The following is a 72,089-nucleotide window of genomic DNA, read 5'->3' as shown; positions in this document are numbered from 1 at the left end:
TAAAAAGAAAAGCACAGAGGAAACACAGGGAAAGGCAAAGATGAGAACAGATTTTCTGTCAAGAACACTATACTGAAGCATAATGAAGCAGTGTCTTCAAAATATTGAATGAAAAATTCTGTCAATTTAATGTTCTATGTACAGTGAAGATCTTTTGATAATGAAAGCAAAATCATGTTTTACAATACAATAACTGAAAAGAGTAAAAAACTAAAAGTAATAACAGAAAGATCAGCAGAGCAAATTATATTCCATGCTTTTAAAATTTTGTTCAAATGAATCCTAATTAAAGTTTTACCTAAAAAGAAACAATAAAAAATTTTAAAAAGTAAATCATTTACAACAAATAGCAAAGGACATCTTCATTTAGAAGAAAAATAATGCTAGATGGAAATATGGATATAAACAGGGAAATAAAATACATAAGAAATGATATATGTCTGGATGTAATATTTTTGTTATTTAATTGTCTTTAAAATATAATTGTTTAGACAGAAAGGCAATACAACATGATTGTATACATACAGAAATAAAGTGCAAGACAACAGCACAAAATTTGGGAGGATAGAAGAGGAAATATTTTGCTGCATTGTTCTGATGCTATCTGTGGTATGATTTAAAGTCATTTCAGGTTAGACTGAGTATGTTCAAGTGGAATACTATAATCCCTAAAGCAAGTTCTAAAATTCAAGAAAGCAAGTAAAATGTGTATTCAGTAAGACAACATATATGATAAAACAGAATCTTAAAACACAATACATTTTTAACTAATGCTGCTGGAATAATAGAGTACTGCAAAAAAAAAAAAGGAGAACTTCATTTCAGGTATCATATCAGATGTACAAAATGAGTGAAAGTGGATCATATATGTTAATATAAAATCTAAAACTACGCTTGGTATGTGTGTGGCCCGGGTTCGATCCTCAGCACCACATACAAACAAAGATGTTGTATCCGCCAAAAACTGAAAAATAAATATCAAAAAAAGTTCTCTCTCTCTCTCTCTCTCTCTCTCTCTCTCTCAACTCTCTCTAAAAAAAAAAAAAAATCTAAAACTATAAAATTTCTGTTAAGAAACATAGATACCATATACCATAGTTTTGACCATGAGGTTAGAAACAGATTCCTTAGACTTGACATGAATAGCACAATCCATACAATACAAATTGATGAATTGAATTTCATCAATATTAACAGTGTCTGCTGTAAGAAAGATATAAGAGAATTAAAAGTAAAACTACAAACTGAAGAAATTGTGTTTGACAAATACTTATAACAAGAATATGCAAGGAAATCTCAAAACACAATAAAACAATAATCAACAAAATTGGAAAGATCTGGTGGCAAATAAGAACCTAACATGATGCCAACATCTTAAGTAATTAGACAAATGCAAAATAAAGCTACAAGGAAATATCACTAACTATCCCAAAGCCAAAACTGTCACAAACTTGTCAAACAAAGTTTTTGTGATGACATGGAGGGACCAGGACAATTATGCACTGTGGGTGTGAGTATGAAATATAAAATCACTTTAGAAAACAGTTTGTCAGGTTCTTTAAAATTAAACATATGCCTATCATGTATGTAGCTTTTTTACTCCTAATGAAAATAAAAACATAAAAGCATTATTAATAAGAAACTTGTATATGAATATTCATAGGAATGTTATCTGTATTTAGCCCAAATCTGGAAACAATTCAAATGTCCATAGACAGGTATATACTACTGATATACACATTATAGTATATATTTTTAATGATTTATACATGTAGAATTTATACAATGTATACATGTATATGTATTCTCCACAGTAACAACTATTGATAAATATAGTATGGGTAAATCCTAATGTGATTAATGCCCAGATATCTTAATCTACATAATTACCATTAGTAATAACCACTAGGAATTATTTTGTTTGCAGTTATTGGCAATTAGCAATGCACTGACATGTTAAAGATAATTCTGCCTACTTTTCCGTCTGGTTACTATAATAGTGTATTATGCTAATGTCAGTTATATAGAATAGTGCATTAATCTACCACTTAGTAGACATCTTAAGTCAGTAATCACATGGTAAAAGAGTGAGGCATTGTTAAACTAGAAAATTAGAGAAATAAGCACTGTAGAAGTCTTTTGAAAACAATTTATTATTTTTTTTATCTTTAACCATTATGAAAACACTTCTATCCTCTAAAATCAGCTCTGTTTTAAAATCAAATTTAAAAACACCACTATCTAAAACCAAGTAAGTGGACTAATACAAGGTTTTGCATAAGAATAATGGGTATTATGGTTATTCTTATAACTATTGATAGATATTTAAGTTGTTTTCAATTATTATATTTTATTATTAAATATATCACTACCTTCTTTAAAATAGCCTTAAATTATTACCAATCTATTTTAAAGTCTATATGTAAAATTGAAATAAAGTATCTATTATTGAAAAGAGATTATTAAATATATAGTTTCTAATTTCCTCTTGAAGCAGTTAATACTATCAAGTTTTATTTAGTGCAGTGAATGGCCAAGAACTATGGTTTATACATGAGCTAAATCATCTGTCAGTTCTTTAAAGAAGGCTTTCCAAGCCATATATACCGCAGTCCTGTTTGTATCACTGATTTAAACTTTGGATAATTGATACTCCAAGCTATTAACCTATTTCACTGCAACTGGGTGATTTCAATATGTACTTGGTAGAGTAACCTTTCCCTTGTGACCTGACTTTGATTCAGATTTACTAACTTCTAAGTTAGTGAAAGTTGTCAAAATCATATCAAAGGGTTTTGGATCTAGCTACACTCTTCCAAAAACATACGCAGCTCTGAGATGTTCAGAAAATACCTCCTATTTCCCTGCTAGGTCACTTTTTTGTGACTCTCACGACACTTCTCAGTATTTGCTTTGGGCAAATTGCCTGGGAACTCTCTTCTGCCCTTTTCAAAATACAAATACAAAATTAATTCAGGGAGACAAGTCAGGGAAAGTCTGCTTTGAACTATGGTCATGATCAACAGCCATCACCGCAGTATGTAGGTGTCTGTATTCTGATAAAAAAAAAAAATTTTGGTTAGAACTAAAAACTTTCCCATAACTTAAGAAATTAATACTGGGATATTAATACAATAAATATACATCTGGTTAAAACTATAAAACTGAACATGATCATGCAATCAGAAAACAGAATAGCCAGATATATGTTAATATTTTTTTCAAATAAAGTAATATTTATTTAATATCAAAGTTACTGTGAAATTCAATTATGCATATTAATTTATATTCAGATATATGCAGAAATATAAGAGATGTTATTTAAAAAAATATATCAGTTTGGTTATTATATAGAGTAGGGAAATGAATAAAGTTAGTTTTTTCTTTTCTCCATATTCATTAGAGATAAGGAGTATTTGGAAAAAGCTGAAATATAAGGGTTAGGTTAATGGGCTCAAAATGTGTTTGACAATTATAGTTGGGGGTATTACAACTAAATTATACCCTGGAGGACTTTAACTTGTCTACGTTACTTGTCCTAGTTTTTCAACATCTTGGCAAATATGAGCTTAATCAGGAAGGACAAACCATTTATATGCACTTGTTCTCTGCAGGAAGCTACAGGTTTTCTGTCCTGGCCACACTGTTTGGGCTGACAACCTTCTTTATCCTTAAAGAATGTAAAAACTTTATTCTTTATGTGGCTATGCTCTCTAGGGGTTTGGCAATACAGAAACAAAGCATTTCAAATTTAAAAATAGTTCAGCAAGAGGTCTGGTAGTTGCAAGAACACTAGAGGCAACTTGAGCTGCTCAATGAAAAAGCTTAGCTGCTCTTTGGGGAGAAAGCTTAGCTGTTCCAATATTGGTGAGCATGTCGAATTATCACCTTACAACCTCAGTTTAGTGCCCTGGAGAGATTTCTAGGAAGACTTTGGAAATTACTATTTTTTGGCAGTTCTTTTTATGTTTAGTATCTACTAACTCTTTGAAAGTATATATGACAATTACATTTATTCAAGAACTACTGACACTCTATATTTCATACTGAACACTAATCATAGAAAAAAAAATCCAAGCAAAAGTAGGAAAATAGCTAACTATCATCTTGTGAAAAAGCATCTAAGGATGAGAAATTAGGAAGAACCTCAAGTCTTTCAACAATATGATGAATGTAGTGGACCATGAAATTCATTCTCAAACTTAATATAGAAGGACCCTTTTTATTTTCACAATATCCAAAAGTTTTCTCCTTAAGTGTTGTCTCTGCAGGGTATCGTTTCACTTTTCATGTAGAAAGCATGAGTATATATGCAGAATAGATTCATTCTAATATTAAGCGGGATCCAAGATGGCGGGCAACAGGGAGGCAGCATTCTGTGTAGCTCCTGACCTGGGACTCAAGAAGTGATAATAGTGCATCTCTGCATGCGATATTCCTGCTTCCACAGAGGAATCAAAAGCCACCATGCCTGTGCAGGGCTCCAGGCCTCAGCTTCAGAGTAGGTCTTCCAACTACTTGCCCACGCAGGACTACTGGGTGCCCATGAGGGACCATCACCATCAGCACCCACACAAAACTTTCAGCCACCCACTTGAGCAGAAATCCCTGATGCAGCTCCCGTGCAGGACATCTGGCAGCTACTCATGCACAGGATCTCCAGCCAACACTCCCAAATGGACCCCAATCAACCAACATGGGGCTCCCCAAGTCACCTCCATCTTGAGACTGTGCACCTTTGGAGATAGTCCCCTACATTCCATAGCCGGCCTGTACTGGGGAACTTCACACAGGCTCTGAAGACAACATAGCTGCAAGCTGCAAGCCATAGACCCTGTCTCTGAACTCGTCATCCAACGCCATGCCCCAGCTCACCCCACCTGACCCAATATCGCATCACTGAAAGCAGCCACCTCCATCTTGGGTCACCTTCATCACCATAGTTAATGGGAGCAACTCCCAGTTTGAAACTCCTGCTTGCCAGGTACCCAGTTTCTAACGCCCTCTTATCCCAGCAGCTGCTTACCTGGCACAGTGACTGCCCAACATAAAAGCAGCTTTAAGCAGGGCAGGGTGCAGTGCACCCAAAGCACCACACACAAGCCTCTGGGAGAGAAAGGTCCCTTATTAGGAAGCAGTAAGGGAGAGGGTGAGAGTGATACAGTTTAGAGACTAACAGAAACCAGGAACTGGCAGGTCTTCGGGCAAGATAAGGAGATAAGACCAGGCAGTCACATCAGGGGAACAGGCCTAAAAAGAGATCCCTGAGGTGTAATCTCCCTTCAAAACTGGCAAGTGCCACACCCCACTTCCAGGTGCCCTCCACCCCACCTATTGGATGAGAAGAGAAGCAGTATATTACAATTGTGTTGTATATTATTTTTGTTGTTGTTGTTGTTTTTCTCCAATTTTTACAATTTTAACTTTTTTATTTTTCTTAATATATGTGTATTTTTTTAATATACTCTATTGTCTTCCTACTTACTTGTCTACCCAAAATTACTTCCTCTCTACTCGCCTGCTACTAATATTCTTCTTTAGATTTTTCTTTCATACTACTTAAGATATAATAATTCTATATCCTCACCTCTTACCTCCTCAGCATAGCTTCCTACACCTCACCCCCAGAGTTCATTGTCTACCAACAGAAACTGTAAAACCTTTTACAAACCTACTGATTCTATTGTGAATAATAATTGAATTCATTGTTTCTGTACATTGTGACCAAACTGTAAATCGCTATTAGCAACTATTTGTTTTTAGGTAGTATATTATTTATATTGGGATCTGTTACCAATGTTTTAACACTCAAAGGAGAGGTATTGGAACCCTACAGGGGTGCTATAAGCCTATAGGGTAAAAACGGTAAAGCCTTGGATCCACAGTGCTAGAAGGGAAGACACATGAACAACGTAAAAAGACAAGGAAAGAAAAATGACCCAAACAAATCAAGATACTGCATAATTAGAGTCCATGGTCAGCACAGCACATGAAATTACAGAGAAGGAGTTCAGAAGGTACATAATTAAAATGTTCTGTAATTTAAAGATGACATAAGAGCACAAATATAGGAAGCAAAAGATCATTTCTGCAAAGAGCTACATAAACAAATACAGGAAGCAAAAGATTATTTCAATAGGGAGATAGAGGTTCTAAAGGAAAACCAAACAGAAATCCTTGAAATGAAATAAACAAAAATGAAAATTAAAATTTCAGTTGAAAGCATCACCAACAGATTAGACCACTTGGAAAACAGGACCTCAGACAATGAAGATAAAACCTATAATCTTTAAAAAAATGTAGACCACACAATGAAAATGGTAAGAAAGTATGAGCAGAACATACAAGAAATGTGGGATAGCATAAAAAGACGGAATTTAGGAGTTATTGGAATAGAGGAGGACATAGAGTTTCAAACCAAAAGAATGCACAGTGTCTTCAATGAGATAACATCAGAAAATTACCCAAACATAAAGAACAAATTGGGAAACCAAATTCAAGAGGCTTACAGGATGCCAAATGTACAAAATCACAACAAATCCACACCAAGGCACATTATAATAAAAATGCCTAACATAGAGAATAAGGAGAGAATTTTAAAAGCCACGAAAGAAAGGAATAAGATTACATATATGGGGAAACCAATTAGGTTATGTTCAGATTTTTAACCCAGACCCTGAAAGCTAGAAGATCCTGGAACAACATATATCAAGCTTTGAAAGAAAAGGATGCCAACTAAGAATCTTGTATCCATCAAAGTTAAGCTTTAGATTTGATGATGAAATAAAAACCTTCCATGATAAACAAAAGTTAAAAGAATTTACAGCTAGAAAACCTGCACTACAGAACATCCTTGGCAAAATATTCCATGAGGAAGAAATGAAAAACAACAATGAAAGTCAGCAGAGGGAGGAATTACACTAAAGGAAAAACTAATCAAAGGAGAAAACAAGTCAAGTTCAATAACAAAAATGGCTGGAAATACAAATCCTTTCTCAATAATAACACTGAACGTTAATGGCCTAAACTCACCAATCAAAAGACATAGGCTGACTGATTGAATTTAAAAAAAAAAAAAGACCCAACAATATGCTGCCTCCAAGAGACTCATCTCATAGAAAGACATATACAGAATGAAGGTGAAAGGTTGGGAAAAATCATAACACTCACACTGACTACAGAAGCAAACAGACGTTTCCATCCTTGTATCAAATAAAGTAGAATTTAAGCTAAAGTTAATCAAAAGGGAGAAAAAAGGCATTTCATACTGCTCAAGGGAACCATACACCACAGCAAGACAATTGAAAAATATATGCCCCAAACAATGGAGCATCTATATTCATCAAAAATAAAACTATACTCAAGTTCAATGGTCAAATTGACCACAACACAATAATTCTGCATGACTTTAACACACCTCTTTCACCACAGGATAGATCTTCCAAACAAAGCAACTCTTAAAAAATAAAAAATAAAAAAAGTCGTGATGCTACCCTGCATCCTAACAGATCACAATAGAGTAAAATTAAAAATCAATAATAAAATAAAAAATAAATAATACTCCAACACCTGGAGACTAAATAATATACTACTGAATGGACAATGAGTGCAGAAGACATAAAGGAAGAGATTTTAAAAAATTAGAAGTTAATGAGATAAGTTTCTTACCATTTATCTGTATAAAATATAATGAAATCTCTGGTACACTATTAAGGCAGTACTAAGAAAAAAGTTCATTGCATGGAATTCATTCCTTAAAAGAAGAAAAAGTCAACAAATAGATGAGCTAAAACTACTTCTCAAAGACCTAGAAAAAGAAGAACAAATCAAGACCAAAAAACAAAAAACAATCAGAGCTGAAATCAATGAAATTAAAACAAAAGAAACAACTGAAAAACTTGGCAAAATAAAAAGTTGTTTCTTTGACAAAATAAATAAAATTGACAAACCCTTAGTCATGCTAACAAAAGGAAGGAGAGAGAAAACTCTATTACTAACATACATGATGAAAAAGGAAATATCACAACAGACACTACAGAAATACAAATGATAATTAGAAACTATTTTGAAAGCTTGTACTCCAAAAAAAAAAAAAAAAAAAAAGAAAGAAAATATTGAGGCCATCGACAAATTTCTAAAGCCCTATGATTTGTCCAAATTGAATCAGGATGATATATATAATTTAAACAGATCAGTTTCAAGCAATGAAATAGAAGACGCCATCAGAAGCCTACCAAACAAGCAGCCCAGGACTAGAGGGATACACAGCTGAGTTCTACAAGACCTATGAAAAAGAACTAATACCTATACTCTTCAAATTATTTCATGAAATACCTATACTCTTCAAATTATTTCATGAAATAGAAAAATAGAGAACACTTCCAAACACATTCTATGAGGCCAATATCACCCTGATTCCAAAGCCAGGCAAACACACATTAAATAAAGAAAACTTCAGACCAATATCTCTAATGAACATTGATGCAACAATTCTTAATAAAATTTTGGCAAATCAAATTTAAAAAAATAGTGTACCACAATTGAGTGAGGTTTATTCAAGGGATGCAATGTTGGTTCAAGATATGGAAATCAATTAATGTAATTTATTACATCAATAGACTTAAAGATAAGAATCATATGATCATCTCAATAGATGCAGGAAAAGCACTTAACAAAATAAAGCACCCATTCATGTTCAAAACTCTAGAAAACCTAAGGAAAGCAGGAACATATCTCAACATCATAAAAGCAATCTATGCTAAGCCCCAGGCCAACATCATTCTAAATGGAGAAGAATTGAAAGCATTCCCTCTCAAAAGTGGAACAAGACAGGGAGGCCCTCTTTCACCACTTCTATTTAACATAGTTCTTGAAACACTAGAGCAATTAGACAAAAGAAATTAAAGGGATATGAGTAGGAAAAGAAGAACTCAAGTTAGCAATATTAGCCGATGATATGGTTCTATACCTAGAAGACCCAAAAACTTCCACAAGAAAAATTCCAGAACAAGTAAATGAATTCAGCAATGTAATAGGATACAAAAATCAATACCCATAAATCAAAGACATTTCTGTATATCAGTGACAAATTCTCTGAAATGGAAACAAGGAAAACTACTCCATTTATAGTAATCTCAATAAATAAACAAACAAATAAATAAAAAGGTTGGGAAATAACAAATAAAAGACCTCTATAGCAAAAATTACAAGCACTAAACAATGAAATTAAAGAAGACCTTTTAGAAGATGGAAAGATCTCCCTTGGTTTTGGATAGGCAGAATTAATATTTCAAATTGACCATACTACCAAGAGCACTATACAGATTTAATAAAATTTCAATCAAAATACCAATGACATTCCTCATAGAAATAGAAAAAGCAGTCATGAAATTCATCTGGAAAAATAAGAGACCCAGTATAGCTATAGCAATTCTTAGCAAGAAGAGTGAAGCAGGTGGCATCACTGTACCAAACTTTAAACTATACTACAGAACAATAGTAACAAAAAACAGCATGGTATTGGCAACAAAATAGGCTGGTAGACCAATGGTACAGAACAGAGGACACACAGATTAGCCCACATAAGTACAGTTAGATATTAATTAAAGATATATTAGATAAAGGTGCCAAAAACATACATTGGAGAAAAAATAGCCACTTCAACAAATGGTGCTAGGAAAACTGAAAATCCATATGCAACAAAATGAAATTAAACCCCTATCTCTCACCATGTTCAAAACTTAACTCAAAAGGGATCAAGGACCTAAAAATTAGACCACAGACTCTGCATCTATTAGAAAAAAAAGCAGGCCCAAATCTCCATCATGTTGGATTAGACTCCAAATTCCTTAATAAGACTCCTATAATGCAAAAATTAAAATCAAGAATCAATAAATGGGATGTATTCAAACTACAAAACTTCTTCCCAGCAAAAGAAATAATCAATGAGGTGAATAGAGTGCCTACAGCTCTGGAGCAAATTTTCATTCTTGCACATCAGATTGACCGCTAATCTCTAGGATATATAAAGAAGTCAAAATGCTAGGTACCAAAAAAAAAACCAAATAGCCCAGTTATAAATAGTCCAAGGAAGTGCACAGACACCTCTCAGAAGATGAGATATAATAAATCAATAAATGTATAAAAAATATTCAACATCTTTAGCAATTCGAGAAATGCAAATCAAAACTACTCTAAGATTTCATCCCACTCCAGTCAGAATACAAACAACAATAAGGGTTGGTGAGGATGTGGGGAAAAACACACACTCATACATTGCTGGTGGGACTGCAAATTGGTGCATCCAATATGGAAAGCAGTATGGAGATTCCTTGGAATACTTGGAAAGGAACCACCATTTGACCAGCTATCCCACTCCTCAGTCTCAAAGGACTGAAAAACAGCATACTACAGGGACACAGCCACATCCATGTTTATAGCAGCACAATTCACAGTAGCTAAACTGTGGAACCAACCTAGATGCCCTTCAGTAAATGAATGGATAATGAAAATGTGGTATATATACACAATGGAATATTACTCAGCATTAAAAGAGAATAAAATCATAACATTTGCAGGTAAATGGATGGAGTTGGAGAATATAATGCTAAGTGAAGTTAGCCAATCCCAAAAAAACAAATTCCGAATATTTTCTCTGTTATAAGGAAGCTGATTTATAGTGGGGTTGGGAGGGGGAGCATGGCAGGATTAGACAAACTCTAGATAGGCAAAGGGGTGGGAGGGAAAGGGAGGGGGAATGGGGATAGGAAAGACAGTGGAATGAGATGGATACCATTACCCTAAGTACATGTATGAGGACACAAATAGTGTGAATATACTTTGTATACAACCAGAGATATGAAAAATTCTGGTCTATATGTGTAATATGAATTGTAATGCATTCTGATGTCATAACAAATTAGAATCAAAAAATTTAAAATAAAAATTTAAAAATACTTTCAGATATTAAGCCAGAAGTGAATTCTTACTAACATACTTAAAAAGAAACACAAATTATGAACACAAGCATTACAATTGAGAACAAATGTCACTCACCTTTGGAGAGTAATGATATTCAGAATACTTATTTACCTTTATCTTGACTTAAGTGGAAAACAAATTATCACTATCACACCTTTAAATTTATATGTATTAAATAGCACAGAAGGAAAATAAATAAAATATCATTATTATGTAAAAACATAAAAATATGCACAAAAGATTAAAATACTAGCAAAAGAAAATAAATCTACTATGTTAGGAGATGAGGGTTGTGCAAATTTAATGTTGGCAAATATTCTAACAAAATTCTCTCACTTCTATTCTCTTGTTTCTTATTTTTATTTTATTTATTTTATTTTTCAAACAGCTAAGGATTGAACATACATGCTAAGCAAGTGCTCTACCACTTAGCTACATTCCCAAACCTTCTTACTTTTCATTTTGAAACATAGTCTCACCAAATTTCCCCATCAAACTTGCAAACCTTCTGCCTCACTCTCCCAAGCAGCTGGGGCTAGGGAATTATGCCATATACTCTTGCTTTTAATATGAACTTAAAGATTTGTTTTATACCCAAGCAATATGTGTGAGAAAGGAAAAGGAATACTTTACAAAGAGAATCTGGATGAGATTGATTTATTTATTCATATTCTTTAATGAAATGAGTCTTTGACATAGTATGAAAGAGAGATTTATACTGAATTAAAAATGTAGCCCTAAAAATAAGAGTTTTATAAATGAAAGTTGACTATGATATTTTCACAGGAGGATAATAACAGGATGCAGGTCTTTAATATACATTGAAGCCTGATATAAACATAATTAACACAGATGTTGTAATAATGGAGATAATGGGATGATAATATGTATTAATAACCAATACATGAATTTTTCTCTAGCTGCACTCCTTTTAAGCAGTAAAATTTTTTCCTGTTAGGCCATTTGACATCAGGACTTCTTTGTCACCCAATTTGGTAATCAGAGCAGAGTCACAAAAAATAAGCATGCAATATTAGATTTTAGTTTAAAAAATTAACTTTCCAGGTGACTAATAGAATTAAGGAGAATGATTGTTATTTGCCTTAACTCCTTCCTGAAATTTGAGGGATAACGTATTTCTCTAGGCTACTGGAGGAGAAAGAATAAACAGAAAAATAATAAAATTCATGGCATCAGAATTTTAGAGAAGGACCCTATAACTTCACTCCTGAAGAATTAGCTTCAATTAGAATGTTAAAGAACTTTCAAAGAAATTGTGAAATCCACAAGTGACCTACATCATGATCCCACATGGATACTTGCGAAATTGAGTCTTAAACAATTCTTTGAGCCACCAGGGCTCAAGTTCAGTAGAAAGCAAGGAAGAACAACACAGCGATGGTATCCAAGGCAAAGAGGGCCCAAGTGGACACCATCATTTTTTTTTGCAGTCCCAAATTAGCAAAAAAGGTAGAGCAAAAATGGTGTAGTCCCACATAAGAGTGTAAAATTTATTTATAAGATATAAAAAGGAAAGAAAAAGAGAGGGTGGGAATGAATTAGAGAATATAATGGTAATGAAAGCAGATATAATACAGTATGACAGAGCCAAAGGACCAATTGGGAATGCAAATGCTGTCATGGAGGGAACATCAACACTGGAGGAGTGTGCACATGAAGAGGAAAAGTAGGAAACACAGAAGGAAAACTAGTTGAGAAGAAAAAAGAAGCCAAAATACAGGTTTCAAGGACAGAGTAGTGTGTTGTGTCCATGATTCCTGTGAATTTAGTCACAGTAGATACAGAGTGCTATGGTTATTGACATAAATCAGTGATTCAAAGGTGATTTGTCAAGAATAAGTTCACTTGATTTGGGATTACAAATAAAAGATTTGAATATACTGACCCTTTAATAGAAAATGATGAAATAGGAGATAGGAATTTAGATTGATCGTAGCAATTGTATGAAAAAAATAACATCAATTTGTTTGTGAAATAATCTTATTCTGAAGTTCTGAACTCTGGCCTTCAGAAAACAAGTTAATTTCTCAATTCTCCATGTGATGTTTGTTCTCTCTACCTTTTGAAACAAGGAGGAAGAGACTAAATTTACAAAATTGCACTCCATATTCCCTCCAGGCTTAGTTAACAGTGTGACAAATATTGGGTCTCCCACAGGAGTAATGGTTACATTGTGAGTCATAGAACTATACATGGTCAAGAGGTAACCATGATCATGAATGAATATCATGACTACAGGAAAATAGTGCTAATTTGTTGTTGTTGTTGTTGTTGATGTTGTTGTTAAAACCACCATTTCTCAAAATAATCCCAAGTCTAGGTGGCACATGAGAGTCTTGCTAGAATGCAGGAATGATAACAGATTTTTAATAGTAGTATTTCATCTTTTAAACTTTAAATCATTTAATCATGAGTTTCTTTTAATTGCCCATAAAAATAGCTAGAGGTTTAAAGCTTTATTTATTTATTTATTTTCAAAAAGGCAATAAAAATAAGTCCAAAAGGGCCTAAGCATATTGTTCAGAGGTGGAGCACTGCTAGCAAATTAAGTGCAATGTCAAGTAAAATTCACTAGATCTTTTTTAAAATCTTCTTTTCCCTTTTTAAATTTCTTTCTTGTATGATTCACTGACAACCCCTTCTCTTTCACTCCAGCCCTTCATATTGAATCTTCTTTCTACCTGTAATCTTATAAAACCTCTAAGTATCTAAAATATTCATGTTTCTGAAAACAAGTTTAGCACCAATTTTTTTACAACTTTTTAATTTTATTTCAAATGTTATTGAATTATGTAAGCAATATGGCCTCTTGAAATGGTGATGAAATAGTACAAATGGGATGACAACATATTCTACAAAATAGTTTTGCTTTTTATTTAATCTTTCTAAGTTTTCATTGATATTATTTTAGGACTTTGAGAACTTGGAGAAGACATTTTTTCCCCCTCATTCCAGTGGAGCTGGAAAAGAGGAAGTTGAAGGACACATCTTCAGGGAATGCTTTCTCCAACAGACCATTTCCTAGATTTCCAGACCTTAGCATGCACCTGGTGAGTTCACAGTTCCCCCTTGTTGGACTAGATTGGTTGTCACATGATCTTATTTTATTTTAAAGTTTTTCCAAAAATAAGTCATGTTGGAATATTATCTTGGCCATTGTGATATTAGCAGTAAACTTTTTTCCCCTTGCCTGCTCTACATTTTATCCTTTATTCTACTAAGAACACTGTTCCCTACCCCCACCCTTGCCCTTTGGGAAATATCCTTTTCCATTTCTAATTGCTCTTGCCTTACAATCATGAGTCTCTCTTCCCTTATCTAACTTCACCTATGAATCTCGAATCCAGCCTGGCTCTGCATACCTCCACCTGCACCTAGAACAATGATTGCTTCTGGGCTGGCCACCTATGTCAGAGAGGACAAAATAAAATCTGATTTTTCAATGGGATTAATATACACTTATTTAATACAAGGTCTCCCCGACCAGCTTCAATTTCTTCAGTTGTAAATGCATGTTGGGATCACAGAAGGTTAGTGAGTTTGGTTACAGTGTTCCCTGAACTTTGGCTGTGGGGGGATTGGTCAAGCAGGAAAAAGTGAGGCAAAAACACAGAAAAATGGCCTGGGGTTGTAACTCAGTGGTTGAGCACTTACTTCGCATGTGTTGAGGCACTGGGCTTGATCCTCAGCACCACATATAAAAATTAAAAAATAAAACTCAGATACTGTGTCCATCTACAACTAAAAATATGTTAAACACACACACACATACACAGAGAAAGAGAGAAAAGAAGTCCAGAAATAAAAAATAAAAGAGAAAGAGCCTCAAGAAAACCATGTGAGTTGCTTATTATTGTCATTCATCATTAAAATAATTTTACTTACAAATAACTCTTTCCCTTTCTTTTTTTATTTCAGCAGTTTTGAGTAACCACGTTTTAAAGTTACCCAAAAACCACTCCTCACTAATTTAGACCATCAAACACCCTTGTCTCCCAAGATCAACCATTCTGCATTGTATTTCTCTCTATTAGAATAATATTTATTTACTATATTTTGCATGCAACTTTTTATAGTTTGGATATGAGGTATCTCCCCAAAGATCACATGTGAGACAATATAAGAATATATTTAAAGGTGAAGATTAGATTATGAGAGCTGTAATCTAATCACTTTCTGTGACCTGATCCTGGGTTAATCCATTTAATGGATGGAGAATTATTTGAATGAATTATTGGGTGATAACTGTGGGGGGTTGACTGTAGGAAATAAGTCACAGGGGGAATGTCCTTGTTTCTGGCTTATTCTCTCTGCTTCTTGTCAAGAACTGAGCAGCTTTCTTCCATCATGATATTCTGCCTCATCTTTGGCCCACAGCAATGGATTCTGCTGACCATGGACTGAGCCTCTGAAAGAATGAGCCAAAGTAAACTCTCTAATTTGTTCTTATCGGATATTTTGGTGACAGCAATGAAAACATAATCCCCACCTTGGCCTTTTACCCTTATGGTTTTGAAGTTATATTCAGACATTGATATCTTTGCATATGAAAAAAGCTGTATATGTGTTTTGGGTTTTTAAAAAGGTCTAAATATTTTTGTACTTCATATGATTATAAATTTTCCAATAATCATATTTTCATTGTTAATATTTCAAATTTTATAATTCAGGAATTATATAATGGATGTATGTTTTTCTTAATTCTGTGCTTCAATTCACATTTTAAATACAATTTTTTAAAAAATTGTATATATTGAAAATTTGCGTCAGATTTCCCAGGTACAAACATCTCATAATATAAAATATTTTCTTTATTTTTTCATTTGTGAACCACTTCCACAAGATAAATTTTTGTAAATATGTTTTAACATAACAGAGTTTGGTTACCTAGGAAAAGAATTGCCTTATAGTGATTCATGACAGAAGCTTTCAATCTAGTCACAATCCTTCTAAGTAATCATCATTCTTGTAGAAAACTAATGAAATATGAAGTAAATTTCATTTTATCTCTACAAATCAGCAGACAAATTATAGACTGCAACACCAATGCATAAACATAAAATCAAAGTTGTTTCCTGAACCATATCTTTGAAAATTAATGGATATACAATCTGAAAAGCATTTATTTTTATGAAAGTTCTCTTCAAATTGTAGACTCTAATTAGAAAAACAGATCTACAGTGCAGTTAAATAAATATACATGTTTGAAGGGAAAAGGGAAACTAAATTATTAGAGACTTTTATGAGTTAAAATCCTTCATTCTTTAAAGGAAATTTGAAACAATCTATGTAACCTTAAGTGAAAGAATATTTGTTTGCTTGTAGAATCTAAAACAATGCTGAATCTGGTTTGTCTTAACTCATGGCCCAAATGATTTCATCAAAGTTCTATTGTTTGTTCTCCATTTCTTGTCTCTCTCAAGCTGTGCTAATTTTAGGTTCAGTCTTTGCGTGTTGTTAAAATATTGGCAACTGTTATGCCTCTTCACACTTTCCTTCAGTAGAAGTTAAGGCTCTGTCTTGGATTTATGGTGAAGTTTCCTTTCTTCTCTGTGTGTCTGTCTCTGAAGAAATTACCATTGATTGGGTAAAGGAGGTTCCTGGAACTTTATGCAAATGATCCAATCTTAGCAACTAGAGTAAATGTGTACTTTTACAGAAAGTGATATTATGAGAAGAGCAATTAGGGTAGTTTCCAAAGTGGTTATGACCCGAAGGATAATGAATATATCGTGAATGGCTGAAAGCACATATGACCACTACAAAAGAAAATGAAAGCCGGAAGCAGTGGTGCATGCCTGTAATCCCAGCAGCTTGGGAGGCTGAGACAGGAAGATCACAAGTTCAAAGCCAGCCTTGGCAATTCACTGAGACCCTGTCTCTAAATAAAATACAAAGAGAGAGGGTGGGGGAAGGAAAGGCTTATGTTGAGGACAAGGAATCTATGCTTCACTCTTCTTTCTATCATATATCCAAAGAGAATATAAGACCTGACAACTCAAGAGAAGACATCTAGGATTCTTTCTTTCTTTTTTGGTGTGTGTGTGGTCCTGGGGATTGAACCCAGGGCTTTGTGCATGTGAAAGAAGCATGCTACCGACTGAGTTATATCCCTAGCTCCAACATCTAGGATTCTTAATTTATAATGTCCCTTCATAACTTTTAAAGAAGGGATAACAAATACAATCAAATTTGTCCACAGACAAGATAGCACTAAGAAGATTCAGTTTTTTGCAGATTTGTAAATTGTAAAATAAGCACAGGACTCCAAAAATAAGTTTTATAGCTATCAAATGCAAGGGGAGAAAAGGAACACTAGCTTTCACTCACTTGACATCTCAAGATAGAGGTGTTTGTGTATTTGACAGTTTCAAATATCCCATCACCGGATGCAATGACATAACAGGGTCAACAGCTACTATCGATACACTGTAGACCTTAAGGCGCAGAGTCTGAAGCTGTCCTGTCCATGGTAAATCCAAATTCTGTGAAGGAGTAGCTATCTGGACTTGAGAAGTAAATTAACCTTTCCATGTCATAAAATCCATATCTGCAAATGATAAAAGTGGTAGCACCTTCTTTGTGGAGATTTTTCTCAAAATTTACCCATTCTTGAGTGTTATTGAAGCTTCATTTTAAGACTGAACCCTTACATACATTTTAGGATATTAAAATAGACAAAAACACTGAAAGTACTTACATTTTAATGCAATGAATTTTATGTTCTGATGGGAAAATACAAAACAATAAATAATATATTTAATAAAACTAGTTCTATAGTGATTTATGTGGTGGTAAGTACTGTGGAAAAATAAGAAGGAAGCAGAGTTAGACAGTACCAGAGTGGAAACAGGGTGCTGTTTAAAATTGGAAGGCCATGTCACTAATGATCAAAGTTTCAGATAGTGCAAAGTGATAACAGCTTTGGGTGGAGAAAAGATGGCTTTGGGTAAGAATATGCTTGTGGTCACTGGCACTTGTCATTGATTGATGTTTAACTGGGGTCCTGGAAGTATCAAGACCGGAAAACAAAAGGAGATGTAACAAAGAGGCAGACATGTGGGATCATGGGGGTAGAAACAAAGTGTTAGGATCTTCTAGTAATATATTAAGACCCCTAGATTCTATCTACTGCTTTAAAATCACTCAATTAATGAGTGTAAAGTACCACTTAGTCAGCAGACATCAACAGCCTCTCTTCAGAGCCTCCTCGGTTTTTGAATAGTAGTTTTATGAACAGAAACACAAATGCATACTAAGAGGCTTTACATCTATCCAAAAGCACGCCCCCCCACCCCAAACCAAAGTAGATCTTCTTGTTATTGCTGTTGAATATCTTACTTGCCAGAAACATAGATAAAGACTGACCCCTGACACCCTGCCATTTCTCATGAAAAATAACTTGGTGTTAAGTGATTTAAGTTGTGTCCTTGTACACTTGAAGTAGGAATGCTTTTTCCATATTGGTTTTGGCACATATTCTGGGATGTATGCATACCATGTACAGCACTGGAAACTAAAATTTATCTCACTAATTTTTCTCTTCAAGTTTTCCTTGATCCTTGACAGAATCCAGCAGAAAACTTTCGAGGAAAATGCAAAAACTCATATTAAAGAATAAGTGTATCCTGATTGTGACATAGCACCTCCAATATGTTCATGAATTGTAAAAATGTAAAATCTTTTACAGCTTTAGATATCCAGTCTTAGGTAGGATTTATATTCATGGACAATGTCTGCATTGTCCGGAAGAGGTTGCCTTTTAGATTTAAGAACAGCACAAATTTGAATAAATAAATAATCCATTGGCAATTACAACCAAGAAGAAAAACTGGACACTGGGTGGGTAATTTTTCATCTTAGGCATGTTTTATAATATTCCTCTTTGTTCACCTGTCTAATAATGCATTACAATAAATAAAAAATTTTTACCTGTGGAGAGGAGGGAGAGTAAGTATATCCAAGTGTAAGAGCATCTGAAGGAAGGATTACCGTCCTGCTCACATAACCATTACTATGTCAATGCACCTATGACTCATATTCTAGTTACCTCACAGTTGCCCCTTTTCTGGATGCAAAGTACCCCCTCCAGGAGGCTTCACACTTCCCCTGTGTGAGTTGCCAACAGCCAATGACTTTCTCACATGGCACAAACTGTTGCCTTGCTCGCTTGCAGTTTGCATTTTATTTTATTTTATTTTATTTTATTTTATTTTATTTTATTTATTTATTTTTTATTGGTTGTTCAAAACATTACAAAGCTCATGACATATCATTTTAGACCTCGCATTCACTGGGAAGACATCCTTGCTTAGCTTGTTTTGTTTGTTTGTTATAAACTCTACTTGTCTTAATTCACTATTCTCATGCTTCTTAGAAACCTCAGTCAATAAGTCATTTGCAGGTAAAGGTTCATCTTTCTGTTCATGGGGAAGCCTGGCAAAGACTACGTAAATGTTTTACTGACATATACTCCATAGTGAAAAATATTACTTTTTAACTAAATTATTGTTTATTCTCAAGATAAGGATGTATGTATGCTGTTTCTCCCAAATTTACTTGACACACTAGAAATACCTAGACATGAGGCAGCATTGGTAGGGAATGTGCCTGACTGTGAAAAATGCTTAGGAGTATGCTTGGGCCAGAAATCATAGTACTAAATCAATTACGATACAGAAGGTTGCGTGTTTTAAGAAATGGTATATTTCTTTGTTTGTTTGTTTGTTTGTTTTTATTTTTATTTTTTTCATTTTTCATACATTTGATTCAAGTGAGTTATGCATTTCCATTTTTACCCCAAATACAAATTGCAGAATCACATCAGTTACACATTCACAATGTTTACATAATGCCATATTAGTGACTGTTGTATTCTGCTGTCTTTCCTAACCCCTACTACCCCCCTCCCCTCCCCTCCCATCTTCCCTCTCTACCTCATCTGTTGTTGTTCCGTTCTCTCCCTTCCCCCCCCCCTTCCCCTCACAACCTCGCATATGTGATTTCGTATAACGATGAGGGTTTCCTTCCGTTTCCATGTAATTTCCCTTCTCTCTCCCTTTCCCTCCCATTTCAGTTACTGATTTAGGAAGAAACTGACTGGCTTTCTTTATCTTGAAAGTTGTTTCAAATACTTTACATAAGCCTTTAACTTATCCTTTGAAAACAAGCTTTTATATACTATATTCAAAAATATTCCAGTATTTATTCAGAGTTCTGTCTATAATCAGCCAGCCCATTTAGGTGAGACCTTTGAAATAAAAGGCATTCATACTTAGAAATTTTAACAGAAAAAATGTAGCAGTCAAGCAATTTCCCAAAGAGACACAGCAAAATATGTATTTGATTGTAATAAAATCCCTCTTACTTGCTGTTAGTGCTCCACAGGTTTCATAAGGTCAGCCAGAGAGATTATTCCTCAGCAAAATATGATGGCCAAAATTATCTTCCCTACTTACTATGATATCTGTTAGGCATAGACCTCTTCTGAAAGTACCACAAATACTGCCCTCAGAAATTTCTTTAAACAAAGATATGATACATAATGTGTAAAATCTTTATATTTTGACACCAGATCCATCAGTTGCTACACATTGATTGCTACTTTCAATTTATAATGTGGACATTTGTCAGTACTATTCATTCCTCTTAGTCTACTTCTTGTCTAGAATAAAATAACCGAACAATGCAAACCAGATTAGATATGTATTATCTTTAGGTGAAGCCATTTGAAATTCAGTTCGGATGTTTAAACAATGACCATACTTTCTGTACTGCTAAACTTAAATTGTGTCCTGTCAATATAAATCCCATATTTTTATTAAGAATAGTAATTATGCTAATTACACAGTATTGTTGACAAAAAAGTTGGCAAAAGATGTGATTAATAGATGAATACTTATTGGGTATTTTCTTCTACTGGTGCTAATAGGGTAAAAATTGTAAATTTGGTAAATTTAACAAAATAATAATTGAAAAAACTCTCCTTTTCTCATGAGCCATACTGTAAATCCAGAGCATGTTTCCTAAGTAATTTAACAGAAAGCAATCTAATAAATATTATGGAATAGTATTTGAAAAAGACCATTGTTGCTGGGCTTGGTGGTGCATGCCTGTAATCCCAGGAACTCTTGAGGTTGAGGCTGGAGGATTGTGAGTTCAAAGCCAACCTTAGCAATGGGGAGGCACTAAGCAACTCAGTGATATTCTGTCTCTAAATAAAATACAAAATAGGGCTGGAAATGTGGCTCAGTGGTTGAGTGCCTTTGAATTCAAATCCTGGTATCCAAAAATAAATAAATAAAAGGACCATTGTGAGTCAAGTTAAAAAGTAAATTATGTAAGTGAAATATGCAATCAATACTATTTATTCAATATTCAGGCTATTTTCAATTTAGTAACAAAAGGATAAAAGGTATGTTTCTTTATATATGATTTAAATTATATGAAAAATACTTTATTTGGGTAGATTGTACCATGATTGCTAGTGAACTGAACTGACAAAAATAAAACATGAACTGACAAAAATAAAAATCTCATTTCCTGAACTCAAATTAAATCTTATATGTTCTGGCATAGAATAAAGATTTTTTAAAAATACCATAAATGGGTAAGGTAAATAAGCAGAATATTTTTTAAGAATTTATTTGTGGAAACATTTTACATAGGAAATTGGTTTCATATAGAAGAAATACTTTAAAAAGGAACCTAAATATTAACAAGTACAATAAACTGCTATCATCTAGTAAATAACAAAATTTACTAGAAAATGAATGCAGAGTCATAGAAACCAGGGCCCTAAAGTGAGAGACTGATTGTAATTTAATATACATAGTAAGGACAGACTCAGCACAGAAGATCTGGTTTTATTTTCTCCAGCTGCACTCTTGACTTCTACATGTCTTCCATTGGCAAGACTTACCTAAGAACTAGGGTGCATGGGAGACTGCAAGGAATTGTCCTCTGTGAGAGCCAGCAGAGCAGGGGATCAGGTGCACAGCAAACAGAATAAATGCCTATTTTAGGTGAATATCATGATAAGGCATTTCTAGATGTTGAAAAATATCTGGGAGTTGTACAAATTCATAAAAAAAAAGTTCTTTTAAAATGTTTTAAGTCCCAAAGAATTTACATTCCTTCTTATAGCAATTTCCTACCTGACTCATTCTAGTAGGAGGTAGTTGAATGTCGATGGCAAACATCAAACTGCTGCATCAAGATTTCTTCATTAGAAGTTCATTTCTGAAACTGTCCCTATGATAAAAACACAAGTTCACTTGGAACCAGATTCTAACCAATTAAAAACATTGCTTTTTCTACTTTATTCTTCAAGAAGAATGAATGTTTTAGCCTATCCATTACTATATAGTACAAAACTATATCAATTAGTCTATTGCACTGAGATGGCACATTAGGTGGGTAAGAATTATACAATGTTTATTTCACCAATACATTTATCTATGACAATGAAGTAAACATAGATACAGAATCAACAGTGAAAATTCTCAGGAAATATTTTGGTATAAACTAATAGACAAATTTACAATGTCTAGGTTATTATCAAAGAAAGAAGATTAAGAGTGAGCACTTAACTGGAAAAGCCAGTGTTAACTAGCCTAGGATTTTTTTTCTTTTCTCTCTCTCTCTCTCTCTCTCTCTCTTTCTCTCTCTCTCTGTTTTAAACTCTTAGGTACAAAAAATGTGATACTTAAAATTCCTCAATATAATTTATTTAATTGAATCTTCATGAACTAAAAATGAATTTTCACATAATATCAGGATAAAGCAACCTAGAAAGAAAGAAATATTGGAAATTAATAAATGTGATATTATTTCCTGGGCCATCACAAATTATTTTCCAAAAGCTAAAATAAAGACCATTTATAAAATACTTGCCAGATCAAAAATGAATATATTAAAATTTAAGTACTTAATATTATTTTCCATGTGAAGTATTCAGGCAAAGTTTAACTTACCAGTTGCCTATTCTTTCATGAACTGTAATATCCATTCATAAAGCACTTTTAAAATTTGGTCAGATTAGTCTTCTTTATACCCTGAGCTCTTTAGTGAAACTCATTGTCCAGGCTGGTAATTCATATATAATGAAACAACTTCCCCATCATATTATTTGAATGACTTTACTCATGCACAAAAGTAGCTTCTGTGATGATGACACAAGACATAGTTTTCAAGCTAATGAAATCAATACCTCTATTTACAAATAATGTTTACTTTGCTGAAACATCTCATGAATTTTCACATATATAGTAAATAGCTAAAAAAATTTGGAAAAGTCTATTAGAAACCTGATCACTTGAGAGGGAAGAAGAAAATAAAAAGAACTATAGAATATAGTAAATAAAAATATGTACTATAAGCCCTAAAGTTTGGGGTTGAAATTTTTATTTTAAACTAAGAAATCAATTATATATCAGCATAATCTGTAATTACTTTAAGCCTTCATCATCTGATTACACTTTTTGTCCTGATGGAAATGTTTTATATCTCTCTGTTGTCCAATAAGTTAGCTTAATAAACACATTTTCCTATTGAGCATGAGAAATAAGAGAAACTCAGAAAGTATATTTTTAATTGCACTTATTATTGAATAATTTAAATCTAATCTTAAATAGCCATGGGTGACTACTACTTTTATATGGAACAGTTCTAAGAAATAGTACAATGTTAAGATAGAAGTCAGAAGATCCTCCCACTTCATGCAGGACTAGCAAATATGTAACCATTCTTATTGGCACAGTTATGACTGATGGTGCCAAAGCAGCATGGCACTCTGCCCCATGGATTCCACATAGCTCAGAAATCCTGTTCAACATGGTGTATAAGGCGGAATTGAACAATCAATTAGTACTAGAATGCTACATCAAACATCTGCTCGGTGCTTTCTGACATTCATGTGTATCACAGTAAATGTAAGGTGATAATGTTGATTCTTGGAAACGTTGATGAATTGTATAAAATGTCATGTCTCTGAAAAGAAGGGATCCCATTTCTATGCCCCAGAAAGCAAATACACAAGCAGACATGAAAGAGAAAGTAATAACAATTATGAGTATGTAAAATTGGAATATATGGTTGGTTTTAAATATTCTACTTTGAGGGGAAGGGTGTGGAAAAGCCATCAAACAAGATGAATGTAAGAACATAGAATTATTAGAAAGGAAGACAGCTGTCATTTAAATACATACAGTATAATTTGGTGCATGGATATTTAAAAATACAAATAAACATATAGTTATATATCCTGTATGTATGGAGTGGGCCTTGATAATCTGGGAAAAGAATGAATAAAAGGTAAAGAAGTATTATTGAGACTAACTAAACCATAACATTTTGTCTAGAACTAGGGGTAGTCTAAGTTCTGAACAGCCAGACTGAGCAGAATTTGTCAAATACCTTTGATTAAACCACAGAAAGTTCACCTGTGCTGGAAAAAAAAAAAACAAAATAAAATTTTAAAAAACTTTAAATGAACTCAGAAAGAAAAAAAGGGAAAATATAAGCCCAACACTACTGCTGGATAGGACAAAGTATCATACCCTAGAAAAAAAATTAACCAATGGAATTTTTAGACAATTTACATTAGCACACCATAATTGAATATTTTTTAATAAATAGAAGAAAACATGCATTTTCTTTATGTTCAAACTATAAAACATTAATAAAGAAGCCAAATAAAAGATAATAAATGAAGTGTTATTTATGGATTAGAAGGCTAAATTTTGCTAAGATATCTATTTTCTTCTCCTTTGTTCATATATTTTGTGCAATCATAATCAATATTTTAGCATAGTTTTTTGTTTTCTTCTGCTTTTTTTTAGTACGTATTGATGATATGATTGTAAAGTTTTATGGGAAGGTAAATAAACTCAAATAACAAGACAATTTTGAAGAAGAAAAATGATATTGGAGGGCTCTACTATCAATTCCAACACCTCCCATAAAGCTAGAGTAATCCAGGAAGTATGGTATTGACACATGGAAAAATATGTTGATCAATGGAACATAATAGATGATTGATAACTAACCTGACTTAAATGCATCAACTGATATTTCATAAAGTTACAAAGGCAATGAAATGTTTCAACAAGTGGAGATGCATTAATTGGATTTCCATGGACTGAAGTAATTGTCCTACACAAAAATGGAATACAGGCTTAAATGTAAAACATAAAATCACAAAGCCCTTTGAAGAACACAATGAAAGAAATATATGTGATGTTGATTTTGTGAAAAAAATTAAACATTATCACAACTAAAATCTCTGTTTTTTTATACTCACTATTAATAAAATGAAAGTTAAGCCAGCAACTTAGGAAAAAAATATTTGCAAATTATTTATGTGACTATATATTGATCTGGAATATATACAAATATTCTTAAAATTGCACAATAACCATAAACAAAAAAGTCTGGGCAAAAAAAAATTGAAGAAGAATAATTGAACAGACATTTCACCTAAAAATATACCCAGATGCCAATGAGTATGTAATAATTTGTTGAACATCATTTATCATTGGGGAAATGTGAATATAAACAATGAAGTACTTCTACACTTCTATTACAACAGCTAATAGTCAAATAACTATCAACATGAGAATCCAGAGCAAATAGAACTTTGAATTATTGCTGGTGAGAATGAAATAATAACATAACTACTTTGTAAAACAATTTAACTTTTTCTTATAAAGTTAAACATAAACATGCCTTATGAATCAGCAATCTCACTTATGGAAAAACTAAAGATACATAAACATATGCCCACACAAGTCTCTACATGACTGTTTTTAACAGCTTAAGTTATAATCACCTAAATACATTATAATTTATCTGGAGACTAGTTTGAAAGAAGAGAGACAAAGTGCATTTTGTTAAGCTAAAAGCCATAATGAGGAAGGAATTACAGAAGGGTAGATTTTATGCTATTATAAACAAATGTATTGTTTTGATTTTTTTGAAATTGTGGTTTTATATATACGTATCTTTATACATACATGCACACATACACACACACACACATACATACACACACTACAGATACAGAACATAAAACTGTAAGGCACAACTGCACATGTCTGTAATTCCAGCTACTTGGGAGACTGAGGCAGGAGGATTGCAAATTCTAGGCCAACCTCAGCAGTTAGTGAGACCCTGTCTCAAAATAAAAATAAAAGGACGGGATTTAGTAGTACAGCACTTGATTGTCATGGGCTCAGTCCTCAGTACTGCAAAAAACAAATAAATAGCTAACTGAATAAAACCTATCATGTTCAGCATTTTTAAGTGCATAATGAAGCAGCATTGCATACATTAACATTGTTTTTTAGCCATAATGTCTCTTCAAAGATGACTTTCATCTTCCTAAACTAATTTTGTACCCTTTGGAAAATAACTGCCCATTTTTCCTCACCTCTGAGCCCCTGATAATCATTATTTTAGTTTCTACCTTTATGAACTTGTTTATTCATTCATCCATTAAAGGACATTTAAGTTAGCTTCCACTTTTTGGAATTTGTGAATAATGTTACTATGAATATTGGTATATAGATATTTTCCTGTATCTGTTTTTCATTCATTTTTTGAATATTAAAATGTTTTTATGAATTAAGCTAGAACAAGAATCTGTTCTTGAAGACTATTAGTTCCTCTTTATTATAATTATTAAAATTCCTGAAAAATGTCCAGCCTTCAAAGATGCTATAGAAAAGATTTCCATCTCTAGCTAGTAAATTCAAACAAACTGGTGATTCTCAAACCTGGAATGACATCAGAATTACTTAGACAGTATTTAAAAATCACAAATGACTGGAATCTGGTGGACACCACATTAACCTAGCAGTTAAACTTGACACCATAGATGACTAGATAAATTGATAGCATGTGCCTCCTAATTTGATGCAAATTCTTATCAGTGTAATATCCTACCAAAAATGCTTAACCTGAATTTAATCTTTGGGAAACACGCAAATAAAAATTGAGGGACATTCTGCAAAACAACAATAATGTCAAAGCAATTAAAGATAGAAAAAGAATGAAATTGTAAAGTTAGAATCTGTCCTAGGCTAGAGATGAAAAAAGAACATGAAAATTAATTTCATTGTGAATTCTTGACTAGATCCTAGATTGAAAAAAATAAATAAAATTAAATCTAAGAGATATTGGATTGCAACTCTAGGGGAATTTTGAACATGGATTGTTAGTTAAATGATAGTCTTGTAACAATGTTAAATATTCAGTATTATATTGTATTATGGTTATGTAGGTACATATTGTTGAAGTTGGAATTAATCTGTGGCCATATATAAAAATAAAGTAAAATTATATTTGCAAAGTAATTCTAATTCTCAAAGTGTTCAAAATATAAGGGTATGTGCATAGGCATATAAAATAGAAAAAAATATACAGCAAATGTAAAACAGGGTTAATAGCAGTGAATCTAGAAAAAGTTTATATAGTTGTATTTTGAGCTACATATGAAATGTTTAACTTGGCCTAAAATTTAAAAATAAACAGATAGGGAAAGATAGATAGTTACCTGAGCCCTACATGAGCCCTAACTGAGAACATCAGAATCTAAAGCTTCTAGATGAGTCTTGTATTTTTGGTGAGATCTTTTTGAGACCCTGAAATGATCAGCAAAACACCAATCTGCAAACTGACATGTGGGAATCAATAAGCTCAATGTCACATTTAGGACTTTTCCCCTGTAAATTTTGTTACTTTCCTCAGAATGGAATTTCTAAGCATAAGGGAAAAGATGTTATTTAATTTTCATAAACTAACAATTTGAACAACAACAACAACAACAACAACAACAAAAAACAAGCAGGATGCCTGCCTTATTCCAAAAAAGTACCAGAGGGGTCAGATATTTAAATGTATAAATCAAACATGTGAAAGCATCTGACAAAATAGTATATAATATTTAAATTTGATCTTGGAGTGAATGATACTTTCTAAGGAATTTGAAATGTAGAAACAAATTATTATTATATTTGTCCATGTGAAAAATTTAAAAAATGCCCAAAAATGCTTCAAAGAAAGACAAAAACAAACTACAAATGCAAATTAATATTAGCAAAACAGATGGCTAAGCCTAATTTACTCAAATAAATGAGTCTAACAAATCAAAAATAAGTAGATAAAACCCAATATAAAATGGAAAAAGACATAAATAATTCATAGAAAAAGGTATAAAAATGTTTCTTAGGTATACTAAAAGTTTGTCAATTATTACCTCACATAAGACAAGTGGAAATTAAAAATAAAATGATACATCATTTTCTACTTTCTAGATTGTGAATGAACCAAAAGTCTGACAGCACACAGTTTTACATAGGCTGTGAGGAAATAGGTGATTTCATGCATTGCAGATGAAACTTTCGTTGGTGCAACCATTTGGGAGATTATTTCAGCCATAACAATCAAAATATAAAACACACATTCCTAGGGCTTTCTTGTAGTTCACTACTAGAGCACTTGTCTAGCATGCATGAGGCTCTGAGTTCAATCTTCAGTACCACCAAAGACACAAATCAAAAAAGGCAAAGAAAAATGTACCAAAGGCACATACCATTCTGCCCAGACATTTCACTTCTAGGAGTCTACTCTACAGAAAATGTATCAAGTTGCAGGTGATTCATAATTCAACTGTCCTGTAAGAGTCTTATTGATTCTTGTATTTTCATCTATTTTTCTAAGAGCTAAAACATATTGATACATAATGGGTGCACAATGCAGGTTTAAAATTATTGGTTCTTTTTAGTTATACATGACAGTAGAATCTGTTTGTACATAATCACAAAACCATGGACTATTTCTTTCTTTTCTTTTTTTTCTTTTTTCTTTTTTTTACTTTTGGGCGGACGCAACAACTTTATTTCATTTGTATGTGATGCTGAGGGTCGAACCCAGCGCTGTGCGCATGCCAGGCAAGCATGCTGCCGCTTGAGCCACATCCCTAGCCCCTGGACTATTTCTTTTTTGAATAGTGACTTGATGATAGGAATGAAGAGGGAGGAAAGAGGGAAAGAAGGAAAGGAGGGAATGAGGGAGGTAAGAATAGGAGAGATAAAAGGAGGGAGGCAGAAAAACAGGAGGGCATTCACACAAAATAATCCTACCAGAACAATTTTAAAAAGGTCAGTATAACATAAACTTTACTTGGTCTAGATGAGGTTCATAATTTAATACAGTGAATGATGTTACTTTTCTAATGATCAATTGAATTTACTCATTTTAGTATACTAGTTTGCATTCTGGTAAATCCTTGCATATGCTGTTGTAAACTTAAAGGAACTGGCAACTAGTTTTGTATATGCCTGTGTTTCTTAGACCTTTTAGTTACTCATATTACCTGTTGGGTTTCTCTAGTAATGCATTTAAAAATCATACCCAGGAACTAAATTTAGTCAACTGTACCATTTCATATATCAAAATAATTTGTATGTACTTAGCTAATAATTTTTTGAATAACAATTGTGTGCCTCCCTCGTATGAGTACAGTAAATTTTCTTTTTGCTGGCATTACCAGTAAATATGAGCTTTTATAGAAATAAAGATGGCTGATGGAATTCGAAGCTGCCTAGCAATTATTTTGTTCCACTTATAAAGGTAGAAATGTAAGTAAACATTGTTTTGAAATATTTATAAAATGTAAATGACAGCACTATATTTTTGTGAGTATCACTGTCCAAGAGCAGGAAAACTGCTACTCATTTCTGACAAATTATTTTTCATGCCCATTAAACACTACACCAGTACCTTTCTGTGATTTTTGTGTTTTGGGCTGTTAAATTAATTATGACAGCTTAGGATATCTGTAAAGTCTATAATCCAAAGCTATGAGTCCCAAATATAAACCTAAAACTCCTTTTATTTATATTTATAATTATTATTTATAATTATTAATTTGTTTATAATTATTCCTAAGTTTTTAGTCTTTCCAAGTATAAACAATCTATTTTATACTTAATTGTTGCATATGATTGCATAGATAGATAGCACTCATTCTTATCTCATCCACTTTACAATGATGAAAAAGTATGACAAATATTTAATAAACTAGCAAATGAATTTAATGAATTATCTTCTTATTAACAATTAGTAATTTCTTAAAATTTAATTATTTTCATCAAAATAAATGATAGAATTCTGAGAGTTAAAAGTAATAAGTGAAATTTGTAATTTATAGCACATTTCTACCATTAGTCTATAATATAATTTTATAAGAAATAATTTTTTTGTCATGCTGATTTTATTAACTGTATCTAAGATGCAATTTGGTCAAATTTCTTTTTCTAATTTTTAAGAGTGATTGTTCTTGAGTTGGGGATGTGGCTCAAGCGGTAATGCGCTCGCCTGGCGTGTGCAGGGCACTGGGTTCGATCCTCAGCACCACATAAAAATAAAATAAAGATGTTGTATTCACCGAAAACTGAAAAATAAATATTAAAAAAAATTCTCTCTCTCTCACTCTAAAAAAAAATAGTGATTGTTCTAGAACCATTGATCTTTGCAGTTTTTCCACTTATTAAAAGTAATGTCATAAATAATGAATATTTAAATTTCAATTTCTAATGTGTTTAAAATTATAAATAAGTATTTTATATCTGTGCATTACGTAAAATATATAATCTATTTATTATACTATCTAGCATGACATCTAATAAAAAATTACTGCAAATTATTACTATATATATTCTTACAATATTCTCATAAATTCTCCTTTAATATTTAAAAATTGATAAACCTCTCACATGGCATTTACCAGAATGATGAAGGAAATATTTTATGTCTTTGGAGAAAATGGCAATATTTTATGTTCTAGGGAAAAGAAAACATCAAAAAGGCTTTTTGATATGGACAGTAACTGTTACAAATGAATTAAGCTAATTACATAATTATTATATTATGCTAATTATATAATTAAATATTGTGTTAATTATATAATTAAATTTATTATACTGATCACATAATTGCATAATATCTTTTAATTACTGAAAAACAGGTATTTTTTCCCCTTGGCATTCACATTTGCTTGGGTATAAAAATACAATTTGAGCCCTAAACCATACAAAAAGTCATTTTATTTGTGACTTTGAAACACATCTGGATTCTCTTTAGATATGAGTTTCTGAATGTTCATATGCTCTCCCATGTGTACTAACATCCTTGCAGTTAAGTAGAGACATGATTTTTCTGGTCAGTGGTCAATGAACACAAGTAGTACATGTCACTCTTTAGATAATGAATTTAAGAGCCTTCAGGTTTCCCCAATTCTGGTGACCTGTATTTACATGGTCAGTATCATAGAGATGCAGACTGTATCTTTAAGTAATTAGAGGAATAGATTTCTAGTTTTAATTACTGCTGATCTCTTCTAGATGTGAGCAAAAACTCATGTTCTGGGGATAAAATGGCTGATATTTTTTATGTATACGATTTTTGCAGTTTAACCTAACTTAACCTGAATAATATAAGCCGAAATTTAAAATCAATGAATTTCCCCTCACATGTACTCTTTAGTTCTCCTGCTAGCCTAATAAAAATCTTATACAATATTTACATGGTTCTAGGACAAAAAGGCGTTGATAGTTTATAAGTTCTTTTTGCTATTTTTTCCACATTTTTTGTTTCCTAAATTGTTGGGATTTGCGATTGAGGATATAATATTCTTATGTCCACTGTTTAATCCCTTGTCATTTGAATAGATGAGACACTTGAGTTTCTATAAAACACACGTTCAAATTAATAATTTTTAGAGATTCTTGGAAATGACAGAAATTCAACATTAAATGGCTTAAAATGTAGTTTATTGCTTTAAGGAAAGGGAAGAAGTTACATTTAGGAACTCATGGATATTTTCCTACTGCCACCTCTCAGCACTGCATTCCTGTCTTTACTATTTCTTGCATTTCTCTGTCAATGGACTCTTCCATTGAGAGGAAATATATGAGGTCATAATAGCTACTGGCTTCTATAAATTGTGGTTATAGGTTACTGGAGATGTGTAATTGGAAGTGCCATATAACATATGAAATGAAACTGTTATTATGAAAAAATCATAGGCAAAAACATCAGCTATCGCCTGTATTATTTAACTGTAGGTTAAAGTAACTATACCTAAATTTAATGAAAGATTGCCAGCGCCAGTTGCAGTGGTGCACGTCTGTAATCCCAGTGGCTCAGGAGACTGAGGCAAGATAATCGCAAGTTCAAAACCAGCCTCAGCAATGGTGAGGTGCTAAGCAACTCAGCAAGACCCTGTCTCAAAAAAAAAAAAAAAAAAAAAAAAAAATAGGGCTGGGGATGTGGCTCAGTGGTTAAATGTCCCTGAGTTGATCCCTGGTACCCACCCCCACAAAAAATAGATTGCCACAGATGTTCCTATTAAGATGTAATCTATTGGGTGTAATCTTCTAGATATGTCTGTTTAAAAGTGTTTTGTACCATTCAATTCCAATGTTTCTTTTTTAAATTTTTGTTTAGATTATCTAATATTGAAAATGAAATACTAAAATCTCCTACTTTCATTGTCTTACAAGCTATCTCCCTCTTTAAATCCTTTATATATTTGTTTTATATCTTTAGTTAGTACACTGCAGGGCACATATATTTACAACTCATATTCTCTTCATAAATTGACCCCTTCACCATTGCATAATGTCCATGTCTCTTCTTAGAGTTTTTGATATAAAGTCTCTTTAATCTGATCTATTTACTCTGGCTTTTATTGGAGCATTTTATCCACACTCACCCATGGTAATTATTGATAGGTATTGAAGGAAAAAAAAAGTCAAAAAAAGAAAACCTTCAACAAAAAACTGTCTTTCAGAATGACAGATAACTTTTCCGCAAATATAAAAGCTAAGGAAGCTCATAATCAACAGGCCTTCTTTCCATGGACTAATAAAAGAAATTCATTAAACAAAAGGCCATTAATTAATATCATCCTTTTCTGGCCTACAAGGCGAATGCTGAAATTAATGGTCAGAGTTGACTTCTTTGTCTGTGATGTACTTATCTCTTGTTTTCAGAATTTTTCTTTTTCAGTGATTTTTGATAGTTTGATTATTGCATATCTTGGTGAATTATTCTTTGGGTTGAGCGTAATTTGTGATGCCTAGGATTCCTGTGTCTGAATATTGACTTTTTTCCAGAGATTAGAGAAAGTTTCATCATTACTTTTATTGAACTACATTTTTGTTCATTTTCTTTTTCTTCTCCTTCTAAATTGTCTGTTTTTTTATGATTGGGGTTGTTTGATGGTGTCTCATACCCCCAAAGATTTCCTTCATATCTTCATTTTTTTTTCACTGTTTACTTTTTGCTTCTCTAATTGGGCAATTTCAAGTGTTCTGTTTTAAAGTTGTCTGATTGTTTTCTTTAGCTGGATCCGAGTCAACTGCTGAAGATTTCTATTGCATTTTTCATTTTATTTGTTGCATTCTTCATCTCTAGTAATTCAATTTAAAATGTTCTCATTGTTTTTTTAACTTCTCATGTGGCTCACATGTTGTTTTCCAAATTTCATTAAATTTTTTAATCTTTTGTCCTTAAAGTTCACTGAACTTCTTAAAGAGGACTATTCTGGTTTGTTTTTTAGATAGTTTTGCTTTGTTACTCAGTCTAGCCTAAACCTTATGATCCTCCTACCTCAGATTCCGAAGTTGCCAGGATCACAAATGTGTACTAGTATACCTAGCATAAGAATTATTCTGAATTATTTTTCTTTCATTTCACAGATATCCCTTCCTTTAGGAAGTTTGGTAATTAGTAAAGTTGGCAGGAGAAACCCTGGGGTTAAGTGAATCTAAAAGGAGGGACCAATGGCTGTTATAAGGTATGTGCTAAATATCATAATATATAAAGGTTATGTTATATAAGATATTAAAAAAACTTATTAGATTCTTTTCAGACATATGTAGTGGTATATTTTTAAAATCTTTCATTATTAATTTGTGAACTCATGTGCTCACTTGCTCTCTCTTTCTCTCTCTGATTCATTTTCTAGAATTCTATCATATTTTTCTTTCACTAAATACAATCATGGAAAAGCAAAGTAAAAGCCAGGAAATACTATGGGTATAACTTCACATTAACATGTTTATTGTCAAAACAACACCACCAAAAAGGAAGAATAAAGATTTGCCCATATATAGTATCACCAAGGGCTAAAAATCTCTTGGGAATAGTGAGCTATGTCTCCTTACTAGGTCAAGTAGAGTCTGTTCAACTCTACTGATGGTAAAAATCATAGGGAACAAAATATGAGTATAAGGGAAGTAAATTGAATCCTAAAAGTTCTAACAAAAATAATAACCACACTATTTATTTATTTATTTTAATTCTTTTTTTTTTTTAAAGAGAGAGAGAATTTTAATATTTCTTTTTTAGTTTTTGGTGGACACAACATCTTTGTTTGTATGTGGTGCTGAGGATCGAACCCGGGCCACACGCATGCCAGGTGAGCGCACTACCGCTTGAGCCACATCCCCAGCCCACACATATTTATTAGTATCTACTATTTTCAAATATAATTTTATGTCCCTTTTCTCTAATCTTTAGTATGGAATATAGTCATGGTAGTTAACATTTACAATTTGATCTAAAATGGTCATATAATTATTACAGAAATTGAGTTAGAAAGAATGCCATTCAGCGATGTGAAATTTACAGCTGTAATCATTAAAACTTAAAGTTATTTCCTCTGGGAAGAAGAAATGTATGCAAGAAAATAATTAGTTGTGTGACACATAATTACAATACGTATGTCTGGACCATTTTTAGATTAATGGTGTAATGAAAGATATTCCTGGTGACTGGACACCTGCATATGTTTTTGTATATAGTGGACCTAAAGTTTCAGGTACGCTTGATGGAAATACCTTTCTAGTTTGAGAATGTAAGATAAGTTGTCAGGGATAGTCAATCAATTATTCAGTTACAGAAACTCTGAGATTCCAGCTGTAGTGACACAGTTAAATGGGCCACCAAAGAAAAGTACTCAGTGGAAACAATGCTCAGTAGAATATCAAACAGGACTTTTCTGTGGTCTCTAGTTTTTGGCCTTCCTTTCTTCCTGCAGGTTTTCCAAGGTTGATGTGTGTGGCATTCAACTAATTCTATGAGCTATCTGTTAGGTTTAAAAAAAACATCTTTCATGATATGTTAACTTGAGTCTGTATCAGTTGCTTAATGCTGAGAAATATGACTCTCTATGCTTGTCATGGTTGTTAGTGGTAGTACTAACACAATAAATTATAATAATAACTATTATTATTATTATTTAAATTCCATGAACTAATTCAATATATGAGTTTCTGTCTTTCAACAAACAAAATAATATCAATTCTTTGTGAAAATACCTATCATATCCACACCATAATTTAAAAGTGTGTGATTTCCTTCACAGCTTTTGAGCTGTGATGCTTAAATAATCGACAATGATATGACTAAAATGAATACTTTTATTCCCTTTCTTCAATAAAGATATTGATTATTTCCCTGTAAGAAGAATCAAATTTTCACTTGTTTTATTTGTTTTAATTATATTACACATGACAGTAGAATGCATTTATGTGCTTTGATATATCATACATAGATGGGATATAATTTCATTTTTCCGAGTGTACATGTTGCAGAATCATATTGGTTATGTGGTCACATATGTACATTGATTCTTCTATTAAAGACTCCATTTCCTTCAGAGTGTTAGGGTAAATAACAATGATAGAGGAAACCCAGAACCTAAAACAAGCAAGAGAATCGCACCAGCAAGGAGGAGCTTCAGAACCTGAGAACAAATCTAGTTAAGACTTAACAATAGAACAGAAATGATAGAGAAGATGTTGGAGCACTAATCATAGACAAAAATATTTCAGTGACTGTGGAAATCCATGTCATATGTGTTCCATAGTCCAGTTAATCAACCACTGGTTCATAATATTTTTTCCTTTTACTATTATCAGGAGGAGTTCAGCAATGTGCTCAATGTCTTTGTGCACAAAGATTTTTTCGATATAAATATCTCAAGGGCAATTTTTTGTTATTTTATTACTAAATTATTTCTTATAGCTAATTTTTCTTTTTAGTGTATTAACCTTTTATTTTTATATATTTATAGCATATGCCTATGCCTTGATCTCTACTTTTTCAGAAACAATATTTTTGATTTTACTTTTTATTGATTTTAATTACAATTTTTTGAATACTAAGCAATCCTACCAGTAGCAAGTAAAATATTGTGTTTTTTTAATTAAAATGTCATTAAAACATTATAAGTATATTTTATAGAGGTGTATTTTTTTAATTTTTAAAAATGTCATTTAAAATGCATGCATTTGTTTTACGGTTTGCTTTAGAGCATAGGGCAGAATCCTTTTAAGTTTGAGGACCACAAGTTTATATCTTTGGATATCATGAGTTTTTGGAAGTACTGAACTCAGGGTGGCTCTACCACTGAGTTACATCCTAGCCTTTTATTTTGAAACAGGTCTCACTAAGTTGGTGAGGCTAGCCTCAAATTTTGGATCCTCCTGTACACCACCGTGCCCAGCTACATATCACAGTTTTAATAAATATTTTATTAATAAATATTTTACGCTTAAAAATATAACTTTGAAACCACTTTATAATTCACTTCATATTCCTCATGAAGGATATAAAAAACATTGAGACCTCTAAAGTAAAATTAAATCACATATATTTTAATATTACACAGGGTGATGACACCTGAATTTAAAAGAGACTTCAAGAATTTTAAGTTCTACTTGAAGACTAGAAAGTAAATATCTTATTAGATATGATCATCCATAATGTCACTGGGGAAAAGGCAGTGCCTTACTTATAATAAATTGGAATTAGTATTTGATGTTTCACCAAGTGGCAAATACAGAGATAGAAGCATATACAAGGCTGAAAATTTGAGAAGTAGAAGATATCTAAATAAATGACCCTTACATTTTACTTCCCCTACCCTTTTACTCAGTGCTGTATACGTAAGATAAACTGTAGGAGCCACTGAACCAAATCATCAGGGTCACATCAAATGCAATGTTTGTCAAAGCATCTCTCATAGTTTGAGATCTATATTCAGCTAGTTCCATTAAGAGGCTCCTACCTTATAATATGAGTAATACTTATATTGACATTGTTTTCTACCTTGTTACTACCGTTTTATTTTAAAATATAGCTCAATTATTTTTAACTCAGAACAGTGTTTGAGGATGTCAAGCACTACCAGTTCTAATTTCTTACAACATTAGGTGAGGAGACTAATGTGAACAGCAATTGAATCCTTATGGTTCTAATAATAAAGTCTCTGGTAGAAGTGGATGAGGCATCAAGAATCCTTTAGGATTGCACAGTTTATGTGACCATAATTCCTTTTGTATGAAGTTATTTTGTCTTCACTACAGAATCCTTTAAAAAATGTACTAATATAAACAAGAGCATGTTGCCTTATTATTTTTGAAAGATGTTTTGAGTGTTTGACCAGCCATATAGTTTCTTTCCTTATGGGATCAAAATGTATTTCTTAAATGATTCATTTTGTCACCAACCTCACACACACACACACACACACAAAAATCTCCTTCAAAGTCTCTGACACTGAACATGTAGGCCTAAAATTTTGCTTTTGTCTTCTTTTGAATATTAATTACCCAGATTTTGATGAGAGTCATGATACACAAGTATTTTATTATCTAGAAGAAACTACTTTTATTCTTCAACAAACTTGTAGTTTCACGATTAAAGTTTATGGCACTTTAAAATACTTTATCGTACATATGGCACAAAATATCAGAATCTCTGTGGAAAACTTTTGCTTTTTGTGTTTAGCTGTAAAGAAATGTTCTTGAGAGAAAAGGACTCAAATAGGCCACTTAAATCAACAAATAAACTTTCAGAGCTTGGCAAATTTATCCTATTTTATAAACCAGTCCAATCAGCTCTTGAGGCAACTTTAATTTTAATGACAACAAACTGTGATGTGATTTTAATCCCACTATCTGGTAAATGCAGACATTACAGAAAATATTCACAATGCCATTGAAAAATAAAACTCTGAAGATTCCTTGCAAAGAAATGAAGATTTAACGTAATACAAACATTTAGTAAGTAAATATACATCACACCATGCCAAATATACAATTAAGAGCTACCTGCCTAAACGGTTTTTTGTTTGTTTGTTTGTTTGTTTGTTTGTTTTAATGGGAACCAAGAATCAGCATTGCATGACTTTTTATGCTTCTTTGAATATAAAGTTCTAAGGATCCCAGCTCTGACTTGCCTTGGGGAGTTCATGCCAGTTAGGACAGCTCAGCAATGACATTGCGGCCAATTGAAGGAAGACATTTATTCAAAACTTAACTTGTCAGCACCTTCATTAAACTGTTTTTATAAAGTCTGTATTATTAGACAATATTCTACTGATTTTTGTAATAAACTTATGCTTAGTCTATAATTGACTTTATTTATGAATAATGGACCTATTAAAATCTCTTTTGCCTTCTTCAAAACTATTTTTGAATGAAGATTTAGACATTTTCACTGGTGGAGGTTTAGGTCGAATATAAACTTTTAAAAGATTTTGTACATAAAAAAAAGACAACAAATAATACTAGCTAAGAATGGCCTACGAATATAGATAACCTAAGCTTGTATCCAGTTTCTGCATGTAGTAACTCTGAAAATGGAAACATTTGGTCTCCAATTCTGTTGTTTTTGTCCTTTGTATAAACTTAGAGTAAATTTTGTATGTGTTTAATAACATTATTATGTTGTTTAAACATGATGGTGCATGTAAACTTATTACCATAATGATTGTAACATTGTTCTCTCTCAATCCATATTATGTATTATTAAAATTAACCAGGTTTCTGATGCCTTTTCCTTTCAAATATATCCTTTAATGTTTTTCAATCTTAAGAAAATCAAATGTATATTTCATACTACTTTTCTTCTATTAATATCGTACAAAATGGTAGTGACTACTTTCTAATCACCTATTAAATGCTCCTAACAAATTGGCCTAGTACTGTATAGGCTTTCTTCTTGCAATACTATTTTCTGCAAAGATAAGCATAAACAATATGACACAATTTCTCATAAGTCATACAAAAGAAGTCTCAGAACTGGGGGAGTGACTCAGCAGTGAAGTGGGTGCCTAACATATGCAAGGTCCTGGGTTCCATCTCCAGCATCACCAACAATTTTAAAAACAGCAATTTAGTAGTAGTTGTGTAGCACTCAGCAGCTCACTGTCTATTTTTCTAGATTTTTTTTTCAATCTTCCAAACAACCATTTCTTCTGCCTGTTCTTAGTCTCTATCCACAATCAGAGGAATTGCCTTCCTCATGGCCTGATTATAATTTGCTCTGGATTCGTCAATTTGTCATGTGTTCCACTTTTCCCTTTAATGCCTACTCTTTATGTTTTCTTAAGAGTAATATCACACAGGTAGCGTTTATTGATAGTTTATTTTAAGCTAGCTATATACTACCACAAAATTCAATTAAATTTGTGGTCATTTTCTTCCCAAAGTCCTTTTTCTGTATCAGTTCATGATAAATGGTATATCTTTTCTTTTTTAAAAGAAGTCATTTCTTCTCTGCCTGCAGGAATTCTAATACAACCGTTAACCTTAAAGTAAGGAATTTCTACTGTTTGTTTTTTTTTTTAGCACTTTGCTATAGTGAGCCAAACTTGGATGTCCTAAATATGACCATAAAGTGATTTGAAAGCAGGTTTTAAAAAATCTAATTTAATAAGAACTGTTCTACTTTCATAGAAAATTTTAATTATTTGAAGCTGCATTACCTTGAAACTACAAAAGAAACAAAATTGACTCAAATGTTGATTTCAGCTATAATAGAAATAGAAACTGCAGCTAAAAGGAGCATCAATTTTTTTTATGATGGGAAAAGTTTAAAGAAATTTATCTTGTTTGTACGTTTGCAACAGAAATAATAACATAACAAGAATCTTTGGGATTATTATTGAAAGCTGAGGGTAAAAATGAATGCAGATACATGACCAAGGTAGGATAAGTCAAGAACTAACTCATGATTCAATTCTACATTCCTTTCTCCTGGTGTTTTCTCTTTACAAAATTAAAAACTCTAAATATTTATAAGCCAGCAGTATATTATTCATTAAAAATATATCTTCAGGATGCTAAAACATGTACTTACAGATTGACCAATTGTTCTTCTAATCATTTGTTAGCTTAAAAATATATAAAGGTAAATTAGTCAAAAAATGTATAAATATATATTAGAAGAGAAAATTTGAACACATGAAAGAGCCACCAAGAATGTGCAACACAGAAGAATGGCTATGTGAAGAGGCAGATAGAAGGTGACTATTTGCAATTCATGCAGGAAAACCCTCAGCAGACAGCAAATATGCTAATACCTTAGTCTTAGGCATCCAATTCCTAGACTTGTGAGAAAATAAATGTCTGTTCTTTCAGCCACCCACTTTGTGCTATTCTGTCATGACAGATCTAGAAAACTAATACAAATATGTAAACAAATATATTAAAGGTGTGAGATATTTATTGAGGTTGATTGGACAGCCAATTTTTCCAACAAAACTTACTGAAAATAAGAAAAAAAGGAACTGGCTTTGTACTTACAACTGATTGACAATATTCAAGGATATGTTTTTGAGCTCTCCTTTCTTTCCTTCAACGTTTTTGTCCATTTGCCAACACCATATTATCTTGATTACTATAACATTGTAAACTGATTTCTATGAATCCTCTATTGTTTTTCATAGACTCCACTTAATTATTCTAGTAATCTTCCCTATGTAAATTTGAGATGCAACCTGTCAATATCAATATTAAGAAAAATCATTGTTAGGATTTGTATTGGGAATATGCTGTGTCATAGATCAAAATTATTATATTGACATTTTAGCAAAAATTGAATACTGCAGTTAACATGGATATAAGACATTTAGAATTAATAGTAGATTATCTTATATTTCAGTAGATTATCTTATATTTCAAGTTTTTTGAAGTAAAATAGTGTTTATTCTAGTCAACAGCAAAAATGGCAAGTTGTTTTAATCCATTCCTGACCCATAGTGTCCCACACTGACATGATGTAATTTTCCAACTTCCTTCCAATGGCAGCCTCAACTTTGAGGAAGCTCTGCTGGCCAAAGATTCCCATTAAGAAAACAAATATTCCTTGCTGCACTATGCATAATAATGATCTAAGGTCACTAGGAAAGCATATATAGTAATGAATTCGTGCTTTTCAGAGCAAATTCCTCAGAGCAAAATGGAGATGGATAGTGTGATGGATCTCAGAATCCCAAAGAACATAAATAGTGAGAAGAAGCCCTGGTGCATATATTGTATCCATGGAAGCCATCAGCATAAATACACTGCAGGAAACCAGAACCATCTGATGCACACAACATCCATTCTCAGGACACTTTTCTGTATCCCCAGGGATACTTCAAAGGTTCTTTGGCCCTTGACAGATCTGGTTGTCCATAAAAGAGATAACTTTTTTCTAGGCCTAATACCTCTAGGAAAGCTTACACTTTGTGGTAATATCAGAGCCTGGGGCTGGGTAAAGTCAAGTAAGATATTGCCAAGTTGTCCTTGAGGGATTTTGTTTGCAGGTCTCTGATAATAGCAGTATATGCCTGAGGAAAGTTTAACGGGATCCTTCAGAGAAAACTTCTGGAGATCAAACTCCAAGATGTTACCCCTTCTGATTCAGGCAGCAGCAGGCATGCAGCTAATGGCTGCTCACAATAAAGAGCCATTTTTGAAAATTTTGCATACTCGCAGGATCCTGGATTTTCTGGTAGTACCAGACCCCTTTTTTTTATGACCAGAGTGAGGAACAGAACCACTGCCCAGGGAAATGGGCTAGCAGAACTCTTATATTTCCATATTTTTAATCATTGATCAAATTGCAAGAATCCAGTCTTTCTGAGTAGCTAAGTGCTACTAATTTGGAGATTCCTTTATAAAAGTTTAGTATATAATGTATCAGCCGATTATATTTGCATTTCTAAATTATTACTTAGGTTATGTGCACATGAACTCTTTTATTTTTTCACTTCCAACATTCACAAATATCCTTTCAAAGAAAATTGATGAAGAATATACAATATTCTCAAAAAGTGTATCACAACTTATCATCAACCATTCAGTATATCTTGTCATATGGACAGCAGAAATCAATTTACTGACGAACTATTAGTATTTATTTTAAAAATTGATTAGTCAATTTTGGTATTTACAAAGTGATCACAAGAACCCTTTTACTTTTTCTTGCACAAATATATGTCAGGCTTCACTTGTGCCCATAGGTTCCTGATACTTTAGGTTGCTCCCAAGTCTGAGCAAGCAGGAACACATGAAATGTTGTTGGGATTACCAGCAGCCTGAGAGCTAATTCCTGGAGGTGTGAACCGGCTGGGAAAATAAAAAGTCTGAAAATAATGAAGAACAAAAGATAATACACAGAATATAATTTTTGAAGCATGGGGGGGCCTGGTGTGTCCTCCAGCCCTGTTAGGGACTGGAAATGAATAAGGAAAAAGGCCCAAATCTTTTATCTAAGGGGAAATACATCAGAAGATTTTACTGTGGCAGGCTTATTGAGGAAAATAGAATGAAAAAATGGGAAAAACAAGTTGTTCTGGGCTAGGGAGGTTACGCCCATCTGCAGGGGCTTCATTTGAACCTAGGTTTGTGAGCTAAGGTAGGTATCAGCTTTAACCTGTGGGTTCACACCAGGAGTCTTCAGAGAAGCAAACCCCTTTCCTTATGATGGTTCAAACAAACCCATAATTCATACCTGGCCTCCAACACAATGTGCCCTCTTATCTCCTCCACAGCATTAGGTGAACAGATTGAAACACTTTCCGGTCAAATAATACTGATCACGAAGGCTGCTTTCTCCCCATCATTTGCCCAACTTCTCTTCACATTCTTACTATTTCCCTCTTTGAGAAGGGAAAACATGTGTTGGTTTAGTTTGGAGATGTCAGTTATCCCTGAGTGGAAGTCATTTTTCTATTGCAATATACTTTCCATGTAGATGTGGATTAGCTTCTATTTGACATTTATAGAACTGTACCTTTGACAAACATGTATGCAGTCACATAAGACTTTTTTTAAACAGTCAAATTTTAAAATAAATTATGCTCATTTTTTTGTATCATGAATTTTCATGTACATGAAAGAATTGTTGCCCATCTTTAAAGTGACACTTATATTACAGCAAAACTTCAGAAATAATTACTAAACTGTTATGCTCACAAAAAAACTATTTAAAAATTTTAAGTTTTTCATTCAAAACATAATTTAAATATAATGTCCAGAAGTTTTAAATTTTTTTCTTCAAAGATATACATGGCATCATTTTTATGGCTATTTCAAAATCAGTTCAAAGTTTTAATTTCAAAAGCAAGTAATTTGTTTTTCAGTGGTAAGATACACACATAATTTGGCAGAAAATCATATTGTGGTAAATAAAGAACATTCTCAATTAAGGGACATGATTACTTGAAATCATGGTGAAATATTTTACCATCTGAAATAGAAACTATAGTCTTCAAAATCTGTATTCACACACATATATACCACATATATGCCTATGTTCATACATGCACACACACGACTCTACTAGTTATACAGAAAATGAGAAAAAATCCTTTCCATATTAAATTCAAACTTAACAAGTTGTCTTATTTTTGTCCCCTAAATATGGCAATCTTACTGCAACACAATTTACATTTAATGTAATTGTGTTATTTATGTTATAGTTCAATCATTTCCAAAATCAGTAATAACTCACTTTAGAATAGAGTTGGCCACCATTTTTGTAGAGTTTTGTCATCTTTGGTCTCTCTAGCTAGTACTCAACTCTGTTGTTGTGGAGAGCATACAGTCATAGATAATGCATAAATGAGCACAGATGTTTTTCAATAAAAATTTATTGGTGTTTACTGAAATTCACACTTCATGCAATTGGGAATGTGTCATAAAATAGTATTCTTTTATCTCTTCAAACCATTAAGAAATATAAAAACATTCTTAACCCATGAGCCACTAAAACAGGTTCAGATTAGATTTAGAATGTAAGCATCATTTTCTGATTCCTGTTCTGGAGAAATGAAAATACAAAATAGTCACAAAGAAGCTGGTGCTAGATTTATTTTAAGAAATTATTCATCATGGCAGGTACACCATCTTTCTTTTCCTTCCATGTTCAAATGGATTTTTAAAGTGTCCTAACTTTAAAGGATTACTACATAAATCAAACAAAATATCTGGCTATCAGATATACCAGATAGGATACATGACTAAATTAGAATTTCAGATAAAAGACAAATTTTAGCATAAGTAAGACACAGATATGGCACAGGGCATACTTATAGTGACCAAAGTTCATTTTTATATGAAATACAAATTTAACTGAGTGTCTTATTCCACCCCACCCCAAATCTAACAACCTTTATGCAATGGTTTTCAAATTTTAATGTGATTGTTATTTTTGTTTTGGTTAGTTAAATCTTATTCAACATCAGTACAAAACCTCTGAAATTATTTATTGGATAGACTACAAACAATTTTCAAAAGTGAAAGCTTTTGATGAATTTTCAGACTTGGAAGCTTTCAACATATGTGGTCATGAAAATTTATACCTATAATAGCAAACTGGGAACTACAAACAATTAAAACAAAGGAGCGCAAAGACATTAAATACTGAATTTTAAAAAGCTGCAATTGAACTTGGAAGAATTTTTCAATGAAGTTTCTATTTCTAATTATAAATTTATACCTGTACTGCAATCAAATTAAATTGAGAGGACCTATGATTTTGCAAGTTAATTTTGGTAAACATTTAAAATAATTATAAATAGAGAAAACTTATGTGATGAATTTTGACTTACAAATATATTTCATCAAGAAAGATATTCAGCATAAAACGAAAAATCAGTAGCTGTTTAAATATTTTGGTTAAAATATTTACACACTCGATACAAAAATTAAAATTAAGAATATCTTCCACATAGTAGAATTTGTTATGAACTTATCAGAAGAACATCTGAGAAAAAAAGAAAAGGAAATATTTTCTCAAAACTGCAATGTTCCACGAATAAATTGAAATAGAAAATGAAAATAATTAATCATGTTTTAATGATGGAAAATGACTTAAAAGAACACTGTGGGTAAGTAAAATTAAAAGGCCATATTGTAAATCATTTTTGAAAAGGGCTATTTTGCTTAATTGAATCAATTAATTGGTATGTAAATGTTTGTGAAATTTTGGTTTTAACAGTAAATCATATGATACTTGTTTTTTCTTTCAAATCCTACTGTGTGTAGCATTCTTGATCAGGGTGAATCAGCTCCTTCTTGGCACCACTCTTTCCAGAATGTATTTCTACTATTTTGTGTTTAGCCATGTATGTTATTTATTCCTCTGAATATCATCCTCTTCCTTAAGATTTTTGACAACAGATTTTTACTTTCTTATTTTTAATTGTGAGTTCCTAAAATACCAAATTCAGTGTCTCTTAGAATCTTTTTTTAACTGAATTAGAATCATAGTCCTCAAAATGTGAATAAGGCTTGTATTTTCATTTTAAATTTACTTCCTATTTAAGTTTCAGGTTTAGTGTATCAAATCTTTGGTTCTGGTGCCATAGGAAGTAGAAATGTTGGAGGTATAATGGGCATCATTTTTCTTTCATTTCACTACCTAGAAAATAAATTAAAAGTTGGAGTTGTCACAAAGGCAAGGAATATAAATTCCTTGAAATGGGCTATGCAGGTCTCCTTGACCCCAGGAAACAGAAAATAACAGGTGATTTGTTCTTTGGATTATTGAGGACTGCAGAGGCCCCTGTTCCCAGTATAGGATATTACATTTATTTATATGTGGACACTCTGCCTGCTTCCAAACAGTATTTTAAAACAATTGGTAGAAATATATTCTTCGAATTAATTATGGTTAATCTTATAAATGTATGTGTACAATGCAATGATAAAACATGTGTATGGTCTTTAATTATCAAATAAGAGGAATTAATATTTTCATTTACTTAAACATTTTTTATTGTTTCTTTGATAGTAAACATTGTGTTTGTATTGGATACAATATAAAAGTATTGGTAGCATTTTCTGCTAACTTGATTTCAGCTAGTGTCTTTCTTATGTTTAAAATTTTCTTCTCAAGTTCATGCACATTCAGAATTTAAGAATTTTGAGGGGATTGAAATGAAGCAAAGTAAGTTATATGCATTTATAAAATGAGCCCCACTATTCTATCTGACTATAATGCACTAATAAAGAAAACAAGTTATTGTTGGTATTGTGTGAAATTAATCTTTGGCCCCAATCTTGATTTTTATATCTGGATGATGATGCATAAGTACAACTATTCATCATCTTTTGGTCATATGTAATACAAAGTAATGTTGTAATATATGTATACAGTGTAGAATGAATGACTCATACCCCTCATCTTAAATTTATACTTTTGACTAGCATCTCCTTTGTCCCCACCCCATGGTTCCAGGGAACAACCATTCTTCTGTCTACGACTTCAATTATTTTAGATTCTATGTATAAGTAAGAACATGTGGCATTTATCTTTTTGTGTATAACATATTAGCCTAATGTCTTCCAGTTTCATCAATGTTGTCTTGAATAATGGAATTTCTTCCTTTTAAGGTTGAAGAATATTCCATTGTATACATGAACCACATTTTATTTATCAATTTATCTGCTAGTGAATACTTGCTAGCCAGAAAATAGTCATATAAAAATTCGTTCTTCAAAAAAATATATGAATGACACATAGTAGACATATTGATTAAAATATGTGAAAATGTTTCAAGAATCATGTGTTCAAAAACTTTATACAAATAATATAGTTTTTGCTTTACTAATTTTTTAAGAAAAAAAATTTTCTTAAAAACGTTTATTTTTAAAAGTAGTTCTTAATATATTTATTGTATATGGCCTCAAATATAACAAAACCCCTTAATGATTTTATTATATGTAAATACATATTTAAAAAATTGTATGGGGCTGGGGATGTGGCTCAAGCGGTAGCACGCTCCCCTGGCATGCGTGCGGCCTGGGTTCGATCCTCAGCACCACATACAAACAAAGATGCTGTGTCTGCTGAAAACTAAAAAATAAATATTAAAAAAAAATTCTCTCTCTCTCTCTCCTCTCTCTCCCTCTCCTCTCTCTTTAAAAAATAAATAAATAAATAAATAAATAAAAATTGTATGATTTTTATTATTTGCATACCCTTTTTAATCTCAAAAAAATGGCATGATTTGAGTGATAAATTATGTGGTTCTTTTTTACATATATGTTTCTTCTTTTTTTTCAAAATTTCCTTTGCCTTTTCCAAATGCTTGGTGGATGTTTAGACCTAAAAATATTTCTTGTAGTTTAAAGTTTTCTATTCTAAAATGTACAGGTTTAAATGAAAACACTTGCTCTGTTACTGCATCAGGTCCATAGGTAGGAGAGCTTCTTTCACATAGTTTTCTCCTGCCCTGCATATATATGACCCTAAGTATATAATAAATAATATTAACAATTTCTTTTCTGAATTCTTAGGGTTCACTCCTTGAAATATTAATTAGAAATAAATGTATGCAATTGAAGGAAGAAATATATTTTTTCTGCTTCATGTATTTGAAAAAACAAATCAATTTAGTAACTATCAGCAGAGTGGCAGTCATGACAAAAAGAATGCTTTTAAATTTCATTTGAATTTAATTTTAAAAATATTTTTAGATAAGAAAGACAAGTCTCTGAAACATTTTATGTTTATAGGCACTGAATAAAAGAAAAGCATGTAAATTATAGGTTTTATAAATCAGAAACTACCTAATAGTTACTTAATAGAATTGTAGTTCTATCCAGTATATTCACTTAGGTGCATGTACAATATTTTTGCTTCTATCAGGGATAAGCTTTGTGTACAATATGTGTGTATACACGTAGGAGAAACTCTTTGAGTGATTGATAATAGATTTAAAGGTGATTGAAATGGTCACAAAGAGCATATACAATAACAGTTAAATTCATATTTTTAAGTTAGCAGAATTGTTTTTTTTTTCTATTTTTTATTCTGTGTCTTTGTCTCTTCTTTATTTCAGTGAAGATCAACATGAACCTTTCTATAAGTTCACTATTTCTGGAAAGTGTTGGAATCATACTTCAAAAGGCCAAAGATTATTCATGTCCTATTTTGAAGAATACTGGAAACAGGTAATAGCAAGCCCTTGTCTGTTATTAACTTTAGTACTTTCATGATGTGTTGATTAAAATGTGTGCCTTACTTATTACATATTTTTAAGGAAAGGTTTACTTGGCTAGGTATAATGACCTACCTCCATCATGTGAACGTTAATAATAATAAGACTATTTTTAAGTTTCTAATTAAATTTCTGTTTGGTGGTGGAATATGACTCAATGAGCAATACTGTAAGTGATTTTTTGTCTTCTTCTTGTTTTAAAATCATAGCATATTAGGTAAATTAAATATTTCCAGTAGAAAGGGTAGGACAAGGCTATAAAGTCCTTAGTACTTGAGTTTTTTTTTTTTTTCTTCAAAAAATTCTGGTCCAAAGTTTTAAGAAGAGATTGATTTTAAAACCTTTTCCTAATTCTTTGAAATTAGAATATTTACATTTAATTATAAGTAGGTTTTGTTTCTACCTATGTACTTCATAGGAACACCAAATTAACAAAACATGAGGAGATGGATGGTATGGAAAGGTATAATTTTAGGATAGTAACAACAGTACTATATTATCACAGAAAAGTCAACAGTTTTCCTAAAACACATCTAGTCTGCTGGAAGAAAACACATTTCTCACAAATCAAATAAAGTACATTATATTGATCACAGACAGCCTATATCACTAACAGAAAAAAAAAATTTAAAGCCAGATTTTGTGCCTAGATAAAATTTAAAATTTACATATATATTAACAAGTCTAATTGGTATGCTTCAGGTGTCCAGATATTTGATGTGCAAAATAATGAATTAAATGAGACATCCTCATTTTGTCCTTGACAGAACTTTGCTTGAACTGCACTACAAATTAGGATTCAGACAATAGCAATTAGATCATTATTACCTTGCAGCTATTCCTTATGGGGAAAATGCATCTCATCATTCAATAGAATGAATGAGTCACCAAAGAATGGTAACTCTTAAAGATTCAAGATGAAGGTCAAGACTCAAAAATGCCTTGTGTAGAAGCTTCACAGCATATCATAGACTAAGAAAAGGATATTGTATGCATTGTTTCTATTATTTCACCCTACTTAACTGTAAGGAATGGATTATTACTATGCTTATTTTTAGGGTGAACATAAATACTGTTGTAGCTTGCATATGATTTGAGTGTCCTCCAAGGATCCACATGTCCACCTAGGGTGGTGTCATTTGGTGGCGTGCAACCTTTTAGAAATGGGGCTTAATGGGCAACCACAGGGGTTGTGCCCTTAAGAGGAATTAAGGTATTTCCCATAGAATTGTGAGTCAGTTCTCCAGAGAGGATTGCTACAAAAGGAACAAGCCTGGGCCTCACCTGGCTCTCTCTTTCTGGTTATAATAGGATTGCTTGCTTCAAATGCACTCACACCATGACGTGTCACTAATAGGACCCTCACCAAAGACTGAAATAGTGGAACCATGTGATCTTGAACGTTGAGCTCTAAAAGCTGTTAGCTAAATAAACATCTTTTCTTCATAAATATCCTGCCTCAAACGTTTCCTTATAGTAATGAAAATCCAAGTAATTTACATACTTAGATTAAGTGTCCTTTGTCTGCTTGGTATGCAAAAGTAATATATACAATTCAAATTCTGTATCTAAGATCTTGTAATGTTAACATTCAACATTTAATTAAGCAGTGATATAAATTCAACATAGTTCATTGAAGAAAAATTGGAAAATGTGATTCTCTGAATAGGAACATACTACATGTCACTTTCTTTCACCACTTAATTACGTAAAAACCTTTACATTTTTAGGTGCCACAACTATTGTATTAGTATTAATGAATCATTCTCAAAGACAAAGGATTTAAAATCCTTCAATGATCATAATGAAGCCAGAATTAGACAGGGAGACAGTATAGATGGGTAAATCAAGTCAGGTCAGATCAAGAAGGCTGATTTTGAGTGAGTCTGGGAAGTCAGAGACTGTTCCCTGAGGGATTGAAATGTTAATTCCTTCAGAGCCCTTCCTGCACCCTTATCAAGAATCTGCCCCTGCTCCAATGTGTTGCTGAGGTAACCTGTGCCAGGAATGGCCCCTCCTGAAAAGGAGCTATAAGGTTGCTAATTAATGTGTCCTGGGCTGCTCTATCCTAGCTTTCCCCCTTCAGCCCACCTGAAGATAAGGAGAAAGATTAGGGGAAGAGGGCAGGAGAACAAAGGAAGCCTAAGACATATAAAAGGCAGAACACCTTGCTTCTGGGGATACAACATCCCAGCTATGGCCCCCTACTCCCTCCTGGAAGAAGTCTATGTTACCACTTTTTAAATACCCTTCTTTATATGCTTGCCTCCGCGTACTTTTCTAATGTTCAAACCTCAACATGTGAGGGATCAGAACTCATCACTGATAACTAGAGGCAACAATAGCACCACCATATCTTTTGGGAACTATAGACATCTATGCTTTTCCTGAAACAAACAAATAAATGAAACCAAAAAGAAATAAACTGAAATTCTGCTATGTGATGCTTATTTAACACTCACATCTCCTTGCCTCACTTAGTTAATAAGAAAAATATTATACAATGATACTTAAATATTTTTTAAAGTATTTAAAAATGTACTTTAAATTATCAACAGAGAATATATAATACAATGAATTTACAAATTTTTACACCAATATAGTCGCTTAAAATTTTATTATTTTTGGGGGGGAGTACCAGGATTGAACTCAGGGGCACTTGCCCATTTAGTCACATCCCCACTCCTATTTTGTAGTTCATTTAGGGTCTCAATGATTTACTTTGCACCTTGCTTTTGCTGAGGCTGGCTTTGAACTAGTCATCCTCCTATCTCAGCCTCCCCAGCCACTGGATTACAGGTGTGCATACCTGGCCAGAATTTTATTTTTCCATTCTTGAATTATATTATGGTTTAGGCCTGGAATTCTTCACCTTTTCCCAAAATTTTATGAGTCGATAATTGAGTAATGGCAGGAAGAAAATAAAAAGGTGAATTAATTTATTTCTGAAACTGTAACAAATTCTCATGGCAATAGTACTGTTACCGCTGTTGACCTGTGATGAGTCCTTGCTTCCCCAATGTTGAAGAATAACACCAGAGAAGCATGACGCCGAGGCAAGGTCAGAGTGGAAATTAGAAGTTTATTAAAGAACAGCAGAAAAGACTTTCCCGGAGGAAGAAGGAGACCCAAGAGATGGAATCCATGGAAGTGCAGTTGTCTCTCCATTTTATAGTTCTTTCAGTGATGGAATGTAGGTGGGAAGGCCCGAGGGGTGGGACACAGGTGGGCCAAAGAAGTAATCTGGTCAGGAAGGACTTCTGAGTCAGCACCTTTAAGTTTGCTGGGGGCTGTTCATTAACACTTCTTTGGGATGGGCTTTGGGCCTAAAGCTTTTCTCGGACTTCATTAACATTCCAAGAGTTGTTCAACATTTCCCCAGAATTCATTCTCAACATGGCCTCCAATTTAGATCTTACTCGGTATTAGACTTGATTTACCTAACTACACTGACTACCTAACTTTAAATCTGGCTTCAGTACTCTAATAGCAATAATATCACAACTCTGATATTTTAATCCTGTGTTTTAGAAAAAGTCCAAATGATAGCAATGGGTTGTACCCATCCCAGAAGAAATCTTGACTGATATTTAGGAACCGTTCAACTAATGTGTACTGTGCTAGGTGCCTACTGGTTACTACTGAGGATTTAACTTTAAAGGAAACATCTCCTTTCTTCTTTCTGTTGTTCACATTTCATTAAGTTTGGATATGAAATGAGAATGTATGTAAAATAAAATAGGAACTCAAATATTGATAAGTGTACTGAAGAAAATTAGTGAAGTAGAAAATAGATCTTCACCTGAGTGAAGAAGAAGAGAAGACAAGTTCTGTCTCAGAGAGATTTCCTCATCTGAATCAGACAACACAATGAATGATGTTTACAACTTTTCTAAGTACTCTCTAGAAAGGGTTCATCGCTTGCCATAGTCTGTATGCATTGAAGGGAAGTGAATTTAATGAGCACTATGATGTTTTGGTGTAAGAGGGCTTAATTCTCTTGAAGAAACCAGATTTAGAAGGAGACATTAAAAAATAATAATCATAATCACCCTGGATTGACTGAATTTTAATTTAGACCTGAATATTGAGAAATCAATCATATTAAGGGTCTTGTGCTATAGGAAGAAGGAATAATATGTGCAATAAGTTTGAGGCTAGAATAAAATCATCCTGTGGATCAATCCTCTGCTGGCCTTTATGGTGAATCAATTGGGCTACCAGAAAAACATATTAATTGGCTCCAAGAAAAATATATGTAATATGAATTCCAACATACAAGATGTCTCTAGATTTCAAAAGGAGTACATTAAATCTTGATAAGAGGGAAAAATAGATATCTCATATCATTGGTTCTGATCCTTTGAAGTTTGCCAGAAAACTTAACATTTCTATTCTGTTCCCCATTGGATTTCACATCATCTGTCCAATCACTAAACTTAGTAAAAATTTTTAATTTACTTTCTTTCTTCAATTTTATAGTGAATGTGAACAAATTGATTCTCTAGTTATCTATGACAAAATTATAGAAATTAGATCCTTTAGGCATTTGGGAGTCATTTTTAAATAATTTTTATATAATTTTCTTAATTAATAATATCTTAATTCCAGACTTGCTTTTTCTCTCAGTGACAATTTTGCCCATTTCCCAGCAGTTGCCAACCTTTTCACTCTTTTAACTTATTGGAATAAGCCCCTGAGAACTTCAAAATAAATATATCATACACAAAGAACAAATTATAAAATACAAATTATCATAGAAAAAAGATTATCTAATTCCCTTAACAACTTTCAGTAAATTTGTCCTAATCACCTGTGCATATTTACTTAACTTTTAATAGTTTCATTGGGTGTACCAGCTCATCTCTTCAATACATAGCTCTTTATTCTCAGTTTAGCTGTTTTTTCACTGCTTTGTGCAGAAATGCAAAGCTGTTTTTGATATAAAATTACACATGCAACCAGCTTTGTGTAACTATTCTTCTAAGTGATGATGTCATAATCTATGCTTAGTTATTAAGATATAGGTTTCCATGCTATAACTCACTTCTACTGAGAGTAAGTTAATTTTTTCAGTAAATAAATTAAATAAATTCATTATACATAAATTGCATATTATATATAACATGTAAAAATAAATTATACAAATTGTTGTCACATAAATAACACAGATTTAACCAGTAAATACATGGCTTTCCCCCCACTTAATTCCTTCCATTTCTCATTCTCATGTGGACAATATTGGAAAAAATTGTGCTTTAGACTTTCTTAAATTATGTACAATAACACTATCAGTATTCAAAATCCAAATTTTCACACTATTCACTAAAATAACTAAAATCATTTTACCTCTTCATTCAGCTATAAGCCAATTCTAATTTCATGTCTCTATCTTAAATAACCTGATTTCTCAATGCAAAAACATTACATTTGTGTATGTATATGGAAACACACTCTCTATTATAGGAGATCAAAGAAAATTGAAGCTTATTAATCCAAAATCCCTAAAATACTTATGAGCTCTTGATTTTCTTTTTCCTTACTCACTAATTAAACTTCTTTTATAACTATTTCATTTTCAACTTAATTCAAATTCTTTCCTTTCTCCCCACCACAAGGAATATCTGCAACTTAAGATCCTATTTTTTTTCATATGAGCTCTTCTAACTACTGTAAGAAAAAAAAAAAAAAACTTATATGCAAATAAAACATACATATAGCATAAATACTGCTAGAAAAGAACTCAAAGTAAATAACATGAGACCTGTAAATGTACAAATGTTTTGAGATTAAAATTAGCTTTTTGCCTACATATACACTCATAAATATAATTGTTTTTTAAATTTTTTTAAAGAGAGAGTGAGAGTGAGAGAGAGAATTTTTAATATTTTTATTTTTTAATTATCGGCGGACACAACATTTTTGTTTGTATAGGATCGAACCCGGGCCGCACGCATGCCAGGCGAGCCCGCTACCGCTTGAGCCACATCCCCAGCCCCTTAAATTTTTATTATTAGTTGTTCAAAACATTACATACCTCTTGACATATCATATTTCATACATTTGATTCAAGTGGGTTATGAACTCCCATTTTTACCCCAAATACAGATTGCAGAATTACATCGGTTACACATCCACGTTTTTACATACTGCCATACTAGTGTCTGTTGTATTCTGTTGTCTTTCCTATCCTCTACTATCCCCCCTCCACTCCCCTCCCCTCCCGTCTTCTCTCTCTACCCCATCTACTGTAATTCATTTCTCTCTCTTGTTTTTTTCCCTTTCCCCTCACTTCCTCTTGTATGTAATTTTGTATAACAATGAGGGTCTCATTTCCATGCAATTTCCCTTCTCTCTCCCTTTCCCTCCCACCTCTCATCCCTGTTTAATGTTAATCTTCTTCTCATGCTCTTCCTCCCTGCTCTGTTCTTAGTTGCTCTCCTTATATCAAAGAAGATATTTGACATTTGATTTTTAGGGATTGGCTAGCTTCACTTAGCATAATCTGCTCTAATGTCATCCATTTTCCTGCAAATGCCATGATTTTGTCATTTTTGAGTGCTGAGTAATACTCCATTGTGTATAAATGCCACATTTTTTTTATCCATTCATCTATTGAAGGGCATCTGGGTTGGTTCCACAGTCTAGCTATTGTGAATTGTGCTGCTATGAACATTGATGTAGCAATATCCCTATAGTATGCTCTTTTAAGGTCTTTAGGGAATAGTCCAAGAAGGGGAATAGCTGGGTCAAATGGTGGTTCCATTCCCAGCTTTCCCAGGAATCTCCATACTGCTTTCCAAATTGGCCACACCAATTTGCAGTCCCAACAGCAAGGTACAAGTGTACCCTTTTCCCCACATCCTCTCCAGCACTTGTTGTTTGACTTCATAATGGCTGCCAATCTTACTGGAGTGAGATGATATCTTAGGGTGATTTTGATTTGCATTTCTCTGACTGCTAGAGATGGTGAGCATTTTTTCATGTACTTGTTGATTGATTGTATGTCCTCCCCTGAGAAGTGTCTGTTCAGGTCCTTGGCCCATTTGTTGATTGGGTTATTTGTTTTCTTATTGTTTAATTTTTTGAGTTCTTTGTATACTCTGGATATTAGGGCTCTATCTGAAGTGTGAGGAGTAAAAATTTGTTCCCAGGATGTAGGTTCTCTATTTACCTCTCTTATTGTTTCTCTTGCTGAGTATTTTTTTGATACAAAAAAAAGGGCCTCATGCTTATTAAAACAACAACAACAACAACAAAACTATATCACTTATTCATTTACACCCACATCCCTCAATTTCTTTTTCAGATTTTAAATATTTTTAGTTTAGTAACTTTATTTTTTCTTTCTTTTCTTATATTATCTAGTCTTATCCAGTGAGCCTACTATCTAAAACTACATTAAAGATGTTATTTTTAATTTTTTTCTTATTTCTCTTTCTCTTATCAAATTTCTTATTTTTTAATCTGTTGCATCAGTCTTTAACTTTCCTGTTGGTGAATCTATCCAAGTTGTTAGGTGGAGATGGCTGAGGAACCAAGCACCAAACAACCCAGGAGAAAGAACCACCAATCAGGCACTGACAGAACCATCTGTCAATCAGCAGGGTCTCCTGGCCAAGCTGGATCTTATCCCGCTACCCCAGACCAACCCCAGTAGGACTAGGGACTCTAAAAACCCATTTTCCTGTCCCAAGCTCTCCCTTCCTGCCCTAAGCCCAATAAAAATTCCAGTCCAGTCCATCCCTGGTGTTTTCTACCAGGAGCAAAATCTCAATAAAGCCTCATTCAGCAGCCTTTTTAAACCTGTCTCTTTTTGGTTGCCACTGCCTGATCTCACAAAAAATGTTTACTTATTTTTAAATATCTACTCAAATGTAAGAAAGAATGACAGATAACTAACATTTTCTAATTCTCTAGTTTCCACAGTAATGTCTCTCACAACTCTCCCCTCTAAACATTTCTCATTTGAATCTTTATGAGCAAGTGACCAGGTTAGTACCAACAAAATGTTACCTCTGCTTTTGGTTGAGTAGCTAGGAGTAGTTGATTGTGTGTGTGATAACTGCATCTGTTTAGTTAAACACACACAATTAAATTATCACACACACAATTAAATTATTAAACAAATACTTATGAGTACTGGTCATTTTTCTAATTCTTGGGCTCTATCAAGGAACAAAATAGAAAAATATCACCTTCTATTAGGGGTTGAGAGGAAACAGGCAATAAATATAAATATGTGATAGAATGTAGTAAGTGCTGTGGTAAAAAGGAAAAATTTGAACAGGTTAAAGGTGCTTTTTGAAATCACTTATACATACAAAAGTATATGAGTTAGTGTAATTGTAGGCTTAAGTAAAAATAAAACCCACTGTTTTAAAATTAATTCAAATATCAGAAAATAAATAACTAGAATATATTATTTAAATATACTATTGTAAGTGGCAATATCATTTAAATCAATGAGAAACCAAATTTCTCATCTTTTGTGATGTATAATCATTTACTTGAAATCACTGTAATTTATCCTCATTTCATTGTGGCATGAAGTGTTTATTCAGAAATCACTCTTTTATACTCTAAGAAAAATCTCAAAGTTTTAACTGCATTAAGTCACCAAATCTTTGTTATTTGCAAAATACACATGGACACACACACATGTAAACAATTACATTTGTGTATGTATATGGCACATACACTCTATTATAGGAGATCAGATACAATTGAAACATTAATGTTGAAAGTTAATAATCAGATTGAGAAATATATCAGCCTCTTGTCTACATTTCTTACAATGTAGTTCTTCTTCCAGAATTGGCTGGAAAAAAAAAAAAAAAGATTATGCCATGTGAAAGGTGAGTGACTCATCTGAGATGGAGATTCAACCAAGAGATTTTACTGGGAGGGCTGCCAGAAGGGGAAGAAAAGGAGAGGCAGAGAGCAGAGAGAGGAGAGGAGGAAGGAGAAAGAGCAGAGAGAGGAGAGAAAGAAGAGGAAGAGGGCAGAGAGGAGGAGGGCACAGAGCCTGAGCTTGCAAACTTGGGCTTAAGAAGGGCTGTATAGGTGACAGTGACATTGTGGGTGCTGATTGGCAGGGTGACTCAGGAACAGTGAATGGACACTGTGTCCAGCGGGGATTGGTCCAGAAAACTTTTGAATTTGGCGCTCTTTGGCTTGGCGCCCTTCAGAGAGGAGTGGGAGAGGTAAGGGATTCCATGATGTTCTCCTGAGAGGGAAACTTAACTTCACACACCACCATGAGCAATTTCTGACAACATTAGTGGAAATAGTATAAATTAAAATGGAAATATAATCCATGCAAAATTACCAAATACAAAAGTTTTATGGTAATCACCCTGTACTACTACTAATTCTGCTTTTCTCCTTGAAAACTACACTATTGATGATACTATTGATACAGGTATTTGAGAATCAATCAGGATCTGGGTCCATTTCCCTAGTGTCTAAGATTGAATACCCAAGTAACACAAAGGCAAGAGCAAGAAGTTTTGTTTAAAGGATAAAACAGAGAGAGAGAGAGAGAGAGAGAGAAAGACTCCTCACAGAGGCAAAGGAGAGGGTGCAATTTGGAAGTTGGTGCCTGACAAAGTGGGGTATCCTGCCTCTTTTATAGATTTTAGATTTACTTTGCTCTTATGTTGCCCTTCTCCCCTTATTTTGCCTAGGCAACCAAAAGGTGAAATGACCCAAAGGTGGAGTAATCCCAGAATGAGAATGAAGGCACAGAGGGGTACAGGCTGGAAGGGATTCTCCCAGGGGGCATTCATTAACAACTCTTTGTTGGGAGGAACAGTTCCCTGGAGGCAGGTAAGCTTGGCAATAGGTTAGAGCAAGAGAAAGTGTCCTGAAGGTATTAGCATTTTATTTCCTTTCCAATCATCCCCCATCTCCCAATTTGATCCAATCATTCCTTACCTACATTGACTGTCTTTTTGCCCCCCACTCCACTCTCAGAAAAAATAACAATCTGCAGTTTTGTCAAGCAAGAATTCACCCGTTGTCTGTGCGGAAACTAAATTTAAAAACAAACACATTTAAGATTTCTAATATCTGTGGCTGCCTGAAAACATTCATTTACCTCTAACCTTCTTCCCAAGTACTGCCATAAAACAATACCGATAATTTTGTTCATAACATATATGTAGCAATGGTATAAACCAGAAAAGAGAGTGCAGAAGATGATAACAATAAACAATCCATGAAGAATAATATGGAAGCTGAAACCAATTCAGAGATGAGCATCAACAGAATAAAGGAACTCTAATCCAATAAAAGGGCAAATAGAACCTACTAAAATGATATCTTTCCAGGAGAATTTTAGAAATTACTCAGGAAATTTGAGGAGCTGAGACTTGGAGGAGAAAGGCATGGCTGGTCTAGTATTAAAGGAATTAATTTAAGGAGAGGATACTTAAATCAATCTTATACTTTTAGAACAGTTGCCTTCTTTAAAATAGTTACCTCTCTGAGAAATGAACCCAATAATATTGAAATCCTTAAGGGCTGATACCATCTCTTAGCTTTTTTTTTTTTTTTTTTTTTTTTTTTTTTTTTTATTGTAATCACAGTTCATGATGTAGATGAATTTCAATATGACAGTGATGTGGATTTCACTGTATCAGCCATATATAGTGGAATGAATTGCCCAGAATCCCCTTCCCTGCATACTCGTGAATTAGCACAGGATACAAGAGATGGTTTGCTCATGATTTGGAAGGATCAGTGAAGCTGCAGCCATGCTTTTACACTAGGAGACCAAGGAAGAACCAAAAGAAAGGCATGTCATTGTCAATCATCTGTCACCTCTGCTAGCTGGCACAGGAAAGCAGCTGGGTTCACACCTCCTAAAACTCCTACCAGAACTTTAAGGTAAGTTTCTCCAACTCCTGAGATGGGAATTATAATAAGACATGAGCTAAATTGGAGGCCTAGAAGTGGAGAGATGCCACTGCAGATTCCAATTTGACCTTATGATTTCCAGAACAGCCTTGTATATGCTCGTCTGTGCTTGCTTTCCCTAATTTACTCCCAATTTCCAATCTTATCAACATGCATAGAATCAGACAAAAGTAACAAACAAAGAAAACAGACCAAAGTAGCTTCATATAGCCTTCTTAACCCTTTTTACACATTATTGAGTAAAATTCAAATTGAGTAAAATTCAAATTGCTATACTGCTTCTCTGGTTATTTATAAATCACCTCCTGTTCCTGTTGAAGCATTGATGACATAGTCTAATATAATTTTTGATTCTTAATAAGTATTAATTTATCAATGACTAAATCCTTCCAAAAATCTCTGCATCTCTAGCCTATAGAATGAGGATTATCACAGAGTATAATTTCAGAAATTATTTCTCAAATAAATGTAAAATAATGAATGATTTAATCAACTAATCAATCAATGGTAGCCCTATCAGAAAGCACATTAGTGGGAAGTGGAAAACCTTAGGGAAGAGTGCCATGATTTATTTCTACCAAGAGTTATTTTGGCATACAATGAAAGTATAATATGAAATATTGGTTTGAGAAATGATGACTATTCATGGAATAGAATTATTTTCCACTTTGCTATCTGTATACTTTGCCCATTTATTTATGAAAATTTTAGCATAAGAAAATATAATTTTATGTATTATTAAATTCATTAAGTAATGGGCACAGTTGGATACTCTCAAATAAATATTATTTTTCAGATTAATTTTCAATATACTGACTTCAGCAAAAGCACAGAAAAGTGAGTCAAAATCACAGGAATGGTATTTTGTCTCTATAAAAAGGATCTATGCTTACATGAATCAGATTGAGAAATATATCAGACAAAGTTTTAGACCAGGAAAACATTTACCCTGATATGTCTATTAAAAATTATTTAAAGGCATCAAGATACAATGCTAGAATACAGGAAACTTGTACTAATAAACATATTAGATTTTGAAAAGTTCTAAAATTCTCATTACAGAAATAAATATTTTAAATACCATGCTAAGGAGAAATTCAGACAACATTGTTGTTAATCATAAAACAGTGTGTCACTATGATAATTCTTATCTTGAAAAGACCATGAAATGTACTTGTCTTATACAAACATAAACTTGCTATTATAAATGTCTGGATAATATAATTCTCTCAATTTCTTTTCAGTTTTAATAATGTGTTTTCAGGACTATGAAATGTGTTCACAAGCAAAATTATTAAGATTAGTACCAAACAGAAAACTATTGATCCATCCACAATAAGCACATTTTTGAATCATTTAATGAAATATTATTGAGCTATAAATATGTGATGAACTCTTGCCATGAGAAATAACATGGACAAACACCATTTTGAACAAAGAAATCCCCTCACAAAATGTCTATACAATTTGCTTCAAATTATGATTCAAAACAGTCAAAGAGACCTATGCTATTTCAAGTCTGAACAAAGATTAGCCTTTCTTTTGTGTAAACCTAGTAAAATTGCAGAACTAACTATATAATTTTGGGGGCCCAGTGCAAAATGGAAATATTGGCACTCTTCTTGTAATACTGTTAAGGATTTCAAGATGAAGATAGAAGAACATTAAATAAACTCAAAGCCCTGCCAAGGCCAGGACTCTGGTTGCTCAAACTATGAGCCAAGAGGAGGATTTTGTTCCATGTAGCTTTTTCCCCCAGTTTTAATTTTTTTTTTTTTTTAAATTCAAGTCTAATGAGATTACACAAAAAAATATATAGTTTTGACATCATTTTTTAGGGTCTTAATTTTAGTCAGTAATAAGTGCTACAACATATTTTTCTCTTAGAATAATTCCTGAATTATACATGTGCAGTCTGTGGACTACAAAATCCCTTTCCCGATTTTTATCTCCATCACATGTAAACTAACCACCTGCCCACTCTTATCAAGCTACAGACTTTATAGGACAGCTGTTTAAATGGTTGAATGCCTTAACTTTCAGACACAAATTTATAACATGTAGCAGCTAATTTGGAGTCAACTTGACTGTACTGCCAAAGGTTGCCTGGATTAAGCAACCTCTCTGGGTGAGCCTGTGAGAATGTTTCTGGATGAGATTAGCATTTGAATCACTGGACTCAGTAAAGTAGGTCACCTTCTCCCCTGTGGGCTAGTATCAACCAATCACTGAGGGCCTGAAATAGACAAAGGAAAAAAGAAATAATTTGACCTTTACTTTTTTTCCTGCCTGCCTGCTTAAACTGGGGCCTATCATCTCATTTTATGTAATTGTTCCTTGGAAGCTGCAGGGGACTGTTTCTAGAACCTCCTGCAGATACCAATATCCACTGATTTTCAATTTCCTTATATAGTTTTGATACCACCGGTTATCCGTGACAAGTTCTGCTCCCTCACATGGTGAAGTTTGAACATTAGAAAAGCACACGATGGCTATCATATAATGAGGGGTTTATTTTAAAAGCAGTAACATAGACTCCCTCTTTCAGGAGGGAGTAGGGGGTCATAGCTGGGATCCTGGGATCCCCAGAAGCAAGGCGTTCTGCCCTTTTTATGTGTCTTAGGTTTCCTTTGTTTTCCTTCCTTCCTTCATAAGTGACTAGGCACAGGTGGGTTGGCCAAAAGGTGGAAAACAGGTGGGATGAAGGAGGATGGACATGATGGAGCCGCCCAGGACATATTAATTAACAACCTGTAGGGAGGGGCAATTCCTGGGACAGGTTATCTTAGTTACAGGTTGGAGCAGGGGCAGGTTCTTGATGAGGTAGAGGAAGGTCTCTGAAGGAATTAACAATTCAATCCCTCAAAGGATAGACTCCAACTTCCTGGACTCACTCAAAATTGACCTCCTTGATCCGCCCTCACTCCATTTACCTACCTATGCTGACTGCTTGTCTAATTCTGGCTTCAGTTTTCATATATAACCTGTTCATATCCTCCGGTATATTTCAATCATTTTTAGATTATTTATATTTAATACCATGTAAATTGAAAAGCGAGTGACTCACCTGAGACAGAGATTCAACCAAGAGATTTTATTGTGGGGCTGCTCGAAGGAGAAAAAAAAAAAGGAGAGGCAGAGAGAGGAGAGGAGGAGGAGGGCAGAGAGAAAAAGAAAGAGAGCAGAGAGAGGAGAGAAATAGAGAGGAGAGAAAGAAGAGGAAGAGAGCAAGCAGAGAGTGTGAGCTTGCCAGCTTCAGCTTAAGAAGGGGTGCATAGGTGACGTGGCAGGTGCTGATTGGCAGGGTGACTCAGGAACAGTGAGCGGACACAGTGTGGTGATTGGTAGAGAAAATGTTTGAATTTGCCGCTCTTCCTCTTGGTGCCCTTCAGAGAGGAACTGGAGGGGTAAGGGATTCTGTGATGTTCTCATAAGACCGAAACTTAACTTCAGCTTAAAATATCCCACACACCCAACATACATGGTATATTACTAGTTGGTATACTATTACTTGGGGATAATGACAACAATTACAAGTCTATACATATTCAGTACATATACATTTTTTAAAATTTTTTCATCCATGGTTAAATGAATACATACATACAGAGCTTGTGGATTTAGACAGCTCAAGTTAGACACACACACACACAGTCATACATATATAGATACACTCTTTCTATTTCTCTGGACAACACTAACATAAGCTACATGAGCAACATCTGGCACTATAATTATCTAAAGAAAACAGGGAGATTTATAGGGTCATATGAAAAGGAAAAGAAGTTCCAACCCTGCATAACTTAAGCAAATCTTTTCCTTTCTTTTTTGAATTTCACACAACATGCTGAAGTTGACAATAAAACATTAAATTATCCAATGTTTATGAATTACCATTTATCCTTCTACACTAAATGCAGTTTATCTGAAATGTGATATTCAGTATAAATATCTTTGGAACAAGTTAATAACATACATGTGTGCTATTTATTAATGTAAAATGGCAAAACTTGAACTGATAATAGCTACATTGCTGATCTTTCTTGTGAACTTATAAATTATAATCATAGTTATTTTCTGTGTTCATTTAAAAGGAAATCAAGAAATATTAAGTTCTAATATTATATTATATCAGACATAAAAACCTGTTTCCTTCCATAGTGCATTTATTGAGCAATACATGTAGTTTAATCATTTTATAAATAACAAAATTAATAAATTCTTAGATAATTAATTTTAAAAAACAGGAAAATGAGGATTAAAATAATAAGACATAATGCTATTTCATAGTTAATATTTATAAGTTCTTTAATGTGTTTTCTACTTGTAAAAATTTGAAAATTACTTAATTTTTAAATTTATTGCTAAAATATCTTTGACATGTCTTGGCAATAATCTACAACATTTTTTTATATTTTGAACTCAGAGATATAGAATAGGAAAATAAGTATAGTAAGGTATAAATAATTCAATTTTTTATATAGCAATGGACATTATTACATTTTTCAAAATATCTTAAATGATAATGTAATTAGTAGGTAAAGTAAAAGGCAAATAATAAAAGCAACATACTCTATTTGCAAAATGATGATGGGCTTAATTAAGCTAATTGAGTTTCCTGAAATGTGACTCAGTGGCAGAAAATCTATTATCAATTTTTAATTAGTCAAGGCATATTTTGCCCATGCTTAAGAAAATAATAATAATAGCATGGCATACTGCATCTTAAGCAAATGTTAAGAACTTCTTCAACCTCATTAGAAAATCGTCAGGAAGATTCTCTAGATACTTTATGGTTATAGTGCAAATAATAATGAAATCTATGAATCAATGAAAATCCCCAAAGAAAGCACACATGATGAAAAATTGTATTTCACAGGGCAAAAACAGCATGCCCATTTGGCTCTTCAAGAATGAGCATAAAATTATGTACCTGGTGGGAAAAGAGCTTTCAATTCTCAAGCTCTAAATAAGGAGGGAGAAAAATCCAATCAAACAGTACATCCAGTGTTTCCTTTGGACCTTTACTACCTGTATAAAACTATTTATATAAGCAAGTTGAATGAACTTGTTGTTAAAGGTAAATTGACCTCTTGACTTTATACAGACAACAGCATATAACATACACGTAGTATGTATATCTAACACACCTATACCTATTTATTTGTAATATACCCCTGTTTTAGGGAATCAAGGGAATGTGCTACTATAGGAAAACATTCAAATACAGTTTATCCATTTAATCTTTCACTCAATGCTTATTGATCATTTAAGGGCCAAGGTGATCATTCAAAATTCATTTCCATTCTCAGCTTAAAATCCTCAAGGGACCTCTAGTTTTTTATTATTATAACTAAACTCTTAAAAATCCCTTTCTTGGTCTGGGGATATAGCTTAGTTGGTAGAGTGCTTGCCTCGCATGCACAAGGCCCTGGGTTCAATCCCCAGCACCACCAAAAAAATAAAAAATAAATAAAAGTCTTCCTAAAAGTCACATTTCTCACTAGATTCCCATCTATACACCTTGATGTTATCACCTAGAATTCCTAAATGTCCCTGTTGTAATCTAGGAAGGTTTGACAATTATTTTTTTTTCCTTTTACTTTTTATCTATAATGTAAAAGTTTCTTTTAGATATGTGACTGCTAACTCAAATGAAGAATTAAGCATTTTCTAACTTTTAACTCCAACTCTTGCACTGCAACTTTCTACACTGTCACAGTGGAAAAATGAGCCTTCCTCACATATGAATTTCTGCCCTTTAACTTCTACCTCTATACTAGATTTCATCTTATTCTACCTTCTTAAAGAAGGCCACAGGACTGAATGAGTTGTTATGAAAATAATCTTGTTAGTAACAATCTCTACTTGAAGTGGCCAAGTAGAGACATTCTTAAGGTCTTTGCTTGGTCTCCACATTAGCAGTGTTCAACCTGATCTTGCACCTAGCATGTCTGTGCAAGCTGAAAACTCCATTTCTTTCTTTGGGAGATTTAGGTCATGAAATTGCAAAATGGTTATCAGTACTGATTCTCAAAGGTAAATTTAGTTTGACATAGCGTAAGTGTATCATCAAACTAGTATACAATAGATGAAGAAATTCCCAAGAAATTAAAACTGTAATATGTACTGGAAGAAAGACAGGAAGGCAGGCAGTAAGAAAAAAAGATAACAAATACAAAAATTGAAGAATGGAAAGATCCCTGTTATGATTTGAGTTTTCTTTTGGTCATCTCTACACAAAGATTTTATGTTTCCTAATTAAAAATAGGTCTTTCAGTGTATGAACAACTTATGAGAAGTTTAGCAATAAAATATAAATAAAAATATAGTAATCCAAAACAAAATTCTTCAGGCTTTGTTTTATGAGATCATTAATAGCTGTCTTAGCCAATTGAAGAAAATCTCTGAAAAGTGCCTGAAGAAATCAAGTGACTGGATTGCAACTTTCTGGACCATGAGATTTTCCATTCATTATACCTCAATTAATTCAGATTTCTACTTTCTGATGAAAGGAGATAAAAATATGTGCAAATATATGGAAAGAGGCAGTGTTAACAAATTCACTGCAGATCAAGGTGAACTCATTATTGTTGAATGTCATTAAAGCCTGGAGTTAGCGGACCATTTCTACAGACTTTATGAAGTTACTATAAGTAACTATTTTTAACTTCTAAGCAGCTCTTAGAGGTTTGTATTGATATTTTGAAGAAAAATTAAATATACAATTTGGGCAAAGTTATAATTTTGTAAATGTATTTTGTAGATAATACTAAATACTTTTATAAAAAGTTGTAACAATATTGGATGGCACAGAAGACCATGTTTTTTGTTCTTTTCTAGAGGCATAGGCAATTGTGTAGCTAAGCCCAGTACTTTTTAGTACAGTGGGTGGCTTTAATTGACTCTTATCTTCCAAAGAGCAGCTATGAAATGTGGATGGTATCACTGCAATCAAGACTAGCTTTTAATTGGCATCTGGGTCAGAGAGGTAATGAAATTCAGGTGCCTTAGCTCAACAGCATGCATATGACATCTGAAAGCAATCATGAAATGAACTTTTTCAGTGAAATGTATTGTAGACAAGGACAAGCTTCCAGAAGCAATTCTATTTCTAGAGTTTATTAGTGTGTTTAACATTATTTTGTTTACATAGCACAGGAATCATTTGCTTGCAGTTTTACACTTTGAAAAATGAAAAAAAATTATTATAGTATGCTAACTATGTATTTAGCATTAGTAAATTTTAGCCAATAAGGGGTTAAGTTTCAAATTATCACCTCAGTAGATCCGTAATGTATAATGGCCTAGAATTTAAATACCATGCAAGAACTGGGGCATAATTATAGAACAGATTTCTAATATTATCTCAGGAATTACAAGCATGTTAAATGAGTCATTAAATTAGACACAGAGAAATAGAGATATAAATATTGAAGCAATAATTTCTTCTGCAGACTTGTCAAATGAGTGTCCCCATAGACCAGATTCTATCACTAGTGCACAGGACTGCTCCAAAATTTTCTCCAGGGACATAAATCTTTCCACCTTTTATTAATTAGCTCATATATTGATGATCCATTGGAAAATTTATTATCATGTTACAACTTTTTTATTTTGTTTTTATCATAAGATCAATTTTAATGAACATAAATAATTAGTCTTGAAGTTTTAAAGGGAATAATTGTAAACTGTTTCATTTTTTATCTGAAATAATGGGTCATATATGAGTATATGATACTAAAATAATTACAAAATTAATAATAGGCGCAATTGATCGAGTGTTTTCATGCAACAAGTGAGCATATTAAAGTTTTAAATTTATACCAAGGATATATTTCTATTTAGAACTTTCCATGAGTTGAGAAAAATAAATTTTAGAAAGACAAAGAGATTTCCCTAAAGCAGAAGCTAGAAAATATAGGATTTGAGATTTGATATATGAGTTTACCTAGATAAAGGTGGAAAAATAAATTTGAGATTTGTCATCATTTGTCCATTTGTCATCCACTAAACAAGGAAGAGTTAGAATACAGGGTCCTGGGGCATCCCAGCATTTAAAACTAAGGAATACATAAGAAACTAAAGCAGTAAATGAAATTGAGTAAATTTTGACCAAGAAGCACAGTCAAACATATATGTGATCCCAACAAACACTATGTATAGGTCAAGTGATAGGAGAGCTAAAAAGGGTCATTGAATACAGCAATTTGAAGTCACTGGTAAATTTATAGGAGCCCTTTCCATATAAGAGAGAACAAGGTGGGGGGAAAGCTTTTGACTCTGCGGATAACAAACATAGCTTCTTATGAGGAGTTTTGCTCAGAAGCAAAAAGTGTGGGTGATGGATCTTGAAAGATGAGATATCAAGACACTGTTTTCTTTTTTTTAAAAAATAAAGTATAATTATATCATTTGGGGATTATTCCAATGAGAAAAGAAAAATCAATGGTACATAAAATGGAGCAATATTCTTGAGTCACTGGGTAACATAGCTCTATTGCATAGAAGTAGGAGGTGTTTCCAGCTAAAGACACCAAGTATTTATCTGCAGCAGTAAAAGACAAGGTAGTAGATACGAATATGAGAAAATTGTGTATGAATGGTATAGTTTTCTTCTAATTGCTGTTGCTTTACTAGTGAAAGAGGAACTTAAGGTCATCATTTGGGAATAACAGTGTAGTAAGTGCTTGAGGCTTGAAGGGAGAAGAGAAAGTAATATTCTATCAGGAGACCAGAGAGGATATAGAAAAGGGAATGTAGAATGTAGCATTCTGGTCCCACTTGTATTGGTGAATCACAGATTTAAAGTGGGACCAGCCAGCAATGTCGTGTGGGATGTTAGTTATATTCTAGCTATTGTGAGTGGCACAGATGCAGACAAGTTTTAAATAGAGTTTGATTTAAATAGGACCATATGAAGAACCTAAAATTAAGTCATTGAAAACTGGGGGTGATGAAAAGTTTACACATACTCCCTTACAATTACATTTGCTTTACTAGTGAAACAAGAGTGATGATTGTGCATCCTATAATGTGCATTATTATTGGTGGGACAAATATGATGTTAGGAGGGAAGTTTGGGGTTACTGAGTAGATCTTTGAAAATTTGTCTTCGCTTCTCAAATTTAACTTCAGTGAAATTGTACTAGCTGTTGCATCTTATCTATCCAAGCACTTGAATTAATTGCTTGTCCCATCTACCAGTAGCAATGTGGGGTGCTTGCTACTGTTAAACATGACAGCTCAATTTACGCTTGATATGTAATTTACAAATCACTTTATTTTCTTCCTCACTAAATTATTATTTGAATATCAAGCAAGACATCCCACTGTTGATTCAGTTTAATACCTTTAATATTGGTTGATTTATAATATTATCAATTGAAATATAATCAAGTACAGTTTACCAAGTTTTTCACCATTATGCAATATTTTGGAAGAATATAGTGTAAATTACTTATATTTAATTTCCTTTGGGTGGCCTTAACCAACTAGAATTATGATTTCCAACTGTCTCAAGTAACAAATTAAACTCAAAATATATTCTTAATTTTCTTTTTCTGGAAGCTATGCTTAATTTTTAACAGAGCGGAGAAAAACTTGCCTCCAATAACTGAAGAAAAGTAATTTCACAGTATGAAATGTTGATATTTTCAGGATTGATTTAGACTCAATAATTCAGTTACTAAGACCTTCATTTTTGAACCAGTCCTTTCTACTTCTGTCTTTGACCGTCATAGATGCCAGATAGTCCACTTGCCTGCCAAGTTTAATGTCTTATCATAAATCTCTTTCTTGTTAATTCACATGGATGACCTTGTTCTTTCTCAAGATATTATGAGCCATCTTTACCCTTTATGTTTTGCCTCAGATTTTAGCACATTAATTTTCATTTTTTAAAATATCTCTACTCATGTAGCAAAACAAAGATTTTTAGATCAGTATTTTAGTTTAAATTCTTGGTGCAATTTATTACTATTCCAAGCAATTCCAAGAATCATTCATGCTACAGAGGATTATTGTCAGCCTGACAGTAGGATTTGTAATGTCAATGGAGGTAAACTATCATAAATATGTCACCAGCTTTCCTTCAATACCATTTAAATGAAAATACAGAAATAAAGAATCTTAATGCCTAAAAATAAGCAAAATACATCTTAAGTGGTTTGTAATAGTTTAACACTGATCATCCAAATCCAATTGCAATTTTCTCAGTGATAATAAGGAAATAAATGTTTAATAACTCTACTTGCTATAAATATCACAGGAAAATATTTATATGAATGAACAGAAACATATCACAGCTGAGACCTATTTTGTAATGGAATTGATTGTATTATTAGTCAAAATATTCTATATACAAGTAGGAAAATTAGCCTTAAGTGCTAGTAGTTATTTTAGGATGGGTTTATTTTATATTTGTTTCCTTCACCTGGTACACTCTATCAATAGACAATACTTCTTTTACTTCAAATAATATTATACCAGTAGTCTCTGTTTCATTGGAAATGCCACTATTACACATACAAATTTATTAACAAAATATTCACAAATATAGAAATGGGAGACAATCTACTTGTACTTAATGTGTTTTCATAGGGAGAAGAAAGTACTCTGTAATTATTTCAGCTTCAGCTCAATCCTAGTTGCTTTGGGTTACCTGTTGAGTTAACTCTTGTTTTGTATACTTAACTCTGACCATGACTAATCTGGTCAGATCCACCAGAGATGAAGTATTTCTGACCTATGAGATCGTAGATTATGATAGCTGAGCATATAGATATGTTTCTGTTTATTTATTTATATAAACTAGTATGTAAACAATTAATATATAAATATATAATCCACAGTTTGTGTTTGGTTAAATGAAGCATTTTATCTTCAGTAATTAATGATGCAAACTTGAAAATAATTTATGAACAACATATTTCTAAAAAAATGGGAAAATTTCTATGAAATCATGTTTAAAAATTGAATACTGTTTCAATTTCAATATCTCCTGCAGTGCCTGATATATGGGAGTTACTCAGTACAAAGCTTTTGAGTTAATAAATAAACATTATAAACAAAGATTAATAACATGTCATTTATCTATTTTTATCTCTTCATTAAAATAGGCAAACACTAAACAAGTAAATACTGATAAATTTTCTCGGTAGCTTAAAATGATATGCCCATAAATTAGCAGGTAGACCATTTACTTAAGTTTGCATAACTTTTTGTCATTGCTGGGATTATTCATATGTCTGATATTTGTCTGTCACTTGGAACAATAGATGTAATCTATTGTATATTGTAGAGGGAGTAATAAATAACAGCTAGTATATACTTGACTAAAACTATAATTGCTGAGTTCTTCATTTTTTTTTTTTTGTGGATGATATGTTCCCTAAATGTCTTTTTATTGAATATAGCCAGTGATTTAATATCTCATGCAAATTGTGATTATTAATTATTGAAAATGTAACTAGAAATACTAAGTGTACTTTAGAGAGAAAATTTCAAGAGCCAAAATTGGACATGTTTATAACATCCAAGCTTCTTCTTGTATCACATTTATGATTTTCCATTTGGGCAAAGAGTCACAAGGCTGTGTGCAAATTCAAAAAAAAAAAAAAAAACACCACTTTGCAAAGTTATCAGGAAAGGCACATTATTATAGGGAGGAATAAAAATTGAGCTCATTACTACTATCATATAAAGCAGAGCAACTGTATGGTAGTGCCAGTTTCTTAATCAGAGATCTGGTCATGTCAAAATATACCAGGCTTAGGGGCCCAGTGATTGTTATTAACCTCTGCTTCTCATGAATTAACTCAGATATTCTGAGTCAGATCTGCTAGTTTACTAAAAGAATTATACCATAAAGGTATAGCAGCAAAAAAACAACATGGTACTCACACCAAACCAGACATGAAGACCAAAGGAGTAGAATGGAAGTCACAGAGACAAACCAACATAAATACAGTTATCTGATACTAGACACAGAAACAAACCCAGTTAAATACAGATATCTGATACTAAATAAAGGTGCCAAACCTATGTTGGATAAAAGATAAACTTTTTAACCTGTGATACTAGAAAAACTGGAATACCATATATAGAAGAAGGAAATTTTAACCCTATCTTTTACCCTTCACATGAGTCAAACTGGATCAAAGACCTAGGAATTAAAGCAGAAACTCTACAACTGCTAAAAGAAAATATAGGCTCAATACTTCAGCATGTCTGCGCAAGAACCAAATGGGAGAAGATCTTTGCCACTCACTCCTCAAAAAGGCATTAATATACAGAACATACCAAAAAACTCACAAAATTTAGGAGCAAAAACCAAATAACCCAATCAATAAATGAACAAAGGAACTAGACAGACATTTTTTCAAGAGGAAATACAAATGGTTAACAAATACATTTTAAAAAATGTTCAACATCTCTAGCAATTAGGGAAATCCAAATTGTAACTACATCAAGAGATCATCTTACTCCAGTTAGAAAAGGCAATTATCAATGACACAAATAATAATAAATGTTGGTGAGGATGCAGGGGAAAAGATGCACTTATGCATTGCTAGTGGGACTGCAAATTAGTGCAACCACTCTGGAAAGCAGTAGGGAGATTCTTCACATAAATAGGAATGGAGCTACAGTATGAACAAGCTATCCCACTCCTTGATACATATCCAAAAGATTTTAAATAAGCATACTACAGTGATAAAGCCATATAAATATTTATAGCAAAATAATTCAGAATAGCCAAGCTATGGAAACAAACTAAGTGCCCTTGAGATGAATGTATAAAGACAAT

At 32.8% G+C, this 72,089-nt stretch overlaps 1 non-coding gene and 1 pseudogene across 1 annotated transcript; one reads left to right on the top strand and one right to left on the bottom strand.

Annotated features, from left to right (window-relative positions):
* Positions 1-41,312: 41,312 nt before the first annotated feature.
* LOC143385859 (all-trans retinoic acid-induced differentiation factor pseudogene) lies at positions 41,313-43,905 on the bottom strand (annotated as a pseudogene).
* Positions 43,906-64,664: 20,759 nt separating this feature from the next.
* Positions 64,665-64,737, top strand: Trnaa-cgc (transfer RNA alanine (anticodon CGC)). Its single transcript has one exon. It is a non-coding gene; the product is annotated as a tRNA-Ala (tRNA).
* Positions 64,738-72,089: the final 7,352 nt, after the last annotated feature.

Source organism: Callospermophilus lateralis, chromosome 2, assembly GCF_048772815.1.
Source record: "Callospermophilus lateralis isolate mCalLat2 chromosome 2, mCalLat2.hap1, whole genome shotgun sequence".
NCBI lineage: Eukaryota > Metazoa > Chordata > Mammalia > Rodentia > Sciuridae > Callospermophilus > Callospermophilus lateralis.
This window is presented reverse-complemented; position numbering and strand designations above follow the sequence as displayed.